The following is a 71379-nucleotide window of genomic DNA, read 5'->3' on the forward strand; positions in this document are numbered from 1 at the left end:
CTAGCTTCCTTCCTGCTGAGCCAAAGTTTCAACAGTTGCTCTCTTCCTCTACCTACACCCACAGCTCTTGTTGGGTAGCTTCTTCCAAGGACACAGTAATCATTGAGTTGTGGTAACATTGCTCCCTCCCCTTGTTCCTTGAAGACCAGGAGTGGTAATAGCTTTCTATTGTTGCTAGTCCTGAGGTGCCTCAACATACCCTGTCTGTCCCTGTAACTCAAAGTGTGGTTCCCCAAGCCATCAGCGTCAGCATCACCTGGGAACTTGATAGAAATGCAATTCTCTGCTTCACCCCAGAACTACTCATTCAACCCTCCAGGTGATTCTGAGGCACAGCAATGTTTCGACACCACTGCTATAACCCTCCTCACACCTTTCCACCCCTCTGTAAATAGTCCCTTCACTAAGCTCCCTTTAACTATCCATTTGCCTGTGCCATCTGTTTTCTGCTGGGCCCTTGCTGATATAAGAAGTTATTGGAGAATGTTAACCTGATAGATTTGCATTTTATATCACTCATTCTGGCTGCAGTCACTTAAGGGGTTGAGTGCATTTGCAGAGACATGACAATCCTTGGCAAGTGGTGTTTTAGTCATCTAGTGCTGCTATAACAGAAATACCACAAGTGGATGCCTTTAACAAAGAGAAATTCATCGTCTCACAGTCTAGTAGGCTACAAGTCGAAATTCAGGGTATCAGCTCCAGGGGAAGGCTTTCTCTCTTTGTCGGCTCTGGAGGAAGGTCCTTGTCCTCAATCTTCCCCTGGTCGAGGAGTTTCTCGGGTGCAGGGACCCTGTGTCCAAAGGACATGCTCTGCTCCTGGTGCTGCTTTCTTGGTGGTATGAGGTCCCCAACTCTCTGCTTGCTTCCCTTTGCTTTTTATCTTTTGAGAGATAAAAGGTGGTGCAGGCCACACCCCAGGGAAACTCCCTTTACCTTGGATCAGGGAGGTACTTGAGTAAGGGTGGTGTTACAATCCCATCGCAATCCTCTCAACAAAAAATTACAATCACAAAATAGAGGACAACCACACAATACCAGGAATCATGGCCTAACAAAGTTGATATACACATTTTTGGGGGGACATAATTCAATCCATGACAAGTGGGGAACTCCTTTTGGAAGCTGTCAGTCAGATGATAATTGAACATGCAAGAGGGTGAACCCAGGGACAAAGTGGAGAGTCAAAAGAGAAAAGTGCCCATCATATTCCTTTCTTGGGTGTGCAGACCAGTTCCTCTGGGTAAGTAAGAGAGTCCAGGCTTCCAGGTAGAAGTTCCATTAAGGAATAAATACAGCACACTTGACACATGTGTTTTCTGTTCTCTGGGATTCTCAGCACAGAAGCAAAGGGGACAGGGTGAGGGACTCCAAGAAGCACATCATGGGAGATGAAGAGATTGCATGTGGCACTAGGCAGGAGCACGGAAGCTGGGAGGAGACCTTAAGTGTAGACAGCCAGACTGACTGAAGCATTTTGAAGGAACTCGCCATGGCTATGCTACCTCTTTGTTAGGCCTGGTCTCAGGTCATGTCCTCAAAGAAGCCTTCTATGGCCACCACCACCATGACCCTTCGCTCCACTGGCTCTGAATCCCATCTGCCTCGAATTCCTCCTTCACAGCCTGCAACATGGTCTGCAATGATCCATCTACGTGTGGGATGGTTTGTTGAAAGCTCACCCTCCCATGGACTGAAGGCTTCCGAGTATCCACTTTGTCCACCGCTGATTCCTCAGTGCCTGACAGTTAAAAGGTAGTCAGTGAAGGCTTGCTGAAGGAACGCTGCTAGTTTCTTCCATGGTGTGCGGAATTTTCCCTCAGACACACAACTATGCCAAGTCTTCTCAAAGGCTCCCACTTCCAACTGCCCCGTCATTCTTCTGCTCATCCCAACCCTGGGGTCCATACATATTGCATGAATCCAAAACCCAAAACCAAACCCAGTGCTGTCGAGTCGATTCCGACTCATAGCGACCCTATAGGACAGAGTAGGACTGCCCTATAGAGTTTCCAAGGAGCACCTGGTGGATTCGAACTGCTGACCCTTTGGTTAGCAGCCATAGCACTTAACCACTACACCACCAGGGCTTCCTGCGTGAACCCATTTATATGAAATTCAAAACAGGCAGAATAGTGATTACCTTCAGCGGGGATATTGATGGCGAGGAGTAACACTTACTGGTTGACCTTGGGCAAACAGATCAATATTTCTAAGCCTCAGTTTTCGAATCTATAAGATGGGGTTACAGTATTCTCTACCTAGGACTGCTGTGGGGATCAAATAATACACGTAAGTATTTAGCAGAATGACTGGCACACGGCTAACTCCTCTGCAGGCCATTTAATTATTGATGAAATTATGGTGGTGCCCCGAGCACAGGCGCCCGCCTACTCATTGCAATGCGCAAGCGCGGCGCTCCACTCCGCCCACTGGCTGCGCCCACACGCCCCCACGCCTGCGTGTTCTACCGGAACGCAGCCGCGCCAGAGGTGAAGGGGCGGGGCCTCCGCAGCACGCCTGCGCCGGGAGACGCCGTGCGCCGCGGAGGCGGTGCTGCGCAGGCGCGCTCGGTGCCCCGGCTCAGGAGCATAAACAAGAGCGGGGCCGCGATGAGGCGGCCGTTGATCCCCGAGCAGCGAGTGGCGGCGACCGTGGCGACGAGTGGGGCCCGGCGCCGACCCTGAGCGCATCTCGACCCGCCTTACCGCGCGTGAGCCCCGACCGGCCGCCGCAGCCATGAACCTGGCCAGTCAGAGCGGCGAGGCCGGCTCCGGCCAGCTGCTCTTCGCCAACTTCAACCAGGACAACACGTAAGGCCGGGCCGGGGTCGGAGGTCGGGGCCCGGGCGGGCGGGCGGCCCTGCGCCGTGCTGGGGGTCGGAGCCCGGCCTCCCCCGGCCGAGATGGGTGGAGGCGTCCCCGGGGCGTGGAGAGAGGGTCCCCCTGGGGACCCTCGGGCGCTGCCCTGCACCTGCTGATGGAGACAAGTGTCTCTCGCCCCCACACGAGGAGAGCTTCTGTTTTCAGACTTCTCGCAAAGTTGGGACAGAACTTTGTGTTTAACTTGTTGTTTTGGGTGCCTCTGGAGGGGCGGGGGTGGGTTCCTTCCTTCTGTCCCCCTCCATTTTCCTCTGCCCTCGTCCCACTCTTTCTCTCCTTTCAGGCCCTTTTTTGCTTTTTCTTAGGGCCCCTTCCCCCGTTTCTATTCCTTTTTCTTCCTTCCTTGCGGTTTTCTGTGACAGGTAACTTTGGTGTATTCTCCACGCAAGAAGCAAACGTAGTACTGATGCTGGCCCCAGGCCTAGGGAGACACACCCCAGACAAAGAAGGGCCTGAGGAGTCTTGATGCTTCAGGGGATGGGCCATCCATCCTCAGGGGAAGAGAGGATCTGGATGCCAGCTCGTGGATTTGGAATGCTGTCTGCCCTGACTGCTCTGGAGTTTGAATCGGAGTCTTCAGAGGCTGCCTCTGATGACCTGTGAGGATGGTTAATAGATGAGGTTTCTGGAGAGAGAAGGAAGAGCTGTGAGGCTGGAAGGGAGGAGAGCCATCTTGGGAAGTGAGTAACAGGAAGTGATGTAAGAGGAGGAGTGGAACATTCGGCTTCACACAAAGTTGGTGGTGGTTGGATTGACTTTGGCCTGGCTGAATGGCGTCGGCAGGGTAGAAAAAAAGCTTTCTGATTTTTTTTTTTTTTTTCGTTAAAAGATAATTGTACACAGGCAAGCACTGAATAAGTGGTGCGTAGCAGGTACTGGTAACACCTTCCCAAAGTTGCAGAGCCGGCGGAAGGCAGTCCGTACAGTGTTTCTGTACTGAGAGTTGGAAGGGAGCTGATCAACCAGTCCAGTTACAGATGAAGAAACTGAAGTTTAGAAAGGTTCAGCGTGCTGTGTGGATCTTCCTGTTGGTTAACGGTGGGGGAAAGACTAGAATCTAGTCTCCTGAGTTCTCTCCCAGTGTTCTCTCCATGCCGTCTCGCTGTTCTTGCTTTGTTTTGTTTTGTTTTTCCTACCTGCAGAGTAGGATTCGGAGGACGGTGAATTTAGAAATGAGAATGATGACAGTAGTTTTTAAAGATCACACCTACCAAGTACTGTCATGTTTTATATGACCAAAAGCTAGTACAACAAAAACAGTTCAGCAGTCTGTTGGTTTGTTGTAATTGGAATTGTTATGTCCCATCAAGTCGATTGCAACTCATAGCGACCCTGTAGCTAAGAGTAGAACTGCCCCGTAGGGTTTCCAAGGAGTGGCTGGTGGATTTGAACTGTCGACCTTTTGTTTAGCGGCCTGAGCTCTTAACCACTTCTAGGTAGCGAATCAAAAAAAAAAAAAAAAACCCAGTGCCATCGAGTCGATTCCGACTCATAGTAACCCTATAGGATAGAGTAGAGCTGCCCCATAGAGTTTCCAAGGAGCACCTGGAAGATTGGAACTGCTGACCCTTTGGTTAGCAGTTGTAGCTCTTAACCACTATGCCACCAGGGTTTCCTAGGTAGAGGATGGGATGTCTCAAACCAACTATACTTTCGTGGTTGTTAAGCCCTTAGTGAGGAATCCTGATGGTGCAACAGTTAAGCACCTGGCTGCTAACTGAAAGGTTGGTGGTTTGAACCCACCCATTTGCTCCACAGGAGAAAAGGCTTAGAGATCTGGTCCCATAAAGATTACAACCTAAGAACTCAGTGAGGGCAGTTCTGCTCTGTCCTATAGGGTCGCTGTGACCCTATAGCATTTTGAGACCAGTAAGAAAATGGGAGCCCTGGTGGCACAGTGATTAAGCACTTGGCTGCTAACCAAAAGGTCAGCAGTTCAGACCCACCAACTGCTCCATGGAAGAAAAATGTGGAAGTCTGCTTCTATAAAGATTACAGCCTTGGAAACCGTATGGGGCCGTTCTCTGTTCTGTAGGATCACCGTGAGTCAGAATAGACTCAACGGCAATGGATTTTTAGTTAGTTTCAAGAAATTAGTAGTATTATGGTTTTTAAATGCCTTTTATAAATTAGAGGATTTCCTAAAACATTTTCTAGTACTCTTTGACTTTGTCACTACTTCTTACATTGTTATTTATGTTGGAAGGAAATCAGACAGTAGGCAAGCATTCTCTTTTGCTGTTATTTTAAGTAGGCTACCAAGGTGACTGTATTCAGGAGAATGCCACCAGGCTTGCCCTGGAAATCATGTGCCCCACACTCCCTGTGATTCTTGAAGTTATTAGTTCAAGGGAAGATTTCTGTGTCATAATATTGACTTGCCAAAGAGACTTTGATTTATTACGAACATAAATCATAAGGAATAGTAAGTTAGGGCTATATTGTAAATTTATTGGAGTAAAATGACTGTGGAATTTGTTTGAAACTTACACTTCAAAGAAATAAAGACGTTCTTGTGGAAAGGCCTTACGGTGTATGTCACTCCCTCCCATCTCCAGAATTAATTTTAATAATAGGGACACAATTTTCAGCAAGACAAAGAATGTTGGCCTAAAATCCACCTTCACTAGACTCAGGGAGAGAATTTTGGAAGCCACTTCACTTAGAGTATATATTATACAGTAATTTCACTTTGCCTTTTAAATGCTTAACAATAGGATAATCATTGCATATTTTACTTTATCCTGCCTTTCTTCTGGTAGTGGTTATGTGATTTAAATATTACTTTGTTTTTTTCCTTCATGCTTCTTATCCTTAAAGTGTGAGGGAGTTTTATTTGCTTTTTACCATCTGTTTCATATATGTTTTTCAATTAGACCAGTGAAAGAGGCATCAAGAACAGCTGATCTGGGTCCTCTCACCGTTGACCGTTGACCGGGACATCTGGAGTTAGTTCCAATCCTAGCTTTGGAAGCCTTTATTTGAGGCATTTTTGGCTTTTTGAAATTTAAATAACAAAGAGTGTTAATTGAGTCTTCTAAATGGAAAGAGCAGGGAGTAAATTCTGGTGGTCACCGCTCAGCTTGTGGGAGGTCTTTGATTTGGCAACCCCTGTTTTAAAGTGCATTTCTAAAAGGGACTAAAGAAAGGGACTTGACTTTCAAGTCATCTGTTTGTTGAGTTGATGTTGTCCGGAAGACGTGGGTATAGAAACAGTAAAGAGAAACTTGTCTGAAATTATTGCTTTCTTCAGTCAGTTTCCTCTAGGTTATGGTCATCGTTCTGAGAGGGTCACCTCTCCTCTATTACCTCCTCTGCAGATTGAGGGCTTGGGGAGTAGATAGCTTCTACAGGTCCTTCAGCCTTAACATTTTAGGTCATTGTGCCTGGAGGGTGGAGGATATGTTTGAGGAAGGCAGGGGGATCACTTAGGAGGATATTGTCCAACAGCAGTGACCAGTGGAAAGGAGGAGACTGGTGTGATGTCAGGACCTGGTGTGACCCATGAGATGTACGTGATAAATTCGGGGAGAAGTCATGGGGACTCCCAAGGTTCTGGGGTGGGTTCTGGGTGAGCAGTGATAACCTTTTGGGAGAAAGATTAGAGAAGGATACAGTTTAGGGAGAGGCGATTTCTGCTTTGGGTACTCTTGAGTTTGAAAGGCTTTAGGGTTATCCAGGTACAGGTCTGGGGTGGAGGTTCTGAGAGTAGGGGAGGGGGCTGTCAGGATGAGCTAGGAGCAGCTGAGAAACCAAGTGAGGTTGCAGGGGCCTCTCAGATCTTGGCAACAACAATTTAGGTTGCTTCTTTTTTGAGGAGTTGGACTGTTCCCACTTAACCCCAAAGTCAAGTCAAGTATGGCTCTTTCATGAAGAAGATAGACAAAAAGGGAAAGCTTTTATGGACTGGTAACACGGTAGAAAAAAGTGAAGGAGGTTGAGAAAAAGATCTGACTTATGTCTTTCTTTTTTACTGGAAATCAGAGTATTAAAAAAAAAAAAAGTTGCCGTCAAGTTGATTCTGACTCATGGAGACCCTGTGAGTGCATAGTAGAACTGCACGCCATAGGGTTTTCAAAGCTGTCACTTTTCTGAAGCAGATTGCCAGGCTTTCTTCCAAGGCTCCTCTGGATAGGTTCTAACTGCCAACCTTTTGGTTAGTAGTGGAGTGCTTAACCATTTGCGCCACTTATATTGAGTGTTCAGTTTAAATTCAATGCTAGAGACTTTCAGTTAAAGATGGTAGGTCAAACACAAGCGTTTATTTTGACTCCCTCCCAAAACCCCAATAAAATGTCAATAAAGTTATTATTATAAAGATAATTAAAAAGACTTAAACCGATAAGGACGGGGAGAATGAAGAAGGAGACACTAGCAACCCAGTTTTGGAAGCTAGCGAGTGGCAGGGGAAATCCTAAATCTGGTGGTGGAGATAGCAGAAAACCAACCTGGTTTACACCACAGTATCCTCAAAGGCTCAGGAATTGGCTGTCTGGGGAAGCTCACCAGTGGGTAAAGGAGTAACCAAAACCAAACCAAACCCAGTGCCAGCGGTAAAGGAGTACGTATGGTTAAAATAAAGAGGATTGGTTCAAAGTATGTTTCAGAAGTCATCACTCTCTCTCTTACTTGCAGAAAACTTAGGCCGAGTCCCTGGAAAGGGTAAACAGGGTCTCTGGATTTGGGGACCCCAGGCTCAGTTGAAAGTAGTGGCATAGTAGTGAAATGGCAGAGTAAGTAAATGTATCTTTATTTGTTATGGTTTGCTAGTTTTTTCCTTTGTCAATAACATCCTACCGCGTTGACTTAAATAAAAAAAAAAAACGCATAAACATTTGTTAGAGAAAAGAGATTTATTAGCTTACCTGTTACCCTGCCTCTCCCATTAACATGCCTGCCATTTTATGACCAGGCTAATGATTAAAACTGGGACTGCGGGGACTGGATCATTGGGGTTTGAGATGAAAAAAAGCAAACCTATTTATATTTAATATCATCCATTTAAGATTTCTCCATTTGTTGGTATATACACATACTATTTTTTTTTTATACCATATATACTGTGTACTCCTCTACCTGGAGGGCGTGGCGGTTTAGTGGTAGAATGCAGGAGACTCGGGGTTTGATTCCCAGCCAGTGCACCTCACGCACAGCCCCCGCCCGTCTGTCAGTGGAGGCTTGTGTATTGTTAGGATGCTGAACAGATTTCACAGAGCTTCCACACTAAAACAGACTGCGAAGAAAGGCCTGGTGATCTGCTTCGTGAAATCAGCCAGTGAAAACCCCATGGATCACAACAGTCTGGTCCACAGCCAGTCATGAGGATGACACATGACCAGGCAGCAGTTCCTTCCGTTGTGCATTGGGTCACCATGAGTTAGGGATGAGCTCAGCAACAGCTAACAGCAGTAGTCTCTATATATAACACATATCCCTGAAATGTGCCTACATTTCTTAAGATGAAACCAACCCAACCAGTTGCCATCGAGTTGATTGTGACTCATGGTGACCCCATGTGTTTCAGAGTACAGTTGCCGGCCATAGGGTTTTCGTGGCTGTGACTTTATTGGAAGCAGATCACCAGGCCTTTCTACTGAGTCACCTCTAGGTAGGTTTGAACCTTTAGTTTGTGCCACTGAGAGACTCCTTAATGACAGGGGCACACAGTCAGTTTTGGAGACTATGTAATGAAAATTCTAGTTGAGATGCTGAATATCCTAAATCAGTTTCAGAATGTCTGGAAGAACATTAAACTTGGTCAGCAAAATCCAGTTTTAACAGATCCTACCTGTTGGGAGCACAGCTGAGAACCTGAGTAATGGTAAGACTCAAGGACCAGGCACTAAAGCTCATTAATTCTGCCCACGGGAGAGGCCCTCTCTAAGCTTATTTTATACATAATGCTACTAAGCTTGATGATGCGGTTTCCAAGTCGACAAGAAATTAGAAAGGAGAGGAGCTGTTAATGACATAATGGTTACAAGGAAAAGTGACAACCATCAGCCAAACAAAAGGTAAAGAATATATTTTTATAAACTCAGCACTACAGACTGGTCATTTGATGTTGGTACACAAATACCTTGTTAGGGTTTGTGTGTTATGACACCGTAATACCTTGTTCAGTGATGTGAGCCCAGGAATATGTTAAGAATTTGCTGTCCCCTTCTTTTAAGAAAGGAGCCCTGGTGGTGCAGTGGTTAAGTGCTCAGCTGCTAACCCAAAGGTCGGTGGTTGGAACCCACCAGCCACTCCACAGGACAAAGAGGTGGCAGTCTGCTTCTGTAAAGATTCACAGCCTCGGAAACCCTGTGGGCTGATCTACTCTGTCCTACAGGGTCTCTGTGAGTCCGAATTGACTTGACGGCAACGGCTTTTGTTTTGTTTTTGGTTTTAAGAATACAAGAGGGCATAAAATTAAAGAACAATTTTTCGTCCAAAGTGGTGGGGGGGCAGGGGGAAGAGTTTGGTGCTTAAATTGGTAACCCTTAGTAATCTGGAAAACAGGTCTTCCTGAACACCAGTTTCCTCAAAGTTCTAGATTGCTGAGATAGTTTATTTTTAGCCTTCCTGGATATTTTTATATTTTTGTTGGTTTTTTAAAATTATTTTTCAACATATTTCTGCATAATGATGCCTAATAACACTTCACTGTTATTAATTTAATGTAGGGAAGTATATTTGCAAAGAAAAACTGTGTGAGCTGATAGTTTTTTGTCTTTTTTTTTTATACTTCTAAGATGAGCCAATGTAATTTCAAAAATTGTTGTTAGGTGCCATCGAGTCGGTTCCAACGCACAGTGACCCTATGAACAACAGAGTGAAACACCACCCGGCCCTGCGCCATCCTCCTAATTATTGTTATGCTTAAGTCCGTTGTTGGAGCCACCGTGTCCATCCACCTCACTGAGGGTCTTCCTCTTTTTTGCTGACCCTCTTCTTTACCAAGCATTATGTCCTTCTCCAGGGACTGGTCCCTTCTGACAGCATGTCCAAAATACTTGAGACGAAGTCTCGCCATCCTCACTTCTAAGGCATATTCTGGCTGTACTTCTTCCAAGACAGATTCGTTCATTCTTCTGGCAGTCTGTGATATATTCAGTATTCTTCGCCAACGCCATAATTTTTTTTAATGTCTGGGAGAACATAAAAACAAGTGGAGGCAGAAGAGGAACCAGAAGACTGGGAATAACAAAGGCAAACATTTCATATGCTAAGCATTTGTACCCCAAGATAAAAATGAGGGCTATTTTAGTGGTCATTTATCTATTAAAAACTTGAGCTCTCCATCCTCTTTGTACACATATGTAGTAAAGATATACTTTAAGAAAGGAGCTGATATAAACACTACTGTTGTTGTTAGGTGCCGTCGAGTCAGTTCCTACTCAAAGCGACCCTGTGTATAACAGAACGAAACATTGCTTTGTCCTGTACTATCCTCATAATCATTGTTAAGCATGAGTCCACTGTTGAAGCCACTGTTGTCAATCCATCTCGTCGAGAGTCTTCCTCTTTTTCACTGACCCTCTACTTTACCAAGCATTATGTCCTTTTCCAGTGACTGGTCCCTCTTGACAACATGTCCAAAGTATGTGTGTGAGACAGAGTCTGACCATCCTTGCTTTTAAGGAGCATTCTGGCTGTACTTCTTCAAGAGATTTGTTCATTCTTATGGCAGTCCATGGCATATTCAGTATTCTTCGCCAGCGTCCTAATTCAGAGTGGTCAATTTTTCTTCAGTCTTCCTTATTCATTGTCTAGCTTTCACATGCTTATGAGGTGATTGGAAACAGCATGGTTTGGGTCAGGTGCACTTTAGTTCTTAAAATGACATCGTTGCTTTTTAACACTTTAAAGAGGCTTTTAGCAGCAGATTTGCCCAAAGCAATGTGTTTGATTTCTTGACTGCTGCTTCCATGGGCATTGATTGTGGATCCATGTAAAATTAAATCCTTGACAACTTCAGTCTTTTCTCCGTTTATCATGATGTTGCTTACTGGTCCAGTTGTGAGAATTTTTGTTTACTTTATGTTGAGATGTAATCTGTACTGAAGGCTGTAGTGTTTGATCTTTATCAGAAAGTAAGTTCTCTTCACTTTCAGCAAGCAAGGTTGTATCATCTGCATATCGAAGGCTGTTAATGAGCCTTCCTCCAATCCTGATGCCCTTTTCTTCTTCATATAGTCCAGCTTCTCAGTTTATTTGCTCAGCACACAGATTTAGTAAGTATGGTGAAAGGACACAGCCCCAACGCACACATTTCCAGACTTTAAACCATGCAGTGTCCCCTTGTTTTGTTTGAACGACTGTCTCTCGATCTATGTACAGGTTCCTCGTGAGCACAATTAAGTGCTCTGGAATTCCCATTCTTCGCAATGTTATCCATCACTTATTATGATCCGCACAATTGAATGCTTTTGCGTAGTCATTAAAACACAGGTAAAAATCTTTCTGGCAGTAACCTGTCGATGTACTGTTTCAACAGCTCCTGAATGATCTTCAGCAAAATTTTACTTGTGTGTAAAATTAATGATATTGTTCAATAATTCCTGCATTCTGTTGGATCATCTTTCTTTGGACTAGGCATAAATATGGATGTCTTCCAGTCGGTTGGCCAGATTTCTTGGTATAGACGAGTGAACACTTCCAGAGCTGCATCCATCTGTTGAAACATCTGAGCTGATACTGCGTCAATTCCTGGAGACTTGTTTTTCGCCATTCCCTTCAGTGCAGCTTGGACTTCTTCCATTGGTTCTTGAGCATATGCAACTTCCTGAAATGACTGAATGTTGACCAGTTCTTTTTGGTGCAGTGGCTCTGTGTATTCCTTCCATCTTGTTTTGATGCTTCCTGTATCGTTCAGTATTTTGCCCATAGAATCCTTCAACATTGCAACCTGAGGCTTGAATTTTTTTTCAGTCCTTTCAGCTTGAGAAATGCTGAGCATGTTCTTCCCTTTTGGTTTTCTTACTCCAGGTCTTTGCACATGTCACTGTAATACTTTGTCTTCTCAAGCCAGCCTTTGAAATCTGTTCATCTCCTTTGTTTCATCATTTCTTCTATTTGCTTTAGCTACTGGGCATTCAAGAGCAGGTTTCAGAGTCTTATCTGACATGTATTTTTTTTTTTTCTTTTTTCTTTTTTTTTTAATGACATCTTGCCTTCTTCATGTATGATGTCCCTGATCATTCCACAGCTCGCCTGGTGTTCAGTCATTAGTGTTCAGTGTGTCAAATCTATTCTTTTGATGGTCTCTAGATTCAGGTGGGATATATTCAAGGTCATACTTTGGCTCTTGAGGACTTATTCTAATTTTCTTTGCTTCAGCTTGAACTTGCATGTGAGCAATTGATGATCTGTTCTGCAGTCTGCCCCGGCCTTGTTCTGGCTGATGATACTGAGCTTTTCCATCATCTCTTTCCACAGTTGTAGTTGATTTGATTCCTGTGTATTCCATCCAGCGAGGTCCACATGCATAGTCGCCATTTATGTTGTTGGAAAAAGGTTTTTGCATTGAGGAGTCATTGGTCTTGCAGAATTCTATCATGCAATTTCTATCATCGTTTCTATCACCTAGGCCATGTTTCCAACTACCAGTCTTTCTCCGTTTCCAGCTTTCACACTTCAATCACCAGTAATTATCATTGCATCTTGATTGCACGTTTGATCAATTTTGGACTGCAAAAGTTGGTAAAAATCTTCAATTTCTTCATCTTTGGCCTTAGCAGATGTTGGGGTAATTTGAACAATAGTCATTAACTGGTCTTCCTTGTAAGCATGTGGATATTATCCCATCACTGACAGCGTTCTACTTCAGGATAGATCTTGAAATGCTTTTTTTGATGATGAATGCAACATCATTTCTCTTCAAATTTGTCATTCCAGCATGATAGACCATATGATTGTCCTTTTCAAAATGGCCAATACCAGTCCATTTCAGCTTATTAATGCCTAGAATATTGATGTTTATGCCTTCCATTTCATTTTTGATGATTTCCAATTTTCCTAGATTCATACTTCATACGTTTCACATTCTGATTATTAATAGATGTTTGCAGCTGTTTCTTATTTTGAGTCGTCCCAAATCAGCAGTGAAGGTCCTGAAAGCTTGACTCCATCTGCATCATTACGATCGTCTGCTTTGAGGAGGCAGCTCTGCCCCAGTTGTATTTTGAGTGCCTTCCAACCTGATGGGCTCATCTTTTGGCACTATATCAGAGAGTGTTCCACTGCTATTCATAAGGTTTTCACTCGCTAATTTTTTTCAGAAGTGGGCTGCCAGGTCCTTCTTCTTAGCCTGTCTTCATCTGGAATTTCTGCTGAAACCTGTCCACCATGGGTGACCCCAGTGGTTTTTGAATACTGGTGACATAGCTTCCAGTATCACAGCAACACGCAAGCCGGCACAGTATGACAAACTGACATATGCAATAAATACTAGTAGTTAGTAGCTATTTAAATAGTCATTAAAATAGCGCTCATTTTTATCTTGGGGTACAAATACTCAGAGTATGAAATGTCAGCCTTTGGTTCTTCTGCTTCCACTTGTTTTCGTTTTCTCCCAGACATTAAAAACAAAAATGATGCTAGTGCCGGATTGTTTTCATCTCCCATTGCTTCCTGTTTCTTACTGTCGTCCTTTCTGGTTTTCTTTTTTAATTTTATTTTGTTGTTAAGAATATATACATCAAAACATACACCAATTCAACCATTTCTACATGTGCGATTCAGTGACATATACATTCTTCGAGTTGTGCAACCATTCTTACCCTCCTTTTCTGAGATATTCTCCCCTATTAGCATAAACTCACTGCCCTCTAAGACTCCTATCTGATCTTTTGAGTTGCTATTGTCACTTTGATCCCATATAGATAGTTCTTACAACAGCATAGCTTAAGGCAGACATTTTTTACTAGTAAAGCTAAACAATTGTTTTGGTTTTAAGAAGACGTCAGGGGATGTTTTTGGTTTAAGGTCTAAAGATTATCTCAGGACGATAGTTTCAGGAGTTCATCTACCCTCTGTGGCTCCAGAAAGTCTGGCGTCAGAGTCCATGAGAATTTGAAATTCTATCCTGTATTTTCTCCTTTTGATCAGGATTCTTCTATGGAATCTTCGATCAAAATGTTCAGTAATGGTAACCAGGCACCATCCAGTTCTTTTGGTCTTAGGTCAAGGAGGCAGTTGTTAATGGAGGCATTTAACTGCGCAGTCCATTTCCACCTCCTCTTCCTAATTCTTCTTCTTTCTCTGTTGCTCCAGACGAATAGATCTGATTTTTCTTTTTGTGCTGTGCTTTCTTGCGTTTGTTTTTCTTGATTGTTCTCATTCTGGAGAGTGATAGTCTCCTGATCAGGAAATACTTCATGCAGTGTCACAGAGCTCCTGTGTGGGGCATCTAGAGAGCTCTCATGGGACCGCCAAGCCTCTTAGCAAAAGCAGAGGTGTTGGGTGATGAATATGTACTCTTTAACCATGAGGCTCTCAAATGGGTTCTTTGCTTTTTCTTGCCAAGGCAACTCATGGTCCTCTGATTCCAGGTTCCAAGTCAGCTTTTAGGACCATTTGGTTTCCATCTACTGCTGAGACATAGCACAGCATAGTGACTGAGCTATGGTCATTAAAGACCTCACTGAAATGCAGAAAGATAGCATCCCCACTAGGCTGTCAGTTTCTCTATTTAAATTTTAGCATATTAGCTCACTGCACTCTCCCTTCAGGCTCTCACATGGGCTAGGCATGTACAGAGCAGGAACTCACCAGGACTGCCTTGTTTTTTTTGTCTTTGACAGGGTGCAGCCTTACCACTTTTCTCTTGCTCTCTGTTAGTGGAAAATGTTTGAGTTTTCCTTCTCTGACATGTTTCTGCCTTACACAGGTTCCAGCTTTCGCAGGTTTTACTGTATATCCAGTCACCTCAGAAAGCCCCATTTTTTTTGAGGAAATCAGTCATTTAGGGCTGATTACTTTCATTTGTATCTCAAACTTATCTTTTATTTTTAATAGGTTAGATAAGAATTGTCTGTCTTTATTTTCTTCATGAACACACGTTCCTGGTTGTGAGTTACAGCATCTGCCTCGGCCCTTTCTTTCCTCCTTTCCACCCAGCTGCCGTGCACCTGGTACAAACCTGAAATTATCTGTGTTAATTTTTGGATAACGATGGTCACGATTTGATAACATGGGAGTGAGTTTGTACATGATCACTGTCTACGCGTATCAGCTCTTATTTCTGAATTTGGCTTTTTTGCAGGTCCCTAGCTGTTGGTAGTAAGTCCGGTTATAAATTTTTCTCCCTTTCTTCTGTGGATAAGCTGGAACAGATCTATGAATGCAGTAAGTGTTTGCTTTATTTTTTCCCTTATTTAAAAAAAAAAAAAGTTATACTTGAATTAGAATACGATCTTGCATTCAGACACTGTGGTTAAAGCCCAGATACCCATGACCAACACTCTTCTTCCGTCTTAGTCTCACCAAAGGGTGACAGCTGTTAACAATTTGATTATAATCTTCCAGACCATTTTGCGTACATGTAGATGTACATATAGAAATGCTTCGTTTTATGGGTTGTCTTTTTAAGTACATACACTATATGTATTATTCCGTGATTTTCCCCCTTTTTCATGCCATTTAAACTATTTTGGTTTCTGTCATAAAGACCTTCTAGAAAATTGGAAATTTTACAGCCTTAGTGGAAATGATTTCTTTGGTTGGGTTGTCATTTTATGGCATTTAGTCGCCTACATGTCAGAGAAGAGCAAGCATAGCAGAAAGTCATGGACTTGGGCTTCTTGCTCAGTCACTTACTATATGCTTTTAGATAGGTCACGTCACCTTTGAGCCTCAGGAATAATATTATCCATAAGGTTTTGGTCAGGATTAGAGAGCTTATGTATATGTGCGCTTAACAGAATGTATGTAGTTCATTCAGCGTAGAACTTGATGAATAAAAAGTAGTAGGAATGGCCCCCTCCCTTTTCTCCAGTGAGAATATGATGGAAAGCTTTGTACTCTTTTTACATACATAACTTAAAAAAAAAAAATGAGATAATTGTGGATTTACATGCAGTTCTAAGAAATAACGTGGATCCCCGGTGCCCTTTGCCCAGTTTCCTTCAGTGGTATTTGCAAAACTGTAGTATAATATTACAACCAGGCTGTTGACATTGATAGAGTCCACCATTCTTATTCAGATTTCCCCAGTTTTACTTTTTTGTGTGTGTGTCTGAAGTTCCATGCAGTTTTATCACCTGTGTCCTGTATTATCCTGTGTCCTCTACCACAGTCCCAATGCCGCAAGGATCCCTCGTATCACCCTTTTATGATTACACCCACCTCCCCCCTCCCACCAGCCAGTCCTAACCCCTGACAACTACCAATCTGTTTTCCGTTTCTAAAATTGTCATTTCAAAAATGCCACGTAAATGGAGCTATATAACCTTTCAGAATTGGGTTTCTTTGTTCAGCATAGTTCCCTGGAGTTTCAGTCAGGCTGTTGCATGTGTCACTAGTTCCTTTTTATTGCTGAGGAGTATCCTGTGGTGTGGATGCACCATGGTTTGTCTGATAGTTTGTCACCTGCTGCAGTACATCTGGGTTGACTTCACTTTGGGCTGTTAACCACTAAACCCACTACGAACATTCACGTACAGGTTTTTGTGTGAACGTATGTTTTCATTTCTCTGGAATAATCACCAAGAGTGCACTTCCTAGGTTGAATGGTAGTCGCATGTTTAGTTTTTTGAGATATTGTCAACATTGCTTTCCAGAGTGGCTGTACCATTTTACATTCCCACCAGCAATGTATGAGAAGTCCAGTTTCCCCACATCCTTGCTAGCATTTGCCGTTGTCCCTATTTTTTTTATTTTAGCCATTCTGATATGTAGTGATGTCTCATTGTGGTTTTAATTTGTGTCTTCCTAATGGGTTTAATGGCCATCGTTGTTGAATATCTTTTCGTGTACTTGCTAGCCGTCTATATGTCCCCTTCAGTTAGATGTCTGTTCATGTCTTTTGCCCATTTTCTAATTAGATTGATTTTTTTTTTTTTTACTATTGAGTTTTGTAGTGCCTAATATATATCCTAGGTAATAGTCTTTTGTTGGGTATGTGGATTGTAAATATTGCCCCCCCCCACACTCCCCCACATGCATAACATTTTCAGCAGACCTGAAGCCTACCCATGGCCCTGGCCTAAGTTAAGAACCTTTGTATCAGAGAACAGAGGAGCTCAGGATTCAGAATATAGTTATTGTATTAGCCACACTGGAATTTGGGTTCAGGGTGACATTTACTTTGCATTATTTTACATGAGCATGAAGTTTTGGGGAATTGGGGTTTCCTCCTTACTGAGAATGCCAGGAGTTGCCCCCTGAGCCATTCTGTATCATCAGCTTTGCTTCCACCATGTGTTGCTATTCCATTTTGGAATTCTGCTTTACCTAATAGCTGCTTTTAAGAATGGGAGGTTCAGCTGGTTCGTGTGCAGAGATGGTTCATATTTGTTCTTGTTTAAATTTCATCCAGTAAACATTTTTATTGAGGGCCTGCCATGGCCAGGCCTGTCCTGGCCGTTGGAGAGATGGCAGCGACAAGGTTCCTGCTCTCATGGCACTTAATGTTTAAATGGAGGAAGACAGATGAGAGACAAGTGATTCTGTTTGTGTGGGATGTTGGGCTGGGAACACAGTGGCGAGCAAGCACAGACGTAAATGTTGTTATTGTTAGCGGCTGTCACGTTGTCTCCGACTTATGGTGACCCTATGTGTTACAGAGTAGAACTGCTCTGTAGGGTTTTCTTGGCTATAATCTTTGTGGAAGCAGATCTCTAGGCCTCTCTTTTGTGGAGTGACTATGTGGGTTAATAGCCGATTGCCACTTGTTAACATAAGATGAAAGGTCCCTGGGTGGCATGACACTTTGTGCTTGACTACTAACCTAAAGGTTGGTCATTCAGACTCACTCAGCACTGCTGCAGAAGAAAGGCCTGGCAAGTCAGAATTGACTTGACAACAATGGGTGGACATAAGATGAAGACTCAGGAAAAAAGTAGTTTCTTGTGCCAGGGACTTGAGTTCTGGCATTCTCTGGCAACAGGGTTAGGGCCCTACAGGCTCCTTCCCAGGCCCTGACTCCTCTTTGCTCCTGTCTTCAGATGATCTTCAGAAGCTCCAGCTTGTACCTCCTCTTCCCTCACCTCCACCAGTGGAGAGAGCGTCCTGGCTGTCAGCAAGCCCCTTTGTGGATGCTGTCCCAAAGACGAGCACCTGGGCCCTTTAAACGGAGATGTTCTCCTGAGCACAGCAAGGAGCAGAATTCACAGAATCACTGTCCCTGACTCTTGGTTTCCCCTTGGCTTTCTTAGATACTACTCCTTTCCGTCCTCAGACTTGCCTGCTGATGCTGAGTATGTCTTCTCAAGCAGCCTGTCTTCTCGTTTGGAGGCTGGAAGATGGGATCAGGTGATAAAATAGGTGTGAACCAGTGTGCTTGCATGTCTCAGGTGGACGAGGGTGTTTCTGAAGATCACCAATGGGCAGCCTCTTATGTGATCCCACAGGGCATTACGTCAAAGAAAGGTGGCTCTGCCTCTGGAAAGATTCCATTAGGCTTTTATCAATGCGTGAAACATTTATTGAATCTATCCAAATGAAGTGCCTGAATTGTGCTGTTAAGTTGTTGCTTTATTGACTGGCATCACCCATCCATCGGTTTGTCATACTGCAGTGACTTGTTGCTGTGTTGGTGTGATGCTTGAAGCTATACTACTGGTCTTTCAAATATCAGCAGGGTCACCATGGTGGACAGGTTTCAGTTGACCTTCCAGACTAAGACAGACTAGAAGAAAGGCCTGGCAATCTGCTTCCAGAAATCAACCAATGAAAACATTGATCACAAGAGAACATTGTCCGACTTGGTTGTTTTGGACACGTCGTTATGATCAATTACTAGATGAAGACATCATGTTTGGTGAAAATAGAGGGCCAGCGAGGGTAAGGGAAACCCTGGGTGAGATGCACTGGCACAGTAGCTACAACGATGAACTCAAACATGCCAACAGTTGTAAGGATGATGTAAGACCTGGCAGTGTTTCAGTCTATTGTAAATACAGTTGCCATGAGTCAGAGATGACTCAACGGTAATGGCAGATACCTGTTTATCTATTTATCTGTCTACCTACCTACCACTCCCTCTCTCTAGTGAAGTAGTTATCAGTTTTGAAGTCCTCAGAATTGTTCCTCCTGTTGGGAGGTCAAATGCTTAGAAATGTTTCGGAATACCAAAATCTGGTCTTTACTTTTCTGCAGATTGAATCCGTTTAATCTGTTTCCTTAAAGTTTGTTTCTGGCTTTTCACAGTCTCATTTTTCAAAGGTTTTTGATAGAATAAAACGTGATGCCCTTATGGTATCTTTTAAAGAGTGGGTATTTACTGATCAGCATGATAAGTTGGTAACTAGATTTCTGGGTTCTTAGTGAACTTTAGTAGAACTTTGAAGACTCAGGTGTACCTGACGCAAGCCTTGGTATTTTCCTTTTTTTGATGTGAATGTTGAGTTTTAGGTGAATGTCTACACAGCAAATTAGATTCCCGTTCAACAATTCCATGTGTCAGCACTCTTCCCATTTCCACCCTGCCTTCCCCGTTTCCATCCCTTCAGTTTCCCTGCCCTTCCTTGCCGTCTCATCTTTGCTTTTGGGCAAATGTCGCCCATTTGGTCTCATATAGTTGATTGTTCTAAGGAGCATGTTCCTCATGGGTGTTATGGTTTATTTTATAGGCCAGTCTATTATTTGGCTGAAAGATGACCTCAAGGAGTGGCTGCAGTTCTGGGTTAAGAGGGTGTCTTAGGGCGTTACTCTCGGGGGTTCCCCCAGTCCTTATTGGTCCAGTAAGTGGTTTTCTTTATGAGTTTAAGTTTTGTTCTACATTTTTCTCCCATTCTAACTAAGACCTTCCATTGTGTCTCTGGTCAGAACAGTAGGTAGTGGTAGACAGGCACCATCTAGTTCTTCTGGTCTCAGGCTAAGGGAAGCTGTGGTTCACGTGGGCCATTAGTCCTATGGACTGATTTCTTCTTTGAGTCTTTGGTTTCTTCCACTCTCCTTTGCTCCAGATGGAAAGAGACCAATAGTTGTGTCTTAGGTGGCCGCTCATAAGCTTTTAAGTCCCCAGACGCTACTCACCAAACTAGGAGGTAGAACGTTATCCTTATAAACTAGGTTATGCCAGTTGACCTAGCTGTCCTACAAGATTATGATCCTGAGCCTGAAACCCAGTAAATCAGTTCCATGAAGTGTTTGGATATGTCTAGGAAGTATCCATAATTGTACCCCTTGTGTACCATTTTGTACATATGGATATATATGGTCAGCACACATAAACGTGTATGTACATATTCCCTCAGATATACCTATATATGCATGTACATGTACTCCCATATGCCCTCCCACACCCATACAGCATACATATTTACCTGTGTAACTACCCACATATTTTTTTAATGTTACTATTGTTGCAAAATTATATATGTTACAGCATTTACTGTGTTGTTGTTAGGTGCCATTGGGTTTTTTCTGACTCATAGCAACCCTGTGTACAACAGAATGAAACACTGCCCGGTCCTGCGCCATCCTCACAGTTGTTGTTATGATTGAGCTCATTGTTGGAGCCACTGTGTCAGTCCATGTCATTGAGGTTCTTCCTCTTTTTTGTTGGCCCTCTACCAAGCATGATATCCTTCTCCAGGGACTGCTCCCTCTTGATAACATGTCCAAAGTATATAAGACGAAGTCTCGCCATCCTTGTTTCTAAGGAGCGTTTTGACTACTTCTTTCAGGACAGATTTGTTCCTTCTTTTGGCAGTCCATGGTATATTCCATAGCATTTACCATAGTTCATAGCATTTACCTTAGTTGTCCTTTATTCTTGCATATCTTCTTAGTGCTTTCATTTACCTTAGTTGGGTTGTGCTGACTTTCCCCATATTGTATATTGTCTTTCCTATCACCAGAATTTTTTTTTTTTTATGTCACCAGAATTAACACGTGTCTTGGGGCCCTGGTGGTGCAGTGGTAAGCATTTGGCTGCTAACCAAAAGGTCGGCAGTTCACATCTACCAGGCGCCCCTTGGAAAGCCAGTGGGGCAGTTCTCTGTCCTGTAGGGTCGCTATGAGTTGGAATAAACTCGATGGCAACAGGTTTGTTTTTTTTTTACTATCTAGTAAGTGGAAACCCAGGTGGCATAGTGGTTAAGAGCTGTGGCTGCTAACCAAAAGGTTGGCAGTTCGAATCCACCAGGTACTCCTTGGAAACTCTATGGGGCAGTTCTACTCTGACCTGTAGGGTCGCTGTGAGTCGGAATTGACTCAGTGGCAGTGGGTTTGGTTTTGGGTTTTATCTAGTTTTCCCAGTCCCTCTCTCTCTCATCCCTGTAACCATCAAAGAATGTTGCTTTCTGTGTATATACCTGTTCTTGACTTTTCATAAAAGTGGTTCATGCAATATCTATCTTTTTGTGATTGACTTGTTTCACTCAGCATAATGCCTTCCAGATTCATCCATGTTATAAGACATTTCACAGACTCATTATTATTTTTTATCATTGCGTAATGTTCCATCATATGTATGTACCACAATTTGTTTATCTCTTCATCTGTTGATAGGCACTTGTGTTGTTCCCATCTTTTTGCTATTGTGAATAATGATGCAGTGAATATGGGTGTGCGTATGTCTATTCGTGTCATTGCTCTTATCACTCTAGGATATATACCTAGGAATGGTATCGCTGAATCATAAAGTGTTTCTATTTCTAGCATTTTGAGGAGGCGCTATACCATTTTCCTGAGCGGTTGTACCATTTTACACTCCTTCCAGTGGAGTGTAAGAGTTCCAATCTCCCCACAATCTCACCAGCATTTATTGTTTTCTGATCACTGCCATTTTCGGAGGGTGAAATGGTATCTGGTGGTAGTTTTGATTTGCATCTCTAATAGCTGATGATTCGCGAACATCTCTTTGTGTGTGTGTGTGTGTGTGTGTGTGTGTGTGTGTGTGTTAGCTGCTTGAATGTCTTCTTTGGCGAAGTGTCTGTTCATGTCCTTTGTCCATTTTTTGATTGGATTTTTTGTTTTTTGTTGTTGAAGTTTTCCATGTGTTTTAGAAATTAGACCCTTGTCAGATACGTCATTGCCAAAAATTTTTTCCCAGTCTGTAGGTTCTCTTTTTTCTCTTTTGGTAAAGTCTTTTGATGAACATAAGTATTTAATCTTTAGGAGGTCCCAGTTAACTACTTTATCTCCTGTTGTTTGTGCATTTTTAGTTGTGTGTATTTATGGAAAAAATTAGGACCCCTAGCTTTGTCCCTGTGTTGTCTTCCGGGAATGTCACAGTTTTAGCCTTAACATTTAGGTCTTTGATCTGTTTTGAGTTAGTTTTTGTGTACAGTATGAAGTATGGATCCTGGTATCCAGTTTTGCCAGCACTATCTGTTAAAGAAACTGTCTCTTCCCCATTGAATGTACTTTGACCCCTTGTCAGAGATCAGCTGTCCATAGCTGTATGGATTAACTTCTGGGTTCTCAGTTCTGTTCCATTGTCCCCAAGCCTTGGTATTTTCTTTTGCCTTATAAGCATGGGAAAGCTGAACGATGAATAAGGAAGACCAAGAAGAATTGATGCATTTGAATTAATGGTGTTGGCAAAGAACATTGAATATACCATGGACTTCCAGAAGAACAAACAAATTTGTCTTGGAGGAAGTACAGCCAGAATGCTCCTTAGAAGTGAGGATGACGAGACTTTGTCTCACATACTTTGGATGTGTTATCAGGAAGGACCCATCCCTGGAGAAGGACTTCATGCTTGGTAAAGCAGAGGCTCAGTGAAAAAGAGGAAGACTCTCAACAAAGTGGATTGACACGATGGCTATAACAACAGACTCAAACATCACAACAATTGTGAGGGTGGCGCAGGACTCGGCAATGTTTCATTCTGTTGTACATAGGGTCGTTGTAAGTCAGAACTGACTCAACGGCATTTAACGACAGTAAACTTTGGTCCTTAAAAATAGGTGGTGAAACGGACAAAGGACATGTTTTGAGGGTTCATACTTTAAACTGAAGCTGTTCTTTTGTTCCTAGAACGTTAGCCATCTTTCTCACATTCTTTATTGAGTAGGTGTCTCTCAGAAAACAAATCAGCTACTGAGTGAATATCATGATTGTTTTCTTTCATTTTTTCACAAACAGACTTAGAGCAAAGAATACAACTTCTCTCAGTATTCAGTTCAGGTTCAGTATCGGCTGTACCCCCATACCTCTTCCCAGCCCCTCATAAAATCAGATCTTTGCTCTCAGTCATGGTGATTGCATCAGAAAGAATTAGCCAGAACTGGTCTTGGTCTTAGGGAAAACGAGATTGACAACGTATTCTTTCATTTAGGAAAACAAACAAGCAATAACCCTAAAACCTTTGTCCAGCAGCATTTAAAGATTTTTTTATTCTGATAGAATTTTCGTTCAAACTCAAAGGAAAGTTGCAAGAAGCCTCGATAGACGTTTTGCCCATCGTTTACATATGCCTGTTTGTTTTATCATTTCTCTGTCTCTTTTTTTTTTTTTTGGTTTGGTTTGAAGATGTCGTTACTGTTGTTGTTAGGTGTCATCGAATAGGTTCTGTCTCATAGCGACCCTAGTACAATAGAACGAAACACTGCCCGGTCCTGTGCCATCCCCACAATCGTTGCCATGTATGAGCAGAGCCCATCGTTGCAGCCACTGTGTCAGTCCATTTCGTAGAAGGTGTTCCTCTTTTTCACTGACTCTCTACTTTACCAAGCATTATGTCCTTTTCCAGGGATTGCTCCCTCCTGATAACGCATCCAAAGTACGTGAAATGAAAGTCTTGCTATCCTTGCTTTTAAGGCACGTGGTCGCTCTTTCCTGAACTGTTACCGTTAGGCAAAATAAATAAAGGATGTAGATTTATTATTTTTAAAATATCACAGAAGTTTAGAAGGGAAATTTGGCTTTTCTGGATTCTCTGTTGTGTATTTTCTTTGCATTTTGTGTTTCTGAGCTAGAACAGACGTCACAAAGCATTCAGTTCTGAAACGAAGCAGAAGCACACTATCTGCTAGCTCAGCGAGTGACCAGAGCCCACTTTGGTGACAGAAGTGCATCCGCAGACATTGAACAGCTTGATCAGCCAGGACGCTGAGTGTCATTTACTTCACAGGCCGTCGCTTGCAATTCGAGTTTGAGAAATGGGGCTTTCTGACGTCGTACCTCTGGGGCAGACCTTGCACTGGTTGGAATATTAATTTAAGTGAGATTTATAGTAAGGGGTTTCACATAGGTGAGACTCCAGTAGCCTCTCTGCTTAAATCTGTAGTAATGGAATAGCTGGCTCTGAACTTACATCTTTGGCACTCTAGAACTTCTGTGGAAGTTTTATCCTTGCCAACTGTAAGCGGTGCCAACAGAAGCAGAACAGCATCATTTCTTAAATAATTATTGTTTAAATAAAATTTTCAACAGACAGTCTCTAGGAAGCTGGGCAGCAACTGGCAGGGGCCACCTAGAATGAGTCCCTAAAAGCAAGGCCCTAGACACTTGAGGTCACTACCATTTTTATTCAGACTTTCTTGGTGGTTAGCTGGGGCTTGTCGGCGCTGGTGTTCTGGTAACATGCCATCCTGAATAGCACAAATGTGTTGTTTGGTGTCTTTCTTTTGTTTTTCATTTGATGCCAGCGGCCTTACTTTATCAGCCTGGTCCATCGTTGACCCTTATTTCAGGGAGGCTGAGCTGTCCGCACTGCACTTGAACTTAGCGGGAAGTGGTGGCTCTTGGTATATGGGTTCTGTGTGTAGTTTTTATTGAAAAGTTCTGTTGGGCATGAACTGCAGTGTAAACGTATTGCTGTCAAGTCGATTTGGACTCACTGCGACCCTATAGGACAGAGTAGAACTGCCCCCAAGGGTTTCCAAGGCTGTAATCTTTATGAAAGCAGATCACCAGCTCTTTCTTCTCTGGAGCCACCAGTGGGTTTGAACAGCCAACCTTTTGGCTAGCAGCCGAGCAATTAACCACTGCGCCATCAGGGCTCGTTGAAGTGCAATACAAGTCAAAGAGCTTCTGGAAACAGTACAGTAGGAAAAATAACAAATCTGAGCCACTAAGGATGTATAAAAATAGGTTACTCTCTGAAAGATGTATTCCTAAAAAGATCTAGGTAAATCGGTGTGCAGGGTTTAAAGGAACTCTGGAGTGAGTCTTTTGTGTTGCGATTATTCTGTCTTCAAGAGCTAACAAAAGTTTGTATCTTGCCCCAGGGAACCCAGTGTCTCATCTGCCCTTTGCAGAGGTCCCCCGCCCTCTTTCTTGTGACTGCCTGCTTTGGAGATCTCATGAAAATTAACTAGATACTTTCCCCAGAACACTGGATATTTTTAGCATAGACTTTGAGTTTCACAGGGGCCTTGGTGGCGCAGTGGTTAAAGCACTTGGCTGCTAACCGAAAGGTTGACAGTTCCAGCCCACCAGCAGCTCCACAGGAGAAGGATGTGGCAGTCTCCTTCTCTGAGGATTTACAGCTTTGGAAACCTTGTGAGGCAGTTGTACTCAGTCCTTACAGGGTCGCTATGAGTCAGAACCACTCGATGGCAGTGGGGTTTTTGTTTGTTTGTTTGTTTTTTAAAGCAGTTTCAGGGATCCCTTGAAGCCCATCTGTACATCTCCTAGGGGAAGAAAGTCCCATCCACTTTCTGCCTATGATCTTAACGTGTCAGCCAGAGTTCACATTTCTGCATAGTCTGTCTGAGCTTGTCGCCGGAACCCCGTCATAAATTGGGGACTATGAAGTTACTTGTTTAGAGTGTACAATTCAATGGTTTTTAGTGTATTTACAATGTTGTGCAACCTACCGTAAGCTACTTCTAGAACTTCTTATTCCAAAAAGAAATCTTGAACCTATTAGCAGTCAGTTGCTCCCCATTTCCTCCCAACCCCTCAGCCCCAGGCAACCACTAATCTACTCTCTGTCTCTTTAGACTTGCTGTTCTGGACATTTCACATCACTGGAATCATATGACATGTAGTTGTTTGTGACTGACTTTTTTCACTTAACATAATGGTTCATTCACAGAAGAGCATGCATGAGAACTTCACTTCTTTTTATGGCCAAACAATATGCCATTGTAAGTGTATACCACGCTTTGTGTCTCCACACGTCATTCGTTGATGGACATCTGAGTTGTTTGCACTTTTTGGCCACTGTTAATGTTGCTACGAACATTCGTGTACAAGCTTTTGTGCGGGTACATGTTTTTATTTTTTATTTTTTTAGATATCTAGGGGTGGAATTGCTGGGCGAACATCTTTGTTTTGCTTACTTGTGTGGGGCCAGCTGTAAGATAAGTTCTTAGAAATAATAGGGTTAGCAGATGAATACATCTTAAAATTGAGAGACATTGCCAAGTTGTGCTTAAAAAATCATCACTAGTTTATATTCCTGTCAACAGGGTATTGTTATTGTGTGCTGCGGAGTAGATTCCAACTTGTAGCGACTCTATAGGCCAGAGTAGAACTGCCCCCATAGAGTTTCTTAGACTATAATCTTTACGGGATCAAATTGCCAGGTCTTTTCTCCCCTAGAGCAGCTGGAGAGTTCACCACTGAGCTTTTGGTTAGCAGCTGAGCACTTAACCATTGCACCAACAGGGCTCCTTTCGGCAGGGTATAAGAGTGCCGGTTTTCCCGCACCCCCACCAACACTAAGCATTATCCAACATTTTAATATTTACAAGTCTCCGAGATTATTAAAAAGGTCCGTTTGCCTTATTACGTTATTGTATTTCTTAACTCATAATTAAATTGAAGTCTTTATTTTTTTCAGGTAGTCATTTGCCTTATTTATTTAAGTTGCCTGGTTATTTCCTTTGCCTGTTTTTCTGTTGGGTTATTTGTCACTCTCTTACTGATTTAAAGGAAATTAGCCCTTGGTTGTGTATTGTAGTTTCTTTTTCTGAGTTGTCGTTTACTTTTTTACCTTGTTTATGATTGTTTTTGCCATTCTGAAATCTTGAATTTTCATATATTCAAATATGGCAGTCTTTTCTCTTAAGGCTTCTGGGTCCAGAAAAGCTTTTCCTGTTCCAGGGGTACATAAAACATTCTTTGATATTTTCCTCTAGTACCTTGCCGTCATGTTTTACATTAAATAAATCCTTGGTTTACCTGGGATTTATTTTGATGTTAGGAATCCTCCACTTTTATCCATAGGCTGGAAAAGATATTTTTCCTGTGTCCTTATTTATTTTAATGGGCATACTGAAGATGTCAAATGATGAGCTTCTCTTTCAGCTTCTCAGCAAAGAAGATATAAATAAAAAAAAAAAAAATAGTTAAAGCTAAATGGCAAGAAATTAATTTAACGTTTGCTAAATCTAGGTGATGGATGTATGGAGTCCAGTTATACTGTTCTCTATTCTTATGAATATTTGAATTTAATGTTAGCTTTCCTGCCTCTACCCTCCCTCATTTTAAAAATTTTAATAAGAGTCTCCTGGGTTGTTTTTTTTTTTTTTTTCATTAAAATTTCAATAAGATCATTTCAAACTTACAGTTGGTTGGGAAAGATAAACACCCTAACCCATTAGTTAGTTCTTTACCTTCTCTGTGCCTGCATTTAAGCAACTGAACGCATCCCAACTGATTTTCCCCCCATTCCTTTGTCAACACTTTACTGTAGAAATTTTCAAACACACAGAAAAGTTGAAAGAATTTTACAGTCAATACCCATCTACCCACCACCCAGATTCTGACAAGATTTTACTATATTTGTCTGTCACAGATCCATCCGTAATCCATTTTATTTTTTGTTCATTTTAAAGTACATTATAGATATCAGTACATATTCCTGTTATGTAAAGGCTTCAGCTTGACTGTTACTTACTAGAGTTCAGTGTTTTCATTTTTTTTGGTTTTGATATAAAATTTACATATGATGAAATGCACAAATCTTAAGTGAACTTTCTGTGAATTTTGACAAATGCGTACATCAAGCTGAACCCCTATCAAGGCTAGTATGTACTCTTTTGGTAAGATTGCGTTCATTCAGCTTATGTTTTTGAGATTTATCCATATCGTTATATGTCTCAGTTGCCCAATATGAATATGTAACGGTTTGTTTATCCACTCTTCTGTTGATGGACATCTGAGCTCTTTCCAGTTTTTAGCTGTTATAAATAAAGCTGCTATGAACATTCTTGTACAGGTCTCTTTGTGTACATATATTTTAGTTTATTAGGTAAGTACCTAGGAATGGAGTTGTGGGAACGTAGGGTAGGTATGTGTTTAGTTTTATAGGAAGTTACCAGACTTTTCTCCTAAGTGGCTGTACCGTTTTGTATTCCCACCAAGGATGTTTGAGGGGTCCCGTTGCTCTACATCCTCACTAACATTTAGTGTTGTCAGTCCTTTTAATTTTAGCCGTTCTGGTGGACGTGCAATATCTCATTGTGGTTTTGCTTTGAATTTCTATGATGACTAACGGTGTTGAGTACTTTGATGTGCTTGTTTGCCATCTGTAAATCTTCTTTAATGAAATGTCAGCCCAAATCTTTTGCCCCTTTTTATATTTGATCATCTTATTATTTTTGAGGTCTTTAGATATTCTAGATTCCAGACTTCGTGAGATATGTCTTATGAATATTTTCTCCCAGTCTGTGGCTTACCTGTCTACTTTCTTAATGGTGTCTTTTGAGCAAATGTTTTTAATTTTGATGAAGTCTGATATATCAGTTCTTTTCATTTGTGGTGATTGCTTTTTGTGTCCTATATCTAAGAAACCTTAGCCTACCCCAAAGTCGTGAGGATATTTCCTGTGTTTTCTTTGAAAACTTTGTGGTTTTAGCTTTTATATTTAGGTTAATATTCTGTCATTAATTTTGGTGTATGCTGTGAGTCAAGGTTAATTCTTTTTCCTTATGAATTTCAGTTGTTCTGTCACAATTTGTTGAAAGCATTTTTCTTCCCTCTATTTTCTGGGCTCTTTATTCTCTTCCATTGATCTATTTGTCAACCGTTATGGCAATTTTGGAGTCCTGATGGAACAGCAGTTAAGAGCTCAGCTGCTAACCAAAAGGTCAGCAGTTCAAATCCACCAGCAGCTCCTTGGAAAACCCTATAGGGCAGTTCTACTCTGTCATATAGGGTCACTATGTGTCAGAATCGACTCAATGGCAGCACGTTTGGTTTTGGTTTAGGGTGATATTACACTGTCTGGTTTACTATAGCTTTATATCGTAAGTCTTGAAGTCATATTGTGTAAGTTCTTTAACTCTGATCTTTTTCAAGATACCTTTAGCCATTCTAGTTCCTTTTCCCTTCTATATAAATTTTAAAATAATCTTGTCATTGTCTATAAAAACGCCTGCTGGGATTATGATTGGGATTGCATCAGATCTAGGAATCAATTTGAGGAGGATTCATAACAACGTTGAGTATGCTAATCCATGAGCATGGTATATCTCTTCGTTTATTTAGGTCTTCTTTAATTTCTCTTAGTAATAGTCTGTGGTTTTGATATGGCAGTCTTACATGTCTCTGTCGAAAGTGTCTCTGATATTTTATAGTTTTGATAGTATTGTAAATGGAAATTTTTTCTTTTCACTTTCCAGTTGTTTGCTGCTAGTTTACAAAAAGGCAAATGATTTTTGTATGTTAACCTTGTATCCTGTGACTTTGCTAAATTCACTTACTCTCATGGTTCCTTTCCAACATTCACATTCCAATCCTGGTAATTATTAATGCATCTTGAACGCATATTTTATCAATTTGAGACCGCAGAAGTCGGTAAAAATCTTCAATTTCTTCATTTTTGGCATTAGTGGTTGGTATCAAGTGTTCTTCTTTGTATGCGTATGGATATTATCCTATCACTAACAGTGTTGTACTTCAGGATAGATCTTGAAATATCCTTTTTGATGATGAATGTGACACTGTTCCTCTTTAATTTGTCATTCCTGACATAGTAAACCATATGATTGTCCAATTTAAAATGGCCAATACCAGCCACTTCAGATTACTAGTGCCTAGGATATTGACCTTCAAGCATTTTTGACATCTTCGAATTTTTCTTGATTCATACTTTGTACGTTCCACATTCCGATTACTAATGGATGTTTGCAGCTGTTTCGTCACATTTTGAGTCATGCCGCATCAGCAAATGAAGGTCCCAAAACTTTACTCCATTCACATCATTAAGGTTGACTCTCCTTTGAGGAGGAAGCTCTTCTTTAGTCATATTTTGAGTGCCTTCGAATCTGAGGGGCTCACCTTCCGGCACTATATCAGATAATACTCTGCTGCTATCCATAAAGGTTCTTATTGGTTAATTTTTTTCAGAAGTAGACTGCCAGGTCCTTCCTCCTAGTCTGTCTTAGTTAGGAAGCTCTGCTGAAATCTGTCCACCATGGGTGACCCTACTGGTATTTGTAATACTGATGCCATAGCTTCCAGCATCACAGCAACACACAAGCCACCACAGTACAACAAACCAACAGATAAACTGGAAACGAAGAAAGATCAGTAGTTGGAAGATACGGCCTTGGTGAAAGAAACAATGCTGGAGATAGCATGATAGAATTTTGCAAGATCAACAACTTATTATGTTAGAAGTACTGTTTTTCAACAACATAAACAATGACTATACATGTGGACCTCTCCAGATGGAATACACAGGAATCAAATTGATTACACTTGTGGAAAGAGCTAATAGAAAAGCTCAATATCATCGGAACAAAACCAGTGGCTCACTTCAGAACAGACCATCAACTGGTCATTTGCAAATTCAAGTTGAAGCTGAAGAAAATTAAAACAAGTTCACAAGAGTCAAAGTATGACCTTGAGTATATCCCACCTGAATTTAGAGACCATCTCTAGAATAGGTTTGACGCATTGAACACTAATGACCACAGACCAGATGACTTGGATGACATCGATGACCTCATACATGAAGAAAGCAAAAGGTCATTAAAAAGATGGAAAAGAAAGAAAAAAAATGGGTGTCAGAAGAGACTCTTAAACTTGCTCTTGAACATAGAGTAATCGATGCAAATGGAAGAAATGTAAAAAAGCTGAACAGAAGATTTCAAAGGGCAGCTTAGAAGACAAAGTATTCTAACAAAATATATAAAGACCTGGAGTAAGAAAACCAGAAGGGAAGAACATACTTAGCATTTCTCAAGCTGAAAGAACTGAAGAAAAAAATTCAAGCCTTGAGTTGCAATATTGAAGAATTCTATGGGCAATAAATTAAACGACGCAAAAAGCATCAAAAGAAGACGGAAGGAATACACAGTCACTATTCAAAAAGACTTGGTCAACTTTCAGCCATTTCAGGAGGTAGCATATGATCAAGAACCCATGATACTAAAGGAACAGGTCCAAAGTGCACTGAAGGCATTGTTGAAAAATAAGTCTCCAGGAATTGGTGGTATACCAATTGAGATGTTTTCAACAAACATGCAGTGCTGGAAGCACTCACTTGTCTATGCCAAGAAATTTGGAAGACAGCTACCTGGCCAACTGACTGGAAGAGATGCATGTATGTACCCATTCCAGAGAAAGGTGATCCAGTGGAATGCTGAAATTACCAAGCAATGTCCTTAATATCACGTGCAAGTAAGATTTTGCTGAAGATAATTTAAAAATGGTTGCATCAGTACATCTACAAGGAACTAACAGAAATTCAAGCTGGATTCAGAAGAGGACACAGTGAGAGATATCATTGTTGAGATCAAATGGATCTTGGCTGAAAGCAGAGAATACCAGAAAGATGTTTACCTGTGTTTTATTAACTATGCAGAGGCGTTTTACTGTGTGGATCCTAACACATTATGGATAACATTAAGAAGAATGGGAATTCCAGAACATTTAATTGTCCTCATGAGGAACCTGTACATAAACCAAGAGGCAATCGTTTGAACAGAACAAGGGGTTACTATATGGCTTAAAATTAGAAAAGGCGTGTCAGTGTTGTATCCTTTCACTATACTTATTCAGTCTGTATGCTGAGCAGATAATTCGAGTAGCTGGACTATATGAAGAAGAATGTGACATCAGGATTGGAGGAAGACTATCAACCTGCGTTATACAGATAACACAATCTTGCTTGCTGAAAGTGTAGAGGACTTGAAGGACTTACTGATGAAGATCAGAGCCTACAGCCTTCAGTATAGATTATACCTCAACATAAAGAAAATAAAAATCCTCACAACTGGACCAATAAGCAACATCATCATAAACAGAGAAAATACTGAAGCTGTCGAGGATTTCATTTTACTTGGATCCACAGTCAACACCCATGGAAGCAGCAGTCAAGAAATCAAATGACGTATTGAATTGGGTAGATCTCCTGCAAAAGACCTCTTTAAAATGCTAAAAAGCAAAGATATCACTTTGAGGACTAAGGTGTGCCTGACCCAAGCTATGGTATTTTCAATTGCCTCATATGCCTGTGAAAGCTGGGCAATGAATAAGGAAGACTGAAGAATCGATACCTTTGAATTACGGTGTTGGCAAAGAATATTGAATATACTGTGGACTGCCAAAAGAATGAACAAATCTGTCTTGGCAGAAGTATGACCACGATGCTCCTTGGAAGCAAGGATGGTGAGACTTTGTCTTGCTTTCTTTGGACATGTTATCAGAAGGGACCAGTGCCTACATGAGGACATGCTTGGTAAAATAGAACATCAGTGAAAAAGAGGAAAACCCTCAACGAGATGAATTAACACAAATAGCCACGAATGTGAGGATAGCGCAGGACCGGGCAGCATTTTGTTCTGCTGTACATAAGGCCGCTCTGAGTTGGAACTGACTGGTGGCACCTAACAACAATAGTTGCTTTTAGATTACTTAGGAAATTCTACATAAACAGTTGTGTTAGCAAGTAGTGAGAGTTTGATTTCTTCCTTTCCAATCTGTCTTTTGGTTCTTTTTCTTGCCTTATTGCAGTGTGTAAAACATACACAGTGTTGAACAGAAATGAGGAGTGGATATCCCAGCCTTGTCGCCAGTCTTAGTGGAAAGTATTCAATACTTTCACCACTTAGTATGGTGTTAGGTGTCGCTTTTTCATATATCCTCTTTATTAGCTGAAGAAGTTTCTTCCTATTTCTAGGTTTCTAAGAGTTGTCACGAGAAACCAACCCAATACCATAAAGTCGATTCTGACTCCTAGTGCTCCAATAGGACAAAGTAGAACTGCCCCATAGGGTTTCCAAGGAGCAGCTGGTGGATTCAAACTGCTGACCTTTTGGTTGAGAGCCAAGCTCTTAACCACGGTGCCACCAGGGCTTCAAAAGTTATCATGAATGAACATTGAATTTTGTCATGTTTTTTTCTGTATCTGTGGAATTCATACAATTTTTCTCCAGCTGAGTTTCAATTTATTACCTCACACCTCAAATGGGCACTCCCCAGTGCCTGCTGATGACCCTACATTTTTCTCATACCTGTATTTGCTTGTTCTCTGAGTGTTGATGATGCTGTCTTGCCTGCTGAAACCTCCCAGCTTTGTTTCCCTCAAAGCTGATAACCACTTCTCCTGTGTAAGAGAGAAACTAATGCCGTGAGCATACAATTCCTGCATAGCTCCTTCAGGTGATCCACTCCCTGCGCCTATGCCTGTCTTCTCCGCTCTTCCTAGAAACCACTCTTCCTCCTGGAGCTCATTGCCATCTGGTTTATTAAGTAGTCCATCCCTTCAGCTGTCCTGTCTCTGTTGCAGTCCGTCTTTCCAGCAATATCTCTAGTAGCTCCTGTATTTCAAACAGAACCTTCACTTGACCATACAGATCCCTCCAGCCTCTGCCCACATGTCTGCTTCTCTCCACAACAAAACTTCTTCAACAAGTTCCTGCATTCTTTCTCCATTTCCCCACCTCCCTTTCACATTTCTGCCCAAACCAGTCCGCATTCTGCCTCCCATGCCGTCAAGATTTGTCATGGTCTCCGATAGCCTTGATGGATGTCTCTCGCTTCCTTATAACCACCCACAGGCGTGGGCACAGTTGACCATTTGCTTGTTATTCTTCAAATACTTCATCTGTTGGCTTCTCTGTCATATGTGTCTCCCTTCTGGTTCTTCCTTCACCTGACCTTGAACTGTCGCAGGGCACTCAGCAACTGTGTCAGCTCCACCACATTCATCCCCAGTGTCTGCTGGAGCAGTGGCTTCTGTTGGGTCCTCTCGTTTCATGTATTACGTGAGTGCAGTGAATGAGTAGAGTTGTATCAAGCAAAGGAGTAAGAATCTATTCTTTGACGAAACTATTTGGAAATATGTACTTCGTACTACTAATTAATTTATGGGGCCGTTGGATTTAAATAAAGTTGACTTATTTAATAAAAAATCAGCTTCTCTCATACCACATTCTCCTATAATATGGCCCAGTCCTCGAATTAAGAAAGCTTAAACTCTAACTCTTATTTCACCATTGAGGAAATTGATACTCGATCTTGTAACTCGTAAGCAGCAGAGCTGAGCTTAGAATCTGATTTTTAAACTCGTTTTCATGGAGGGCCCCCTTCTCGGTCACCATATTCCCAGGAGTTAGCAAGGTGTCTGGCACCGTGGCAGTTTCCCAGTGCATATATAGCGAAACCTGTGAGAGCTGGAACTCACCAGGACCGACTTATTTTTCCGGGTCTCACAAGTTTTCTGCCCTTGGCAGGGCACAGCCTTACACTTTTCTGTTACTCCCCATTGGTAGAAAATATGAGTTTTTTCTGCTAAGCTTCCACCTAACACAGGTTCCAGCTTTCACAGGTTTGGGGGTTTTAGGGTGAATGTAGTCGAACTTTACCAAGAGCAGTTTTACTACTTAGGTGTAACACTCGGGGGTAAAAGCTCTTCACCACTGAAACCAGATGCAGTGACTGAGATTAGCCCGTTTTTAGATATGACACAATTCAAGAGATTTGTGGGGCTTTTTTTTCAGTGTTTTGAGGAGTTTGAGGGACTACCCAAAATCTAGTCATATGTTTCATTTTCAGTCATTCAACAAATAATGTATTCAGCTCCAACTTTGTGTGAGGCGTGTTAGACCCAGGGACACGATGGTGAATGATCCTGACACAGTCCCTCCGCTTGTGAGACTCTGCCTGGCTGGGGGCACTGCCACCAAAGGCTTGCACAGATTGTGAGTGGTAACTGACCACTGTGCCTCGTGAGATGTACAGGAGGCACGTGCAGCCCCAGCCAGTTATGAAATCTGGAGGAAAGAATGAGGTAGCAGAATGGGGGTCACTGAACAGTGTGGAGAAGGCCTGAGCTGCCAGCGCCTTGCTGTGTAGGAGACTAGCGTGGTGGTCTGGAGGACACCCAGCATGAGGCCATCTGACCAACTCCCCTCTGACCCACCACTCACCACGTGAGCGTCAAGCCATCACTTGGTATCCATGCCGATTTCCTAAGGGAATGAGGGGACCAGTCCTTGTGGAAGTTATTTCTGCTGCCAATAAATTGACCTTCTGGGTGAGGCACCGGTCTCTGCTGAGTTTGGCTAGATGTAGAGTCTTTGAGCTCCATACTGAGTGTTTGAGCACTGCAGTATGCCAGGTTCTGTTCCAGGCACTAGAGAGGGCAATCGTTCGAGAACAGCAGGTGAGACCCCTGCCTCTGGGGCTAGCAGGATCTCTCTGAGTGTGCCCTTAACATGAGAGAGGCCAGGTCCTGGGGGCTTGGCAACCACACCTAGATGCCAAGCTGCAAGAAGCTTCAAACCAGACCCCTGACTCCTGGAGTCCCTCACTTCTGGAAGCCCCCCAGTTGTGGTGTGGCAGTCACTGCATTCTTTTTGAATGAAGGGTTGCAGGAAAGAGAAATGAATATGTTTGGTGTCAACCGGCTAGGTAAAAATGACTACGAGTAAACCGGTACAAAAAACTGAAAACCAAGTCCTTGGTTTTACTGCCCAGTCCACTCCAAGTGATGGCAGAGCTTGTGTCCTTTCTCATCATTTCCACCCAACACACATGTCACGCCACTTTGGAGACGACTCTGGCTGGTGCCCAGTGTATTAGTACCTAGTCCAGTGCTGAGCACATGGAGCCTTCCGGTCTTTATTGATATGGTTAACAGCATGTATCTTCCTAGAAATAGCACATGTCTTAATCAGATGACCCCTGAGCCGTACCTGTTTCGCTTTATCTGGTATTTTGGTTCCTAAAGTGGGGTTTTAAGTTGTTGTTGGGTGTCATTGAGTGAGTTTTGATTCACCAATCCCACGTGACAAAGTAGAACCGCCCAATAGGGTTTTCATGGCTATAATCTTTACTGGAGCAGATTGCCAGGTCTTTTCTCCCTTGTAGCTGCTGGGTGGCTTCAAACTGCTGACCTTTCAGTTAGCAGCCAAGTGCTTAATCATTGCACCACCAGGGCTCCCTTTAAACCATTTAGATCCAGCAACAGAGCTTATTTAAAGTAGTTCTTTTCCGTCATTCTGGAATCTATGTGAGTTTTCATCTAGGGTCATCCTTACTTAAAGTGGAAACATCCCTGAGGCTCCAGAACTACCACGCCCCTGGGCTGGACCCTGTCTGGTTGTCTGTCCTCGAGTCTCTCTGGGTCCTAGTATGTGCAGGTGGCCACACAGCGTGGGGCCTTCACACGGCTGTCCTTCCTGCAGCAGGGGTCACAGCTGGGCTGCGCAAAGAAGGGGTGTTCTGGGATCTTCCCTACCTTCCTGGATTCTCTTTGCACCTACATCTGAACTCCCCCAAGGTAATTATTAATAAACCAGAGAGGGTAGGAGGGATGGAAATGGGGGCTGTCAGAGGAGGCAGGGAGCTGCGAACTGACATCCCCGGAGGGTCTCCTGCAGAGGTGGCACCACTTCAAGCGGGAGGCGGGAGCAACCATGTATGGAGGATCGGGTTTGGGTCTGTCACTTTCCTCTAATGACATTGTAGAGTGTGATAATCTCCATTTCATGTATAAGGAAAGAAAGACTTGGAAAGATGGATTCATTGAAGGAATATTTGAGGCCTGTCATCTGTCCAGGGAGCCCTGGTGGCATAGTGGTTATAAGCGCTCAGCTGCTAACCGAAAGATCAGCGGTTTGAAACCACCAGCTGCTGCATGGGAAAAAGACGTAGTAGTCTGCTTCAGTAAAGATTATGGGGCAGTTCTGCTCTGTCCTGCAGGGTTGCTATGAGTCAGAATCGACTGACAGCGGTGGATTTGTTCTTGGTTTGGTCATCTGTCAGGTACTGTTTGAAGTGCCAGGGACACAGCTGTGAGTGGGACAGGTGAGGTTTCTGTCCCCTTGGCACATCATTTGAGAGTGAAGGGAGCAAGGACACAGGCACGACACGTGGGGGTGAGTACCAGGGGGGACAGGGACGAGATGACAGGAGAACACCCAGGAGACTTCCCCTTGGTGGGGTCAGGGCAAGGCCTCTCAAGGTGGCGCCTGAGCCAGCCCCACAGCGTGTGAGAGACCCTGAGGGGCCCCTGCTTACCCGCTGGTAAGCAGGGCCCAGTCCGTCTGCCTAGAGCTCGTCTCTGCACTCGGGGGCCCCTCTACAGTGCCGCCGTGACGCCCCATAGCGCTCTCCTCTGGTGTCACCCAGCACAAGTTTGTTGTGGTGAGCAGATTTCATTGGCTGATATGGAGGTGTAAATGTATATTATATATACATGTATTTTTTTCCTCCTTTCAGATGATACGGAGGACGTGTGCATCGTAGAGAGACTCTTCTCGAGCAGCTTAGTGGCCATTGTGAGCCTCAAAGCCCCTAGAAAGCTCAAAGTCTGCCACTTTAAGAAGGGCACGGAGATATGCAACTACAGCTATTCCAACACCATCTTGGCCGTGAAGTTGAACCGGCAGGTGAGCGATAATACTTGCTCAAATCTGGCTGCCGTGTGGGCTCTGTCACATCACTCAGTGTCTTCAGTGTGGTGGCTTTGACAGTCACCACCATTCCAGAGGGGCCTCCAGTGCCTCTAGGAGACAGCTGATGCCCTCAGCTGCCATTTCATGTCCCTCGGCCACTGGCCCCACCCCACACTGCTGTGTGCAGTCCCCACTCAGTCTGTGGGTTGACTCTGTGCTGTCTGACCTCCATAGTTTGGTCAAACCATCCCACTCATGCCAGAGTCCTCAAGTCTTTGTGTATCTCCTCTACTCATCCATAGAGTTGATACCACAGTCCGTTCGTATGTACAAAGACCCCTGGGGTGCAGTGATTAAAGCCCTGGGTGCTAACCAAAAGGTTGAAAGTTCAAACCCACCAGCTGCTCCGCGGGAGAAAGATGTGGCAGTCTGCTTCCATAAAGATTGGAGCCTTGGAAGCCATGTGGGGGAGTTCTGCTCTGTCGGATAGGGTTGTTACGAGTCAGAATCAACTCGCCAGCATACACCAACAATGTTTTTACCCCCTACCTTCTTTCGCTTTTATAGTTGTTGCTCTAAAAAAATCTGTTAGAAATTTTTTTTAACCGTTCATTTAACTTTGAATTTAAGATGAGACACTTATTATTTTTTTGTATCTTCCCGAAAACTACCAAGAACATCTGGCATACCATGTCCTGTGCAGGGGAAGCCGATGAAATAGGCAGGTGTGGAATGTCCATTACTGCAGCCAGGGAACTGGGAAAGGCGTGGTGCCTGGAGAAAGCAGGGACAGCAGAAACTTTTATCTTCTGTGCTGAAACTGGGCATCAGCCTATTACGGGAAAAGTTGGCTAAAATAGGAAACCCTAATAATACCGTCAACCTGTTTTTAATTTTCAACACATGAGTGCACATTCACGTTCCAGCTGACGCAGAACCCCATGCGTTCCAGAACGTCTGCCTTGCAGAAGCCTTCCCCTTCCCCCACCGTCTGCATTCCTTTCCTTTAAGATGGAGCAGGAGCGTAAAGACACGTGCAAAGGAACTTGAGTGCAGAACCCTTCAAGATTTTATAATTTAAAAAAATCGCTAGGCTTTTTCTTTCGTCTGACCGTGCCTCATTCAACAGCAGGGTTGTTTTTTTTTTTAATTTTTTGTCGTTGAGAACATACACCAATTCATCAGTTTCCGCATGTGTAATTCAGTGACATGGATTACATTCTTCAAGCTGCTAAACCATTCCCACTCTCCTTTTCCGGAGTGTTCCTCCCCCTTAACATAAACTCACTGCCCCCTAAGTTTCCTGTGTAATCTTTCCAGTTGATGTTGTCATTTGGATCCCGTACAGATAGTTCTTAAAAGAATACAGTGCTCATGGCAGACATTCCTCACCCATTAAGCTAAATTATTTCAACTTCAGTTTTTTAAAGCAACTTACCTAACCAGATCTATTCATGGCATTCTACCTGATTTTCATGGTGCAGAGGGAAACAAAAACAAGCCCCCCACAAAAGAAGCCTAATTTCCATAGCTACAGTTGATCAGTTTATATAATGCTTAATTAAATGCATAATTAGAACTGCTGGTACAGTGGCATAAACAGTTTGAGGACTGGCACAACTCTCGCTCTTGGTACCACTTAATTGGTGGACAGAGGACACGGTCCTACAGAAAAGCTGCTCACTAAGGGCAAGCTGCTTCTGTGCCCCGAGTCTGAATGGTGTTGTAGAAGGAATGGAGCATGCCTTAACCCAGGAGTTGACTAAGCGAAGACTGTTTGAGAGCGTCCATTGTACTGACTGTTTATGTTTGGCCTTTCCATCTGTCTTTTCTAGAGGTTAATAGTGTGTCTGGAAGAGTCTCTGTATATACACAACATTCGGGACATGAAGGTACTGCACACCATCAGGGAGACGCCCCCAAACCCTGCAGGTAAACTCACTTATGAGAAGAGAATCCTGTTTTTCTGATTCTACCTTTTAATGATAGTTATAGATGAGGTCCCCCCACCCCCCGCCCCAGTCTCTTTTCAGCATCCACAAATCTAGACAGATTTAAAAAATACTGATGTTAAGCCAAGCTACCTTCCATTAGATGCTGGTCTTGTGACCATATAGTCATTGGCTTGGTCACCTTCCAATTTTGAGGTAACTAATCAGTTTAAGGAGTCCTGGTTATGCAGTGGTTAAGAGCTATGGCTGTTAACCTAAAGGTTGGCAGTTTGAATCCACCAGCCATTCCTTGCAAACTCTATGGGGCAGTTCTACTCTGTCCTGTAGGGTCGTTATGAGTCAGAATCGACTTGACAGCAATGGGAATGGGAATCAGTTCAAACCAAAGGCCTTTAATCTGTTTATAATACTGCTGTCACCTAAGGGAGTCTCTGGGTGGTGCAAACTGTTAACATGTTTGACTGCTAACCAAAAGATTAGTGGTTCAAGTCCACCCAGAGGTACCTTGGAGGAAAGGCCTGGTGATTTCCTTCCAAAGAATCAGCCATTGAAAACCCTATAGGGCACAGTTCTACTCTGACACTCCTGGGCTTGCCGTGAGTTGGAATTAACTTGATGGCAACTAGGTGTTTTTTTGTTATTTTTTGGTTTTATCACCTAAAGTAGTACTTTGGAAATGTTGAGCTTTAAAAAAGAAAAATAATGTAGTGAAAAGATTGATCGCTGCATTCTTTTTCAATCAATGCTAAATTATGTCCAGCAATTAAAAAGGAAGCCCTCACAGACTTAATTCTGTGTTTGTTCTTCATGTTCTTTGCAGGCTTATGTGCTCTGTCCATAAACAATGACAATTGTTACTTGGCATACCCTGGGAGTGCAACCATCGGAGAGGTACAAGTCTTTGACACCATCAATCTGGTGAGATTCCTTTTGTACTTGACTAGATTTTAAATACGGGCCTTTTGTCTAAAATGAGTGCTATGGAGTCTGACTTCTCATTTCCTGAGCTCAACAGCAGTTGCACTGCTTCCGTTTTTCAGTGGCAAAGCAGGTCTGGTTACCTCTGCCTCCAGGCATATTACTGTGTCCCCACGAGTCTGAGATCAGCAGTGTTGAGTGTAGGGAGGAACGGAGAGAACTGTCTGGATAAAGCACTGAGCTTTTCTTAAGGTTTTGAGCAGCATTTCCTTGCCCCTCAGCCTTAAATCGAGTGGATTTGGTATCTGTATTGACTGTGACAGTGTTTCAATAACAGCCAACTGGCATTGTCGGCCTCCCATTTACATGGAGTTCCTGCCACGTGCACTTACGTCTTGCTGTTCCCCCCTTTGCAGAGAGCTGCGAATATGATCCCAGCTCATGACAGTCCTCTGGCAGCACTGGCTTTCGATGCAAGCGGCACCAAACTTGCCACTGCTTCAGAGAAGGTGAGTCCTGCTTGGTGGTGGCCAGACTGGAGGCTGGTTTGATGCCCACAAACTTTGCCCTTCCATTCACACAGCTGATTTATCAGAGCAGGTCTTCTGTCAGCCGCATCTCAGAGACACGCAGCTAAAGACCCACCTGCAAGGCTTTCGGACAGGTCAACTGGAAATGAGTGGAACACACTCTTCATGCTTTTTCTGATAATAAAGGTCACACATCTATTCTAGAAAGTACAGAAACTCACAAAGGAGAAGAAAATGCGTGATCACACCACTCACCCCGGGTTTTCTTTTTTAATTATGAAATCAACATCTGCTTATGATGGAGAACTTAGAAAAGGATGAGTAGTACATGAAAGGAAACCCAGAATTCCACTCTCCAGAGCTGCTGTATTCATTTAACAAAGTTGGTATACTATATGTATAATTTATCATCTTTTTTTCTTTGCTTAATACTGTATTTCTCTAATATAGTGTTCAATTGTGGTTTACTTAAACATGACTGTTTTGGAGCATTTAAATTGTTTTGTTTTTTTATAATTTTATTTTTTGTTGCCGAGGATATACACAGCAAAACATCCACCAATTCAATAAGTTTTACATGTGCAATTCAGTGACGTTGATTACATTCTTTGAGTTATTTTCATTGTTTTTAATATTTTGTTATAAATTATAGTGTATGTAAATCTTGTATATAAGTCTTGGTGTGATCTTTGATTCTTAAGAGATTCCAGTAAGATGAATATTTGGGTTAAAAGGATCTGGCCTTTTTAAAACCTTTCTGTGTATAGAATGAGGGGGCAATGGTGGTTTGGTGGTAGAATTCTTGCCCTCTGTGTGGGAGACGTGGGTTCAGTTCCCAGCCAGTGCACCTCAATGTGCAGCAACGACCTATCAGTGGAGGCTCGCGTGTTGCTACGATGCTAAACAGATTTCAGTGGAGCTTCCAGACTAAGACAGGCTAGGAAGAAAGGCCTGGCAACTTACTTTCAAAAATCATCTAGTGAAAACCCTATGTATCACAGTGGTCTGATCTGCAACTAATCATGGGGATGGTACAGGGCCAGGCAGCATTTTGTTCCATTGTGCCTTCAGTTGGGGCCGACTTAATGGCAGCTGTGATAGTTAAGGTGGTGTGTCAGCTTGGCTGGACCATGATTTTCAGTGGTTTGGCAGTTATGTAATGATGTAGTTTGGCAGTTATGATGTAATTTGGCATATAGTTATCCTTCATGATGTGATCTGATATGATCAGCTTTGGCAGTTTGGCCTGCATCCAGTACACATAAGGACATTCAGTCAAAGCTTGCTTGCTTGCTGTGGATCCTGCATCTGGCTCATCGTCATCTGACCTCCAGTTCTTGGAACTTGAGCCACCCGCCTGCTGTACTGCCTGCGACCTTGGATTCATCAACCTCCACAGCACTTGAGCAAGCAGCCTACCTTCTGACCTGCTGATCTTGGATTCATCAGCTGCCTTGTCCCCCCTCCACATGAGTCAGGAGAAGCCTCCAGCCTAATGCCTGACCCACAGACTTGGGACTTGCCAGCCTCTACGAACCCAGAAGCCATTTCCTTGAGATAAATCTCTCTTTCTTTCTTTCTCTCTCTATATATGTGGGAACTTCACCGGTTTTGTTTCTCTGGAGAACCGAGCCTAAGACAGCAGCTAAGAACAGCATACACAAGCCAGAATTGCCTTGGCAATTCCTCCAGCTGGAACCTCTTCCCCCTTACCTGCCTGACACTGAAGTGCCCTCATTCTCTTCCAGACTTGAACTACTGCATCTTTCTTTTCCTTAATGATTCAGTTCTCTGGTCTTCTTTCTCTTGGAGATCTGATTTGTTCTCCTGGCTTTATTCATCTCTTCCGAGCTCAAAATTCATTACAAATCCACCTTACTTCTTTAACTTTCTTACATGGGTCTTTGTGACTTTAATCACAGACTCAGGTTCCATAGTAAAGATTCTACTGTTTATGGATCACGTCTTGTGTCTGGAACTGTACTGTAGATGATTTATTTATACTCATCTTATTTGATACCCCTGGTGATTCTGAAAGGTAAACAGTTTTTCATTTTACATTGAGGGCTCAGGTAAGTGATTTGCCTGGGCCACCCAGCTGGGCAATGAGGGGCATTGGCATCTGAGCCTGACTAGAGCCCGTGCTTTCAACCCTGTTCTAGACTGCCTTGTTATCACCCTGACCTTTTCTTTTCCCTTGGGCATATCAGCATGGCCAGAAATCCTGTTACCCCTTACCACCATAGTTTTAATTAGCTCTTGGAAAGGCCCTGAAGCACTTCATGGAATTTTAGGCCAATAAAAATAGAATAAATTTTCTGAACTATAAAGAGTAAACAGTTGGTTCTTTTTTATACAGAATCCTCATGTTTGTGGGACTAGCCTACCAGTGGCCTCCTTGGCTCTCCTGAGTGCTGGGTGGCACTGAGGGGCACAGTGTCGTCCTTGCCCTCAGAGCTTGCCATCAAGCTGTGATGACATGGCTGCTAAGTAATTAGGATGACACAATAAGTTGTCGTTTAAAAAGGTGATGTGTAGATCTAAAGGTTTAGGCTGTGGGGACAAAACTTGTGCATTGGTTATTTTTTTGTATAGGCATGTCTAAAAGTCTTTAGCCCACTCTTAAGTCTTACAGACTCACTATGGACACACTTCGTTGGTGTTCTTTCCACACAGAGAGATCCACTGTCCTTAAATACAGGGCTTTGAACTGGTTTGAAATAGTTCAGTCATGGCTGTTGTAAACAAGGGCAGCATATGCATTGCATAGCAACCAAATCTGTTGCCCGTGGAATTTTGACCCGAGTAGGAAACAAACAGCAGTGCCTTACTCAAATATGGCGGCCAACCGTGCTGCTTTGAATGTTTCAGGAGCCTGATACAGGAAACTGGATTATCGGCAGAACTGTGGAAAGCAACACACATTCAAACTGACGTGGTCAGCCACCATCTTTTTTTTTATTATTATTTTACTTTAGATGAAGGTTTACAGAGCAAACTAGCTTCCCAATAAACAATTAGTACACATATTGTTTTGTGACATTGGTTACCAACCCCACAACATGTCAACACTCTCCCTTCTCAACTTTGGGTTCCCTATTACCAGCTTTCCTGTCCCTCCTGCCTTCTAGTCCTTGCCCCTGGGCTGGTGTGCCCATTTATTTTCTTTCTGTTTTATGGGCCCATCTAATCTTTGGCTGAAGGGTGAGCTTCAGAAGTGACTCAATTACTGAGCCAAAAGGGTGTCCAGGGACCATACTCTCAGGGTTTCTCCCAGTCTCTGTCAGACCAGTAAGTCTGGTCTTTTTTTTTTTTTTGAGTTAGAATTTTGTTCTACATTTTTCTCCAGCTGTGTCTGGGAACCTCATTGTGATTCCTGTCAGAGCAGTTGGTGGTGGTAACAGGGCACCATTTAGTTGTGCTGGACTCGGTCTAGTGGAGGCTGTGGTAGCTGTGGGCCATTAGTCCTTTGGACTAATCTTTTCCTTGTGTCTTTGGTTTTCTTCATTCTCCCTTCCTCCAGACTGGGTGAGACCAGTGGAGTATCTCAAATGGCTGCTCACAAGCTTTTAAGACCCCAGATACCACTCACCAAAGTAGAATGTAGAACATTTTCTTTGTAAACTATGTAATGCCATTTGAATTAGATGTTCCCTGAGACCATGGTCCCTATAGTCCTTAGCCCAGCAATTCCATCCCTCAGGGAGTTTGGATGTGTCCCTGGTGGCATAGTGGTTAAGAGCTACATCTGCTAACCAAAAAGGTCGGCAGTTCTAATCCACTAGGTGCTCCTTGGAAACTGTGTGGGGCAGTTCTACTCTCCTATCGAGTCGCTGTGAGTCAGAATTGACTCCGTGGCAGTGTTTTTTGTTTTTTGTTTTTTAATGGAGCCTCCATGACCTTACCTTAGACAAGTTGTGCTGGCTTCCCCAGTATTGTGTACTGTCTTACCTTTCACCAGAGTTACCATTTATTATTGTCTCTTTAGTGTTTTTCCATCCCCACCCATCCCCTCCCTCATAACCATCAAAGATTGTTTCTCTTTGTGTGTAAACCTTTTCATGAGTTTTTATAGTAGTGGTCTCATACAATATTTGTTCTTTTGTGATTGACTTATTTCACTCAGCATAATGCCCTCCAGATGCATGTTGTGAGATGCTTCACAGATTCATCATTGTTCTTTGTCGTTGTGTAGTGTTCCATTGTGTGTATGTACCACAGTTGGTTTATCCACTTATCTGTTGATGGGCATCTAGGGTGTTTCCATCCTTTTGCTATTGTGAACAATGCTGCAGTGAACATGGGTGTGGATATGTCCACTGGTGTGACAGCTTTTATTTCTGTAGAATATATTCCTAGGAGTGGAATTGCTAGATCATGAGAAATTTCTATTTCTAGCTTTCTAAGGAAGCACCATATCGTTTTCCAAAATGGTTGTACCATTTTACATCCCACCAGCAGGGCGTAAGAACCCAATCTCCCCACAGCCTCTCCAGCATTTGTTATTTTCTGTGTTTTTGATTCGTGCCAGTAATGCCAGGTTGAGATGGTTTTGATTTGCATTTATCTAATAGCTGGTGATTGTGAGCATTTGCTCATGTGTCTGTTAGCCACTTGAGTGTCTTCTCTGGTAAAGCGTCTGTTAATTTCCTTTGCCCATCTTTTAATTGGATTATTTGTCTTTTTGTTGTTAGGGGTGTTGGATTTTCCTATAGATTTTAGAGATTAAACGTTCATCAGATTTGTTGTAGCCAAATGTTTTTTCCCTGTGTATAGGTTCTCTTTTTACTCTTTTGGTGAAGTCTTTTGATGAGCCTAAGTGTTTAATTTTTAGAAGATCCTAGTTATCTAGCTTACCTCCTGGAGTTTGTGTGTTGTTAGTTATGGTTTGTATCCTGTTAAGGCAGTGTATTAGGGCTTCTAGCATTAGTCCTATTTTTTCTTCTATGATCGTTATAGGTTTTGGTTTTATATTTAGGTCTTTGACCCATTTTGAATTAGTTTTTGTGTGTGGTGTGAGGTATGGGTCCTATTTCATTTTTTTGTAGATGGACATCTAGTTTTTCCAGCATGATTTATTTAAAAGAATGTCTTTTCCCCATTCAATTGACTTTTCAGCTGCCATATTTGAGCAGGGCACCCATGTTTGTTTCCTAAACCAAAATACAGCCCGTTGCTGTGAAGTCAATTCTGACTCATAGCGACCCTAGAAAACAGAGTAGAACTACACCATAGAGTTCCCAAGGAGGGCCTGGTGGATTTGAACTGCCAACCTCTTGGTTAGTAGCTGCAGCACTTAACCACTATGCCCCCAGGATTTCCGCTTATTTCCTAACACAGTTAAAATCCCACAGGCAACAGATTTGGTTGCTATGCAACACGTATGTTGCCCTTGTTTAACATGACCATGACTGAACCATTTCTAACCGATTCGTATTTCCTCAGATGAACACCGTTCATCTCCAGCCTGACTTCAGTGGCTGTGTGGCACCCCATCGTATGAGGTCACCAGAACGTACTTAACACAGTTCCTGGGTATTTATGTTTAGATTGTTTAGAGTTTGTCACTATTTGTAAATATGTCAGACATCCTTAAAGATAAGTATTTGTGTCAGCCTTTTATACATTTCTAGAAATTGAATTCTGTTTCCTGCCTTTTAATGGTCAGGAGTTTGCAGCCTTTATGTCATTAGTGTTTCCGATCTGTTCTTTTTTATGGTTTCTCTTTTGTTGCTATGCTAAAAATTGCTCCAGTCCCTGAAGAAAAAAAAAAAATTTTTTTTGTTCGTTTCTTTGTATTTATTTATATGCTTTAAGGTTGAAGTTGAGTAAGTCCTCCTCACCCATAAACGTGAAATGCTGTTGTTGGAGGGGTTTCCATTCTGTTACTTTAATACTGTAGCTTGATATAGCATCCTTTAATGTTCAGAAGTTGAAAGCCCTGTTCACTTTTGTTTCCTCTCTTACGTATTCTTTCTTGTTACACCCTGTCTCCCCTCTCCACAGATCCCCTATTAGTTTGGGGGTGGGAGGCAGGGGAACAGTAGGAAAACGGGCATCTTCAAAATAACGGGTTTTGATGCAGGCAGAATGCTGTCTCATCATTTATTCACATTTCCTTTTGTCTTAGACGGTCAAAAATGTTTTAATAGAAGTCTGTCATGGATTGAGTTGTGTCCCCCCAAATACCTGTCAGCCTGGCTAGGTCATGATTCCCAGTACCGTATGATTGATTGTCTACCATTTTGTAATCTGATTTCCCTGTGTGCTGTAAATCCTGTTGTTATGATGTGGTGAGATGGATCAGTGGCAGTTACATCGATGAGATCTACAAGATGAGATAGTGTCTTAAGCTAAACTCTTTTGGGATGTAAGAGAGAGAAGTAAGCAGAGAGACATGGGACCTCATACCACCAAGAAAGCAGTGCCGGGAGCAGAGCACATCCTTTAGGCCTGAGGTTCCTATGCTGGGATGCTCCCAGACCAAGGGAAGACTGATGACAAGGGCCTTTCCCGAGAGCTGACAGAGGGAGAGAGCCTTCCCCTGGAGCTGGCACCCTGAATTTAGACTTGTAGCCTATTGGACTGTGAGAGAATAAACTTCTCTTTGTTAAAGCCATCCACATGTGGTGTTTCTCTTACAGCGGCACTACATGACTACGACAAGGTCTTACGTTTTGTAAGTTTGGATTGGTTCCTTTAGGCAGTGAAGTCGCACTTTCCAGCTACTCAGCTCTCTTGATCAGTAAACTCAATGTAAAGTGGCTGCAGAGAGCCTCAGTGGGGCAGTTGAACTCCATCAGACAGTAGAGTTAGGAAAGGTCCCTGGGTGGCACTAGTGATTTGCAGTCAGTTGACTGCCAACCTAAAGGTTGGTATTTCAAACCCACCTAGCAATACCACGGAAGAAAAGGTGATCTGCTTCCATTGAGACTGCAACCAAATATGTGATCACATGAACAACAGCAGCTCGAAAGAATGGATGAGAAGCTTAGGGGGGCCAGTGAGCTTGTGTTAATGATAGTGAAATAGTTTGTGGAGAAAGGTTATGTGTCACTTTGGCTGGGCCATGATTCTCAGTTGTTTGGCAGTTGTATGATAAAAAAAAAAATGATGACTTCCATGAGAGATTTGATATGTGATCACTTCGTGATGGGATCTGCTGTGAGTAGCCCATCAGTCGAAATGGAGTTTCCCTGGGCATGTGGTCTGCACTGAATATAAGCAAACATCCCAGCAAGGCTTGTGGGCTTTTGCTCACTCTGGATCCTGCAGCTGGCTCCTGTTCATCTGAACTCTGGCTCTTGGGACTTGAGCTAGCGGCTTACCTGCCGTCTTGCCTGCCAGTCCTGGGACTGATCAGACTTCACAGCCTGTGAACAAGAGCCCCGCTATCTGACGTGCCGTCTTGGGTTTGCCAAACCCTGCAGCTGTGTGAATCAGGAGAGGCCTCTGTTCTGACCCACAGACTTGGGACGTTCCAGCCTTGACAACCACGTGAGCCATTTCCCTGGTATAAATCTCTCTCTCTATTTACTTACATGCTTTACTGGTTTTGCTTCTCTAGAGAACTCAGCCTAAGACAGCAACCAACATCACTGAATTGTACATACAGAAATTGTTGAAGTGGTACATGTTTTGTTGTGTATATTTTCACTAAAGAAAAAAAAAAATCCATTAAGAGTCCTATAGTTTAATGGTTCTTTAAAAAAAAGATTATAGCCAGGAAAATCCTATGGAACAGTTCTACTTTGTAATACATGGGATTGTCCTCAGTCAGAGTTGACTCAATGGCAACTAACAACAACAGTGCTCCTAACAGGCAGCACATAGTTAAATGTTTTTTTCATCTTTAATAGCGTAAATGTTAAATGACTTAGAGAAATAGAAATACTGTATCCTCTCGTTGAATCCATGGCTGTTAGTGTTTAGAATTGGTAGTAGGTGGATTTAAGGAAAAAACTTAAGTGAACAGTAGAGCAGGAGGAATGTTCTGGTGTGCAAGGGGCAGGCAGTGTGGCGACGTGTGCAGGAGGCACACCACGAGGCGGAGCGGAGGAGAGGGCCTCGGGAACTCCCTCACCCACCAGTGTGGACCTCGCGTTGAAAAACCTACTATGTGTTTCATTTTATTGTCCCATATGAGAGAAATGAAAAAGTCTGCTTTCACTTAGCTAAAATTCCTTTTTTTTTTCTCTCTGTCACAGGGGACCGTGATTAGGGTGTTTTCCATTCCAGAAGGACAGAAACTCTTTGAGTTCCGGAGGGGAGTTAAGAGGTAGAGTATATAAATCTTCAAGATTGATGCTGTAAGTTATGTTTGGATTTCAGTTATGTATTATCTGTAACCAAGCAAGGGCAAACTTCAGAGAACAGTGAGGAAATTCCAGGTAAATGTACAAGCACTTCAGCCCCTCTCAATGGTCAGTGGAGATTAAGGAGTCTGTCACAGGAGGTAAAGGAACATATTTTATAAGCGCAAACTGGACGTTCATCTGTCTTTAGTCCTACCTGGATGTAGAGTGATGACCAGTAGCCTAGAGGGTGGACAGACCCGCAGAACCAGGCCCCTGGTACCATTGCCAAGGCCCCAGCTGGCTCTGGCGTTGCATGGTAATGACCCCACGTTGGCCCGGTAAGTGTGCACATTTCCTCATTCTCCACTCCTTAGAACCAGCTCCTCCATCTCACCTTTCACCTCCAGCACATGGCCTTGGCTCTGTGTTTAAAAAAAAAAAGTCACAGTTGGAGTTCCCTCGACTTCCCACTATCCATACTAAAATGTGTCCGTACTTGGTGCTTTCTTCCTTGGCTCCTCCTGTTTATTCCTGGCCCCTCTGCTGTGTTGGGTAGCAGAGTAAGGGAGGGGTTGCTCCAGTGCCCTGGCTCAAATCCCAGGCAGCCTTTTAGAGCGTCACTTGACCTTGCTGAGTCTTAGGTCCCCTCTGAAATGAGGAGGTGATGCTGCTGCTTGGTAAATGGTAGGTATTAGATTACCCCAGCAAACATGGAGCTTCTCTGGGGACCTCACACTCTCTCTTGTCTCCTCCCTCTCCCTCTCTTTGGGACCAGTCCCACAAGTACAGCAAACGTGTCTCCGGTCTTCAATACCAAAGGCAAACACTCCACAGCGCCTTCCAGTGCCTGCCTGCCTTTGTTTTTTCCCTGGATTTTCCTTACCTGATATGTTTCTGGGCTTTTCCCTTCTTTTGCTGTTCCTGCTCAGTTTCCTCCCCTTGTGTCTGGTCTCTGTCCTGGAGTCTCTGCTTGTGCACCCTGTAAATCTCCACACCCTTCCTGCACGGGGCCGCGTATATCTGTGCCAGTGATGCCCACGTCCGTGTGTTCAGCCCTGGCTTCTCTCCCGCCATTTCCCTGTGTGTCTCTTGCTCACTGGATGTCGGACATTTCAGCACCTCCCAGGCCATAGTGCACCCCCCTGCTCCTTGTGCTCCGTATTCCTTATCTTAGTCAGTGTTGCCCCTGCCCACCTCCCCAGTGCCTGGCCTGAGAGACCACTTAGGGACCGGGATGAGTCCCCCATCCAAGTTCTCCTAAATCACTGCCCAGCTGCTGTGGTATCCTGGGCTGCCCACACTCTGCTTTTGGCCCCTTCAGTCCATTCTCATACTCTAGCCTGAGCTCTTCTTGGAAGATGTAAAGATAATCAGGTCACATCCAATTTACACTGTTCTCAGCCCTCTCGTGTTGTGTGAAGACCAGCCCCAGTGCCGGGCCCATCCATGTCCAGCCCGATGCTGCTCCGCTGCCTCTGCTGTCCAGTCTAGCCACACTGTGTCTCCCTCTGTGCCTGTCTCTTCGTGGGCTGGGATGTCCCCTCTGGCGATCTGGCCAACTTCTGTAAGCCTCTGATCTGAGTGTCCCCTTCGGAGCGGGGTTTACCTGACCCTCACACAGCTGAGTCCCCGTGCTGTGCTCTGTCACACCCCCCACATTCCCCTTTAGTGCCCTACAGCGTGTGGATAGCGTCCATACCTCCTCCTCACACACACATCTGATGGCGCTGCCTTGAGGCACAACCTAACCCTCTGGCTTTATTCCCAGAGCTCTGGTGCAGCCCCAGGTGCTTTGGCAGTGTTCAGCGAGTGCTCGTAGAATTGAATAGAACCTCTTACCGTGGGCAGGGCTAAACGTGCCTTGTGATTCTAGGCAGAAATTTCCAGTTTACTTGATGGCTCTGGGATTTTTACAGAGTTTTTTGTTTTTTATTTTTTATTGTGCATTAAGTGAAAGTTTACAAATCAAGTTAGTCTCTCATATAAAAATTTGTATACACCTTACTATATCCTCCTAGTTGCTCTCCCCCTAATGAGACAGCACACTCCTTCCCTCCACTCTCTATTTTCGTGTCCATTCGGCCAGCCTCTGACACCCTCTGCCCTCTCATCTCACCCCCAGACAGGAGCTGCCCACGTAGTCTCATGTGTCTACTTGATCCAAGAAGCTCACTCCTCACCAGTATCATTTTCTATCCCATAGTCCAGTCCAATCTCTGTCTGAAGAGTTGGCTTTGGAAATGGTTCTGTCTTGGGCTAACAGAAGTTCCGGGAACCATGACCTCTGGGGTCTTTCTAGTCTCAGTCAGACCATTAAGTCTGGTCTTTGTACAAGAATTTGAGGTCTGCTCTCTTAGGGGTTCTCTGTTGTGTTCTCTGTCAGGGCAGTCATCGGTTGTAGCCAGGCACCATCTAGTTCTTCTCGTCTCAGGCTGTTGTAGTCTCTGGTTTATGTGGCCCTTTCTGTTTCTTGGGCTCATAATTACCTTGTGTCTTTGGTGTTCTTCATTCTCCTTTGGTCCAGGTGGGTTGAGACCAATTGATGCATCTCAGATGGCCACTTGCTAGCATTTAAGACCCCAGGTGCCACTCTCTGAAGTTGGATGCAGAATGTTTTCTCAGTAGATTTTATTATGCCAGTTGACCTAGATGTCCCCCGAAACCATGATCCCCAAACCCCCGCCCCTGCTACGCTTGCCTTCAAAGCGTTCAGTTTATTCAGGAAATGTCTTTGGTTTATTTAGTCCAGTTGTGCTGACATCTCGTGTATTGTGTGTTGTCTTTCCATTCACCTAAAATAGTTCTTGTCTACTAATTAGTGAATACCCCTTTCCCTCCCTCCCTCCCCACTCTTGTAACCGTCAAAGAATATTTTCTTTTCCTTTACAGAGATTTTTAAATATACCATAGAGACTTAGCATGTTCGAAGTTTTGCTTTATTCATAGACATTATCAAGGTCACTGACTTATCCTCTTGCATGTTAACAATTGCAGTAACCATAAAGAGAAATGAAGTTCTGAAATATGCTACAACGTGGGTGAACCTGGAGAACATAATGCTGAGTGAAATACGGCAGACACAAAAGGGCAAATGTTGTATGATCCCACTTATATGAGATATTTAGAAGAGGCAAATGCATAGAGGCCAAGAATTATTAGTGTTTACCAGAAGTGGTGGGGAGGGGTAATAGAGAGCAGTTGCTTAAGGGGTACAGAGTTTTTGTTTGGGGTGATGGAGAAATTTAGAAACGGATAGCAGTGATGGTTGTGTAATATGAGTGTAATCGATGTCAGTGAAGTTGTGCATATAAAAATGGTTGAAATGGCAAATGTTTTGTTATACATATTCTACCACAATAAAATAAAAAAATAGCTATAATTTAAATCACTGAATTTTCCTTTGCTAACTTGAAGACTATAAATCTACCCTAACTCAGCTAAAAATGGTTTAATGAAGTCCTGATTCTGTTATTTGGAATTACACAGAAATATAGGCTGTTGAAGGAGATACAAAAGAATTGTTCCTACTTAGTATTGACTTGCAGACATTTTCGTCTCTCAGTATTTTTTCTGAGAAGCTGGCTGGACAGTAGTGAGAAGGATGTCAGTAGACCTAAGTCAGCCTGCCATGGGACTTGTCCTCTCTGTCACTTTAGTTAAAAACCCTGGCGAAGTGCCGCTTGTCCCCTAACCAGTGTTCCTGGTCCAGTATAATGAGACTGTACCTTGCATCCTGTCCCCAGGTGTGTCAGCATCTGCTCACTGGCCTTCAGCATGGATGGCATGTTCCTCTCCGCGTCCAGCAACACAGAAACTGTGCACATCTTCAAACTCGAGACTGTGAAGGAAAAGTGAGTGGCAAAGAGGTGTCCACTGAAAACCAAAACCACTTCTCCAGCGTTTACTGCCTGGATGAGAATATAACTGCAGACCTGGTCCTATTGTTGTTGTTTTTTTGTTTTAATTGTACTTTAAATGAAGGTTTACAAAACAAACTAGCTTCTCATTAAACAATTAGTACACATATTGTTTTGTGACATTGGTTGCCAGCCCCTTGACATCTCAACACTCTCCCCTTTTCAATCTTGGGTTCCCTATTACCAGCTTTCCTGTCCCCTCCTGCCTTCTAGTCCTTGCCCCTGGGCTGCTGTGCCCATTTAGTTTCATTTTGTTTTACGGGGCTGTCTAATCTTTGGCTTAAGGGTGTACCTCAGGAGTGACTTCATTACTGAGCTAAAAGGATGTCCAGGGGCCATACTCTCGGGGTTTTTCCAGTCTCTGTCAGACCAGTAAGCCTGGTATTTTTTCTGTGTGTGTATGTTAGTTAGAATTTTGTTCTACATTTTTCTCCAGCTTTGTCTGGGACCCTCTATTGTGATCCTGTCAGAGCAGTTGGTGGTGGTAGCCAGACACCATCTGGTTGTGCTGGGGTTAGCCAGCTGGCAGCTGTGGTAGTTGTGGTCTCTTAGTCCTTTGGACTAATCTTTCCCTTGTGTCTTTGGTTTTCTTCATTCTTCCTTGCTCCAGACTGGGTGAGACCAGCAGAGTATCGTAGATGGCTGCTCAATGGTCCTGTTTTTTGACACCGTTTGCCAGTAATGAATGTTGTTATTAGGTGCCATCCAGTCTATTCTCTGTCACAGCGACCCCATGTGACAGAGTAGAGCTGCTCCATAGGGCTGTCTAGGCTGTAATCTTCACAGGAGCAGATCACCAGGTCTTTCTCCTACAGAGCCACTAGTGGGTTCGAACCAACGACCTTTGGATTAGCAACGGAGTGCTTAGCGTTTGTGCCGCCAGGGCTCCTATCAATAAAGAGGAAGTGCCATCAAATCTAGGCTCAGCAGTAAAATGGATTTCTGCCCTTTAAATTGATGCTTGAATGTGGGAAGGCTGCCCAAGAGAAGGGTGGGGAGAAACTTGAACCACGTAAGGGTGGAGAGAGAGCTCTTCTGGTCCGTACAGATGCCTGCCTCTTGACACTTACAAACAGAAGCATCTTCAGCAAGCTGGCCACTGGCGTCAATACCGCGTTTCCTTGAACCTGCCTGTGTGTAAGCCAGGAGATGAGCTTGGTTTCATTTTTAAAGCAGCTGATTTAAATTATGCACTACAGTAATGAATATGGGTGGTGAAGGGGTTTCTTATCTTTTCTTAAATTTTAAAATGACCATCCCATTGGGATCAGTATTATTTATTTATACTCTCTCTTATTCCAAGAAGTATTTAAAATAACTTAGAAAATATACACACGGTGAATAACAACTACAAAATGGGCTACAGGAAAATAACAGCTTGACTTAAGATTGGTACTCATAAGATACCACAGATTTTGGAGACTTACTGTTAGAAAGATCTAGAGGGGCTTATAAATTTAGCCCTAACGTCCTCACCTTTGCTGTAAAAGGGGAGCCTAATGACCTACCAAGGAGCCCTAGTAGCGTAACGGTTAAGTGCTCAGCTGCTAACCTAAAGGTTAGTGGTTTGAACCCACCAACTGTTCCATGGAATACAAGACCTGGTGATCTGTTCCCGTAGCCTAGGAAACCCTATGGGCAGTTCTACTCTGTCACGTGGGGTTGCAGTGAGTTGGAATTCACTTGGTGGCACCCAACAACAGTCATTTACCATGAACATGACCTCTAGGAAGCATGGTCCTGCATCGTTCTGAGATTCGAGAGGGCTTCTCCCTCACCTCCCAGGAGGGTGTGCTCAGGAGCATGGCCCCAGGGGGTCTCTGTGTCTGTTCTTCGGCCCTTCTTTTCGTGGCATGTAGGTGATTTCTCCTTCAGGTCTCAGGGCTGACCCTTATCTCTGTGGGAGGGGCCGTGGGTCCTTCTCATCGTGATGTGTGTAGCTTTGTTGTCTGAGCGGATGTCCTTCTTGCAGACCCCAGGAGGAGCCCACGACCTGGACTGGCTATTTCGGCAAAGTACTCATGGCTTCCACCAGCTACTTGCCCTCACAAGTCACAGAGATGTTCAACCAGGGTAGAGCCTTCGCCACCGTCCGCCTGCCCTTCTGTGGCCACAAGAACATCTGCTCACTAGCCACGTGAGTAGAGCACAGCACTGACCTTCCTGACCCATTGTGCTGTGACCGACTCGTCAGAGAGAGGTCGTGTCAGGGTGGCTGCTACAGGACACCAGAGAGGAGTGTGGGACCGCTGGCATGTCTCCCGACCCAGGAGAACTTGGGTGGAACTCGGGGCTTTGTGGAGGAAGAGAACCAGCAAACACACCTGTGCAGTGATCACATGTGAAGGCCTCCTCTGTGGTGGTCTGCTCAGTTCCACAACATCTTCCTCTCAGTTTCTGTGGAAAGTATTTTGTATTAATGAAAAACAGCCATTAAGTCAAACTGTGAAGTTGCCCATATTGAACCATTTTTGGCCAACAGAAGCAGCCATCTCACACGCTCCAACGCCCTGTTCTAGCGCCAGGGTGCAGGCTTGGGATGCACATGGGTGGGATCTAATGAATTCACTGGGATTGGCCAAGGAAAAGACCACCTTTCCAATTCAGCAGTTTCGTGATTCCATGAGCCTTGTAAACATTATTTCTGTCCTTTCTATCAGATCAGACTAGCATAGCTAAAAAGTTCTAAAATATCTATCTACCTGTAGCAATCAGAGAAGCCACGAAGCTGGCCTCGCCCCAGCCTCCGCCCACAGGATCGGTGTTTATTCACAGCAAGCGCGTCCTCAGCCTTGCCAGTCCGAGTCTTACATAGCATGGAGCGTGTGATCGTTGCCCTCTTATCTGTAGATCGTAAACATGGAACTCAGGAAACTAGAGCCGAGGCTCACTGAGGTGGGGCTTCTTCCCTAGCCATGCCAAAGCGAGGCTGCTGGTTTAATCAGATGCTTTTTGTGGATGCTGTGGTCCTGGAATTTGCTTTCTATTCTCACTAGAATTCAGAAGATTCCCCGACTGCTGGTGGGCGCGTCTGACGGGTACTTGTACATGTACAACCTGGACCCCCAGGAAGGGGGCGAATGCACCCTGATGAAGCAGCATAAGTGAGTCTGCATGGCCTCAGCCTCACCTCTGTGTGCCGCCTGTCGCGTCCTCAGCCCGGGAACCTCTGTGCCTGTTCATTTCCTTGGGACCCAGTGACTCCGAAGAGGACTGCCAGGGTGGCTGGTCTAGGTGGCTCCTGAGCTTCACTTTCGCAGAGAGAGTTGATTCTGCCTGCTGGTGCTCCGGAAGATGCCGACTGCTGTTCTCCCCACCCTCACAGCCCGGGGCCCCGTCTAGTGGCTGGGGCAGGGATGAGAGCAGAAGGGCAGTGCACCACACCCATTCTTAGTTGTGGAAAGGGGGAGCCCCAGGCCCTCTTCCTAGAACCCAGCCTGAGCATCCCGAAGCAAGGACACAGTGGTGTCACCACAGCGCATGCTCTCGAGGGTTGGCTCTCTGAGAGGCATGCGTTCTCATTGGAAAGAGGGAGGCTGCTGGTTTCATCAGTGCTGGGTAGCTGGGAGGGAGCGCTGCTGGAGGTTCTGTTTTACAGCCTCTTTTTTTATTCAGAAGTCCTAACAACAATGCAGCAATTGTTTCATAATTGGGGTAGAACTGGGAGAGATTTCTTTTTATAGAGAAATGTTCTCTTTAGTTAAAAAATGAAGTAAAAAGAGAATAATTTTTTAAAAATAAAGATGAAGTGAGGTGGTCTTGTTAGATATACCTTGGCTTAGACCTTCCATGTAGAACTCTGAGTGAGCAGGCACACGGGATGATGTTGAAGCCTTCCTAGGGTGGTGGGCACCCTGAGTGCCCTGCGTGGAGTGACCTCTGTCCTGTGGCTGCTGAGAATCGTGTCCCTGGGCCCGTCCTGACTGAGTCTGGTGTTTATCTCCCTCTGCCTTTTCTAGGTTGGATGGCAGCATGGAGACGACCAATGAGATCTTAGACTCTGCATCCCACGACTGCCCCTTAGTCACCCAGCCGTATAGCACAGCCATAGCGAAAGGTACTTATGTGCCTCCGTCCCCAACGAGACCTGGTAAGGGGTGTGACACTCACCTGGAAGGTAAATCACGCTGGCAGCCTACCTCTTTTACTTTTTGAACTTGGTGCTTTTAACCAAATCTTCTTACCAGAGTGGCTGGGGAAGGGACGTGGGAGTTCTCAGAACCTAGGCAGGCTTTATAATTCATTTTCTTCGTTTCTGAATTAAAAATAATCGCAGGTCAGTCTCATTTGTGTGCTAATTATCCCAAGACTTGCCACTTCTCTGCTAAAATACTATCCAAAGTTCTGTGTCTGTGAGGTGGTTTTGTCTTTGGTCTTTCCCCTCCCACCTGCCTCACCTAGCAGGTGTACGTCTGTAACACCAAGGTCCCCTCTGGGTGGGGGGCTGTGGCGGTAACCAGGGCAGGCACAGTGCCCACCTTCAGAGCTGACGTCCTTCTGTGGAAGCTCTCCAGCACCCACATGAACAGACATGGGTGATTTAGGCTGTGACATTTCTACTCCAAAATGAGATGTCTTTCTCCAAGCAATCAGGTCAAACTTAAGTTGGAGACCCTGTAGTTATGCTCGCACCTGAGCCAGCACTTGTTCACCACCACTGTGAAGCAGCCCTTTCATGTAAACAAACGGCTGTATGTCTCATAGCATCAATATTGAGCAGCCATCACCAGTGTGAGAGTTATGTCCATTCTCCCTGTTCACTGAAGAAAGCTTGTAGCCTGCCTGTTTACCACCCGTTGCCATGGTGTTGACTCTGACTCACAGTGGCCCCATGTGTGTAGAACTGTGCTCCATGGGATATACAGTGCCTTATTTTTCAGAAGTAGATTGCCAGATCTTTCTTTCGAGGCACCTCTGGGTTGGGACTCGAACTTCCAACCTTTCGGTTAGCAGCTAAGCATGGTAACCAGCCCCTATTTACTGTGCAGGCATCTTTTTGACATAAATATCATCTTGAGCTGCCTAAGCTGCAAAAACCTTAAAATAACAACAACCAAAAAAACCCAAACCTATTGCCATCTAATCAATTCTGACTCATAGCGACCCCATGTAACAGGGTGGAATTGCCCCATAGGGTTTCCTAGGCTATAATTTTTATGGGAGCACGTGTCCCGGTCTTTTCTCTCAAGGAGCGGCATTTAGTTAGCAGCTGAGCACTTAACTGTTGTGCCACCAGGGCCCCTTGTCAGTCGGAAGAGAGATTAAAATTAGAATGCCTCAACATGGGCTGTAACCAGGGACACTCAGGGATATTCCAAAGTCAGCTCCAGGCGTGTTGCTGAATGTGTGTCCTGCATCCCCAGGCCTTTGCATGTGACCTCATGGTCTCTTTACAGCCTACACAGACGACCTGGGTGCAGTGGGCGGCGCCTGTCTGGAGGAAGAGGCTGGTGCCCTGCGACTGGACGAGGACAGCGAACATCCTCCCATGATCCTTCGGACAGACTGAGCCTGACCTGTGAACTCTGACCCCAGATGCAGAGAACACCAGGTCGAGAGAGGACTTGGTGTTGTGCTGCTGTGAACTTTGACCTGAGTAGGGGGAGAGGATGGCAGAGACTTAAAAACAGATCGTAGCTGTAGTCTAATTCCATACTGTTGAGAAAATACATTGTTTTCACTTCAGTGGCTTTTAATTCTGCTTATGAATTTTAGCTTTTTGGGATATTTGCTTTTTTTTTTCTCTCTCTCTCTCTCTTTTTGCCAAAAATGACTGTTTGGTGAAGCCCTTGAACCCTCCTTGCTTTGCATGCATTCATGTGCCAAGCTAGCGTAGGAGAGCGAAAAGCCACGTCGTAGCAAACGGAAGTTGTCTGGGTTTCATAGATGTATATACTGGTGAGTGGACAGACAGAGTGGTGTCACACAGCACGGTCTGGTCAGTGAGGCAGGTTCTGCCATGACAGGTCCAAGACCCCTGCAAGGGGCTGGCCAGTGTGCAAGGCAGCCGGAGGCCAGAGGAGAGCCTCCCTCCATGCACCCCCACCTGGACCATTCTTCCCTATTCTGTTTTGTTAAATTCTTTCCAAGTTGGATGATCCTGGGATTTCTTCCGCGATGAACTTCAATTTTGTGTCTGATCTTGCTTTCTGTGTGGGTACTGTGAGAGAGGGGATCTATGATATGAAAAGCCTTCCCTCTGGCAGCAAGCAAACCGGAAAGGATGTCTGGGAAGACCCGGAGGGAAGGAAGTGGTCTCGTTTGTATAATTAAATGATCTGTTCTTTTTCTTTAATCTTCCTGTTCAATAATTGTGTGATTTTTTTTTTTTTTTTTTAAAGGAACATTTGTAGCTACTCTTAACCAAGAAAACAGAGTTAAAATTTGATGGGTAGCTGAACTGTCTCCTTACCTGAGCTCACCTGCCTGTCATGGGCGCCTCCAATAGGTCAGCGTGGTGGAGAGAGCTAGAAACCCGAGAGAGAAGTGGGCTGGGAACACCTACTTCCCCAGGTGTTTATGTGCCTTTTCTATTTTAATCTTACAAAATCTGTTCGGCAAAGTGGTGAGAGAGAGATTGTGGTTACAAGTTTTAGTATTTGCCTAGCTTCCCTTTTCATTTTCACAGGATCAAAACAACCTCAGATACCTCAAGCTCTGCATTCCAAACCAAGACACAGAGAGGTTAAATCCATGCGGGAATTATAGTGGAGTTGATGGCATGAAGGCTGTCAGCTTTTTGGAATAGTGGAAGCTAAGGATATAGGTAAAAAAAAAAGCAAAACGCTCTGCTCACCCCTGCCTTTTCACTTCCCCAGGCCTTTGAACAGAAGCGAGGATCAGAGGTGCTAGTTTTCAGGTCATCCTTTGAGTCCTGGTGACACAGTGGTTAAGAGCTCGGCTGCTGACCAAAAGGTCTTGGTTCACGTCTACCAGCTGCTCCTTAGAAACCCTACTGAGCAGTTCTACTTTGTCCTATAGGGCTGCTGTGAGTTGGAATCGACTCAGCGACAATGGGCTTTTGTGTGTGTGTCTTGGTAGTCCTCACTGCGTAGCTTGTGAAAGAGAAAGGGGAACTGCAGCGTTCCTGACAGCCTGACATGTTCCTGACAGCCTGACATTAAGTTCCTGACAACCTGACGTTAAGTGGTCCTGACCTTTAAGTTCAATCCACGTTCCTGGGGCCAGCTTATAAAGTGGCTGGCTTTCCAGTGAAACCCTAAATGCAAGTGTGTGCCCGGCCCAGGAAGTCTCCAGAAGAGCTGCTTATGGTAGCAACAGGAAGCATTTTGTTGGGCAGAGGTGAAAGGAGACTTTTCTTTAAATTAGGATCTCTAGCGTGTCTGCCCTAGGTCTGACAGAATGAGATCCACAGCAGTGTCCCCTGCTACTGAAAGGATCTGCTGAGCCTTTTTAGGGTATTTCTGTTCCAGAAGAATCAGAAGGGCCTTAGCAGAACACAGTCCCAATCAGGCCAGAGTCTCATGGCGTAGGACCTGAAGAAGTTCTCTCTCTCGATGTCTCTCTAGAGCAAGGTGTTGGATGCCAGCTCTTAGGTGGCACATTTGGCCAGAGTGAATGTTAACAGGGGGGAAAAATGTCAAAAGAATTCACGATAGAGATGTGGAGCCCGACACCAGGGTTTCCTGACAACCAAAGAGAGAAGCGCATTTCATGTTTTGTGTTAAAATATTATTAATTTTGGTGCCTGCCTGTTAACTTTACAATTGTAACTTGGGGAATCAAATCTATTTTGCCAGGTTTCTTATGGTCAAAAGGTATGTACTTTCATCTTTGGAATTGGTAGTCTTAGAAGATATTTGGAATTCACTCTTCTCTTTTGGCCTCCGTTTCCTCAACCTTATAATGAGGCGGCTAGAAAAGCTGGTCTCTAATGGCCTGTGGTCCCAGCCTCTTCTGTAGGTGGCCCCGGGCAGAGCTGGGCAGGTAGGTAAGCACAGGGCCACGCCAGCAGCTTGTCCTCTTGGGAGCTTTGCCTGTCTCAGTCCGATTCAACCTGTCCACTCAGCAAGAGAGAGCTCAGGATTCTCGTTGAGGACCAGGAAGGGGATTTGTGTGTGTTTGCTGACTGACCACAGTGAGGATGGCCGCTGGCACCCCTCCCCTGTGGGTTAGTACCTGCATCAGCTGCAGGCCCAAGACCTTGTGGCAAGATGGGAAGGAGGAGGGGGAGTGGGAACCACTGACGCGGTCCGTGGTGGAAGTCCTACCACCTGCCAGAAACATAGATGAAAGGGGACGCCAGCTGAACCACACAGAATTTGCTGGACTCCAAACTGTATACCAATATTGATTTTTTTTTTTTTTTTATATCCTATTTTTCCAAACTTCAATGAGGATTATGGGGTCGCGGGGGTGGGGAGGGAGGTGGGATAAAAGCCCAGCAACTTACTTCATGGACAAGTGTGAGTTGGGACCAAACATTTTGTATTTTCTAAAACGCTTGAACCTGGGGTCAGAGAGGACTGAATTCCGATCAGTCCTACGACCGTCCGACGAGCTGTGAGACCTAGTGACTCCAGGTTCTGGATGTGACCAGGGGACACCAGGGTCCCGGGTTCTGGGTGAACAAAATAGGAACGATCCTACCTCACAGGGCTGTTGTGAGGTCGACTGTGATCATGTGTACCGAGGGCGCCCTGCTCAGGGCCTGGCCTGCAGGGGGCGCCCAATAAACTTTCAAACAGAAACTCGTGGAAGTAAATGGATGGTTTTTATTCAGCACTGGTGTGTGAGCGCAAAGCTGGGTGGGAACGAGGTCACAACTACCAAGTCACATTCATATCTGTGGTTGTGTGTGGCTCCGTTTTGTCCCTGCCCTTCCGAGTCCTTCGTACTAAAAACAGTGACTAGAGACTGCTTGAGTCTGTCTTAGATTTAGCTCGTGGGCCTGGGACAGGTGCCATTCCCAGACTAAGCAATGTTTCCATTGCCATTAGGAGTCGCAGTAGTCAAATGGCCACACTATGGCCACTCCCTTCACCACCAAGTCTGAGGCAACAGGGACCCCGGGGTCTCCCCCCAAGGCCCACAGGAAGCCCCATTCCCAGGCCCACAGGAAGTTCCATACCCAGGGGAACGTGGCTGGGATGAGGACATGAACCCCACCTTCTCACTCCCCCTACTCCCACCCCAGCAGGCCCCCGGGAGCCCCGCCACCACAGGCCCTGCCAGGGAGCAAGTGCTCCTTCCTAGTCACAGCTGTTTAGGGAGGAGAGAATATGTGGGAATGCTGATGGGGCCACAGCTAGGCAAAGGAAACCGGGCAGGCAGGGCTGGGAAAATGTCGGCTGTGTATGCCTGGTCGTGGTAACAGCTGGTCAGTCGGCATGAGGAAGTTCTGTGAGCCCTGATTGGTGTGTTCCGTTTGTCCCCTGGCTCAGAGCTGTGTGGATCTGACTGCTTGCAGGGGGATGACAGCACCACTGGTCTAAAATGTCTTTGTGGCACTTGTGACTAGCACAGCTCAAAATCCAAATACATTATTTTACAAGCAAGCGTAACAACAACAACAAAACCCTTGTGGAGTCTGTTCCGACTCATGGTGACCCCCGTGGGTCAGTAGAACTGTGCTCCATAGGGTTTCCAATGGCTGTGACCTTTTGGAAGGAAATCATCAGGACTTTGTTCTAAGGCACCTCTGGGTAGATTCAAACTGCCAACTTTTTGGTTAGTAGCCAACCTTTAACCGTTTGTGCTGCCCAGGGACTGCTCTTTAAGTATACCTCAAACTTCAAAATTCAAGATGGACTATAAGGCTGGAAACTTTCGCTTTTATTTTGGTGTCAGTGGTATGAAAATAAAGTGCACTCAAGCCATTGGTCTGCCATCTGGGAAGAGTGTTTTATGTGGGATTCTGGGTGTGTATGAGAGTAACTTGGAGCCCTGGTGGCGTGGCTAAGAGCTAAGGCTGCTCACCAAGTAGTTGGCAGTTAGAATCCACCAGCCGCCCCTTGGAAACTCTGTGGGGCGATTTTATTCTGTCCTGTAGGATCGATATGGTTCGGAATCAACTCAATGGCAATGAGTTTTTTGGTGAGAGAAACTTCTTGCCGAAAACACAGGATGACAGTTGTGTGCCCAGCAGACAGATTTTTCTTCTGTCTAGTTCTTTTCCAGGTCATCATACCCTTGGGCCCAGAGTGGACCTTTTCACCCAGTGGATTTGTGCAGAACAAAAAAATCAGTGGGTTTTGAGGTGTGGCCAGCTCTTCCAGCCCTTTCCCAGCATCTGACTAGGCAAGTCTTTAATTTGGAGAAACGAAATCATCTTAAAGCTCAGCACTGAAAGGGACTGTTCTGATTTGGTCACCCCTACACTCTGTTACATCCCTTATTGAGTTGGCTTTTTAGGGGAAACTGTTGTGTGTGTGGCTAGAGTGAGAGAGTGTGTATCTGGGGGGGGGGGTGTCTGAGTGAGAGAGAGTGTGTGTATCTGGGGGGGTGTCTGAGAGTTTGTGTGTTCTGAGGATGTGTGTCTGAGAGTGTGTATGTGTATGTATCTGAGAAGGTATGTGTGAGTGGGTGTATGTCTCACAGTGTATATGCGTGTGTCTGAGAGGGTGTTTGGGTCAGTATCTGTGTGTCAGCGTGTGGCAGTGTGTGTGTCTAAGCCCGGGTAAGTGTGCTTACCTTCTTCCCAAATCTGATTGAAAGCCCACTGCTGTTAGCGTTTTATAACTGCATTAAGAAATTAAATCTGTGCTGTTATTCTGATTTTTCCATTGATTTATTGCCAAGTCACAGGCCATGCATTTAATTTGTACCATATTTAAATACATCGTAGTTCTACTCAGAATATTATAGCAGAACATGAGACTTCTGAAGGCAGACTGAAATCTTGTGTGCGGGTGTTCATTCAGAACTGAGTTTCCTCCTCCCTGTGGTGCCATCTGCTAGAACCCTCTGCCCTGTCTGAGAGATTAAGAACCTGAACTTCACGGGGTGGATAGAAGGAAGCCCGTCAGGCCTCTTGGACCTCCTGAAGCTGTGGGATTTGGTTGGTCAAAATGGGTGACCTTGTAATGGGGTGGAGATAGACAAACTTACTCTTATTTGTGTTCTTGCCATACCATTTTTTGGTTGAAGTATTACTTAAAATGCAGTGCTAGGTTGGCAGCTGTTTCTCCAGGTGTCTCCTCTGTGCCGACATCTCCCTCTTACAGGTTGGAGAGTTTGTCCCTTTCATGTCAGAAGGCCAAGAAACGTCTCTGTATGTCCTGCCCTACTGAACAGGCCTGACTCATGGCTCCCCAAGTTCTTTAAGGCAGATGGAGGCAGGCTGGCCGTCCCCTGCGACCAGCTGCCTCTCTTCACCACCACCCCGTTTGTCCAAGGACACCGCGACACAGCAATGGATCCTCCTGGGAGATGGGCACCGGGCCCGTGCCTCTCCCCTGTGCTGACTGGGCTGCTGTTTTCTAACGCGAGAGCATCTGTGTTTCTTCCCGCTGTCTGAAATTATTTCCTTAATGGATTAACGTACAGTTGTAATTGAGGTCCTTTGTCCCAGCCCTGCTTTTTTTCTCAAAGGGACATAAAGCAGGGAGATTTGGAGAGGAGCAGCTTGGTGGGAGAGTTTCTGCTGCCTCTTGTCTCCCTCAAGGGGGCCCCCTTGGTGTAGCTTACTGCCGACTGTCCCTGACATATTTAGTGCCTGGTTGTTGCCTGGGGTGGGGCTATGGAGAGTTCAGACAAAGATTCAGCAAGGGCAGCCTGGGAATCGGTTGATTTGCACACACCCGCTGCGCAGTGAGAGAGCCATTCTTCAAGGGATTAAGGAACTCGTTCTAACAAGGCTAAGTGCATATGAAGTAGACACCCTCACCACCATCTTGTGGAATGATGCTTTGGGACGCCCTTTTGAGACAAGCTTTGCAGAGAGCAAGCCCTCAAGTAAGCCCTTCAGTTAAACAAAGGCGGCTCTGAGAAATGCATGCTGGGAAGCTCCGTCCGGCTGCCTCACCGTCCCCTGCAGCAATGCTGGGTCTCGGTGTAGATGGTGGGGGTAAGGTTCCTCTTCAAATAGAGCATAGTAGCTCCATTCACATTCGTTCCCACTTGCTGCCTGTCTGAGCAACGAGGCCCAGTTGCACAGTGGTTAAGCACTTGGCTGCTAACCAAAAGGTCGATGGTTCAAACTCACCCAGCTGCTCAGTGGGAGAAAGGTGTGCTGATCGCTCCCGTAAAGATTACAGCCTAGAAAATCTGTGGGGCAGTTCTACTGTGTAACACGGGGCCCCTATGAGTCAGAACTGACTCAAGGGCACCCGTTAACAACAGCCTGCCAAGTGGTAGAGCACACCTGTCCTCCTTGGGCTTGGTCCTTGTTCACCGTGAGGCTCACCCATTCAGTGGGAATCCCAGGGTGCGCTAGCGTCGCTAACGGTGCCCTCCTGCTGGGGAGCGAGTGCTTTGGGGTGCTTGGGCTCTGGGAGGTCAGCCTGCGCCGTGTGCAGCGGTAGGAGGAAGGCTGAGTGCCAGAGAAAAGATGCAGCCGGGGCTGCAGGTGCCGCCTGTGCTTGGGGAAGGTCAGACCAGGTTGGTGTTCACTCTCCTGCTGGGAGATGATCACAGGAGGCAGAAACACTTTATGATTAACTTGCTGCTTTCAACCTCAAGTATATTTCTACTGCTACACTTTGGGTTTTAAGGAGCCCTGGTGGCACAACAGTTCAGAGCTCAGCTGCTAACTGAAAGGTTGACAGTTCGAACCCACCAGCTGCTTTGCAGGAGAAAGACCTGGCAATCTGCTTCTGCAAAGATTACAGCCTGGGAAACCCTATGGGGCAGCACTCCTCTGTCACATGGGGTCACTGTGAGTCGAAATCAATGACACACAACTTTGAGTTTACCTGACCTTCCGATGCGCTGTTACACTCACTCCACTTGTCTGTAATTAAATGTTAAAAAATTCTTTTGTTTTACAATGGCTGTACTCTTTTCTAAATAAAAAATGGTAATATATTTGTGAAACTATGAACATCCTACAATTTACAATGATGCTACAGGCCCAGACTTTTCCTTGGGATTCTCCCAGGTGCCATTGTCCTCCCAAGTGAGTGACTGACTGTCAGACATTGCAGGTGGCACCACCTACTTCTGTCACCCGCGAGCCAGACAGACCTTACACTCTGGGGTCCCAGGATCCTTGTCTGTTAAATGAGGCGGTTGGGCCATATAAAGCTCTGGTGGCATTGACTTTCCAGCCCTTCAAGTCCCTGTGACCCGCCTACCGGCTGTTAACACTGCAAGAAAGTCGTCATGGACAGCAGGAGGCTTAGCAGGTAGCGAGTTTGTTAACGGGGAAGAACAACTCAGAAAAGGAGGACGAGAATAGTTGCCCAACCTGAAGAATGCAATCAGTATCACTGAATTGTACATGTAGAAACTGTTAAATAGGTAGGTGTATGCTTTGCTGTGTATATTTCAACAACAATTGAAAAAAGAGGAAAGAAAGCAGTCATGGACCCGGGAAAGCAGCTGAGCTCTTACGACTGTGGTGTCCACTGGAGGCAGAGGTGCTTGGCTCAGGTGTCTGTCTCCTCCTCCTTCTCTCAGCCACCAGGGGAAGCTGTGTGGAGTGTGGAGACCATCTCTGGGTTTGGCCAAGTGCCCAGGCTGGGCCCAGTCATTTTGCTTTTTGTGTTATTGTACCCTCATATGGGAATCGACTTGACGGCACAGGGTCAGGGGATGGGAGGGAAGTGGTAGTTCAGTAATAGAATTCTTCCCTTCCACGCAGGAGACGCCGGTTTGATCCCCAGTCAGTGCACCTCATGTGTAGCCACCGTGGGTCTGTCAGTGGAGGCTTGCGTGTTGCTGTGATACTGAACAAGTTTCAGCAGAGCTTCCAGAGTAAGACAGACTAGAAAGAAAGGCCTGGTGATTGACTTCTGAAAATTAGACAGTTGCCATCGAGTTGACCCCAACTCATGGCAACTCCGTGTGTGTCAGAGTAGAACTGTGCACCATAGGGTTCTCAATGGCTGTGATTTTTTGGAAGTAGATTGCCAGGCCTGTCTTCCAAGGCACCTCTGGGTGGACCCAAACCGCCAGCCTGCTGGTGAGCAGTGGAACAGTTTACCATTTGTACCACCAAGGGCTCCATTTACAGGTATAGGGCTCAGGATTTCAATACGTATTTTGGGGGGGACACACTTCAATCATAACAGGTAAGTACTTCCAAGGCAAAGGCAAGCAGCAAGGAGACCCCCTCAGTGGATCAGTCAGCATCCCCTGTAATGAGGGTCCGACCTGCAGACCTGCCATCTTACGCCAGGCTGCCCACCCCGGTGCCCTCAGTCAACCCCGACATGGGCTGCATGCAGCCCCGCAGTCCAACGTCTAGAGTTAGTGCCAATGTGTCTCCCCAAGAACACTCTCCCAAGGCCCCCCTGCCCACCCAGAGCCCACCTGCAGCATCCTCCCCGGCTTCCCCAGAGCTCGGTCTGCAGGGAAGAGTCACTTGGGGACACTTAAATAGCAGAGGGCTTATTCGGCCAGAGGGAAGCTCTGGCCAGGGGACGGGGTGCTGTCTGTGTCTGGGATTGTGCTAGAACCACAGCACCCGCCACCGGGTGAGCCATTGGTGCCTCCTTCCTTGATCGACCAGCTGATAGCTACCCCGAGGTTTACGGTTTTTAAATAGTGGTAAGTCCATCTCCCTGATGGAATCCACGCTGATAGAGAGAGATGGCTGCACTGTGCTGGGCAGCCCCAGAGACGGCAAGCTCTCACCAGGCAGCCACCACCTAATGAAGGTCCCGTTCCTTCGTCACCCTCTCTCCTCAGTCCTCGCAGGAGGAGAGGCCCTCAGAGACAAACCCCTGTGAGTCACATTCTGCCTTCCAGTCAATAGGACTCGAGTTGACCCCGGTCCATAGGGTTTTCATGGAGGCCCTGGGCAGTGCAAACGGTTAACAAACACAACTGCTCACGTAAAGGTTGGTGGTCTGAGTCCTCACAGAGGCGCCTCAGAAGAAAGACCTGGTGATCTACTTCCAAAAAATCAGCCATTGGAAACCCTGTGGAGCACAGTTCCACTCTGACACACGTAGGGTCACTGTGAGTTAGAATCGACTCAACAGCACCGGGTTTTCATTCCGTAGACTAAGGACAGCATGGCTGAAGGGGGCAAGAAAGCTGGAGGAAGAGGCCTCTTTCTGGGCACCCCTGAGTGAGCCCAGACCAGGGCTCCCTAAAAGGTTGATGTTGCCTCTCCGCCTCCCCACCACACACACACCTACCTGTGGGAGAGAGGGTGTTGGCTGCAGGCCTGGGAAGGGCCGGGCACCCTGCGCAGGGTCAATGAGAGCCAGCCATGGCTTGGAAACCAAGAGCCTGACACCCACAGTTTTTGCGGTCTAGATTGCTACATCCTCCCATCCCCATTCACCCCCATCCCACCCCACAACTTCCTGAGATGCAGAGGGCTGGGGCACACCCCCCTCCACCACACTCCAGACCACCTTGGTGTCCTGGACCACCAGCTGGGGCACCTGCTGCACCTTCCCTGGGCCAGTCCTCAGAGAGCAACTGAGCTCTGTGCCACCTCCTTGCTGCTAATGAATGGCTCCCAAAGGAGAACTTGGCCGGCACCCCAGAGACCCACACTGCCTTGGGGACACTCAATGCCTCCTAAAACTATAGAAAATGCAAAGTCTTACTGTGACTTGCACCGTTTTGTTTGCTTAGAGTAAGTACAGCAGGCGGGCAGGGCAGGAGATGGGGTGGTGGCTGCGGTTTTGCCTGTTAAAGATACGCCAGTGGTTAAAACAAGCCCCTTGGCTTTCAGGGCCAGGAGAGCATCATTTCTGGTTGTTTTTAGTTATCTGCTCCATTTGCCTTTGGATGAAGTTTTAGGGTCCTCTCTCGGTCCCTCCCTTGCTTCTCCAGGGGCTGGACAGGGCTTTTTTTTTTTTTTTTTTTTTTTTTTCTTCCCCAGTAGAGGGTTCTGGGGGGTCCAGCAGACAAAAGGAGGGCCATGATCTGCTGATTAGGGATGAAATCCGTAAAAGTCACTGGGCTCCTGGGAGAGACAAAGATACACAGGTTTTTATATAAGAGCGCCACCACCAATCTGCCAGTTTGTCATACTGTGGTGGCTTGCATGTTGCTGTGATGCTGGAAGCTATGCCATCAGCATTTCAAATATTAGCAGGATCACCCATGGTAGACAGGTTTCAACAGAGCCTTCAGACTAAGATGAGGAAAAAAGGCCTGGCCATATACTTCTAAAAATCAGCCAGTGAAAACCTTATGGACCACAACAGAACATTATCCAGTTCTCCTCCTTTGGACACATCATCAGAAGGGATCAATAGCTGGAGGCAGACATATTTGGTGAGGTAGAGGGCCAGCGAGGGTGTGGGAGAAACTCGGCGAAATGGATTGGCTCAGTAACCACAATGATGGACAAAACTGCATAAGACCAGCAGAACGTCAAGGAAAAACCCTGGAAAACAACTTTATTGAAGGACAAGTGGGAAAACCTGAGCCAGCGAGAAGACTGAGAAGGAGTACTGACAGGGAAAATATAGAAGAGTCAGAGAAGGTGGAGTCACCAAGGACAAGAGGTTCTCAAGGGATGGGTCATCGGTGTCAAATGCTGCGGAGATGTGCCCTGGTTTAATGAACTATGACTCCAGAGACCTGTGTCTGATTGTGGCTCTGCCACCAACTTGCAACGGCTTGTTGTGGTTGGGTACCATTGAGTTGATTCCGACTCCTAGCGACCCCATGTGACAGAGTAGAAACTACCCTATAGGGTTTTCTAGGCTGTAGTCTTCACGGAAGCAGATCTGCAAGTCTTTGTCCCAAGGAGCCGCTGGGTGGGTTTGAACTGCCAACCTTTCAGTTACCAGCCCAGCACTTAACCTTTGAGCCACTAGGGCTCCTTCCATCCTGCAGATAAGAGTGTAAATGGTTCAACCATTCTCAGGAGCTCTGGGCTCTGACGCCTCCCAGGCTGGGAAACTCCAAGACTCAACACTGGAAAAGCCATGAGTAAAGACAAAACAAAACAAAACAAAAACAGTTACCATCACGTCAACTCCGACTCACAGCAACCGCATACATGCGTGTCAGAGGAGAACTGCCCCATAGGGCTACCAAGGCCGTAATCTTCACAGGTCCGGATTGCCATGTCTTTTCTCCCGTGGATTCTAGCCACCAGACCTTCGGTTAGCAGCCCAGTGCTTAACTGTTGTGCTACCAGGGCTCCTTTGCCATGGCTTAGGCAAGGCACAGTTGCCTATGACTTTTGTTGTTGTTGGGTCCCGTCCTAAGTCTATGTATTAGGTAGAGCCATGTGAAGTTGCAGAATAAAATAAGTAGTTAGACATCTAAGTTCCTTTAAAGATCTCACCTTCTGTTCTATGGAGGCTGCATAGAATTCGGATTTAGGAGAGACAGGTAGGTTTGGAAATTAGATAGAACTTTTGATAAAGCAGGTTCAATGAAAAAATAAAAAATAAAACAGCCATGTGAAGGTGCATCTGTAAGCTACCAGAAGGTGGAGAGATGAGAAAGGTCCTCCCCTAGAGCCTTCGGAAGGGGCTCAGCCCTTCAGACCAGTAGCCTGTGGAACTGTGAGACAACACATTTCTGGTGTTTCCAGCCACCCACGCCAGTAATTTGTTAACGGCAGTCCCAGGACACCAATACATGGGTCACGTCGCGCCCCACAGCAGACATTAAGCTGTCCCTTTCCGGCTAGAGGGCAGAGTCTGTGAGAGGTCTCCTGCCTGTGAGCTCCGTGAGTCAGCTGTGAGTCAGCAGAGGAGACGGGTGTCAGCCTGATCCTGTACTCCGACCGACCGGGCCACACTCACATTGGGTGGGGCGGAGGACCTGGGAATGGAGTGAAGAAGAGAAGCAGCAATTGAGAGGGTGGTTGCGATGTTCCGCTCAGATCAGAGATGCAAAGAGCTGCCTGGGAGACTTGGTAAG

General features: G+C 44.8%; 1 protein-coding gene across 3 annotated transcripts; it reads left to right on the forward strand.

Moving 5' to 3' along the window:
- The first annotated feature begins 2597 nt into the window (after positions 1-2597).
- WIPI2 (WD repeat domain, phosphoinositide interacting 2) lies at positions 2598-59701 on the forward strand. 3 transcript variants are annotated; one of them, XM_003416506.3, is made up of 12 exons: positions 2598-2813; positions 15133-15215; positions 37617-37786; positions 39628-39724; positions 40565-40662; positions 41079-41171; positions 49400-49470; positions 53233-53340; positions 55379-55543; positions 56403-56510; positions 57366-57496; positions 58803-59701. In XM_003416506.3, the coding sequence occupies exons 1-12, from the start codon at positions 2740-2742 to the stop codon at positions 58913-58915; spliced, it is 1311 nt and encodes a 436-aa protein (XP_003416554.1). In that variant the 5' UTR covers positions 2598-2739; the 3' UTR covers positions 58916-59701. The 3 variants fall into 3 exon arrangements, with proteins under 3 accessions (XP_003416554.1, XP_003416555.1, XP_010594569.1); XM_003416507.4 differs by having other exon boundaries at positions 57366-57463; XM_010596267.2 differs by having other exon boundaries at positions 2599-2813; positions 57366-57523.
- Positions 59702-71379: the final 11678 nt, after the last annotated feature.

The sequence above is a fragment of the Loxodonta africana genome, chromosome 12 (genome assembly GCF_030014295.1).
Source record: "Loxodonta africana isolate mLoxAfr1 chromosome 12, mLoxAfr1.hap2, whole genome shotgun sequence".
NCBI lineage: Eukaryota > Metazoa > Chordata > Mammalia > Proboscidea > Elephantidae > Loxodonta > Loxodonta africana.

Bases quoted from the DNA above. Each gene is read 5' to 3' on its own strand.
- WIPI2 (XM_010596267.2), top strand. From the start codon at position 2,740: ATGAACCTGGCCAGTCAGAGCGGCGAGGCCGGCTCCGGCCAGCTGCTC. The intron at 53,341-55,378 runs GTGAGTGGCAAA...TCCTTCTTGCAG, and splicing joins CTCGAGACTGTGAAGGAAAA to ACCCCAGGAGGAGCCCACGA. The intron at 56,511-57,365 runs GTGAGTCTGCAT...TGCCTTTTCTAG, and splicing joins ACCCTGATGAAGCAGCATAA to GTTGGATGGCAGCATGGAGA.